General features: G+C 37.8%; 1 non-coding gene across 1 annotated transcript; it reads right to left on the reverse strand.

The window, feature by feature from the left end:
* Window positions 1-14,650: 14,650 nt before the first annotated feature.
* LOC148553906 (small nucleolar RNA R71) lies at window positions 14,651-14,758 on the reverse strand. Its single transcript, XR_015892991.1, has one exon. It is a non-coding gene; the product is annotated as a small nucleolar RNA R71 (small nucleolar RNA).
* Between the last annotated feature and the right edge of the window lie 57,331 nt (window positions 14,759-72,089).

A 72,089-nucleotide genomic window follows, 5' to 3' on the forward strand; every position in this document is an offset into this window, starting at 1 on the left:
GCGGGGTAAAGTTCTTCTCCCGCCAGGAATCGTCGTGGAGGATATCCAAAATAGAGGTAGAGGATTCTTCTCTTTTCCTTTTGCCAGTGGTTTCTTTGCCCTTTCCTTTACTTTTAGGGTCAGACATCCTAAAAAGCAGAAATTCCAGGATACAGTTTAAGAACTAAAGTAGGAAAACAGGTAAGTAAATAGGAATATATCAATAGAAGCATAGATTGGCAAAATAGGCATAAAGTAGGAATATAAGCATGAATTGAGTTAAATAGGTGTAAAATTTTGAATTGTATTCGAGTGAAAAGTTTGAGAATGAAAATCACAATTCAAGATTACTGATATGTGCAGAATTGTTTGCTAACTAGGAACAAAACTAAACATGCCTTGAAGTGGTTTGAAAGTGGTTAGTTGAAAACTAAAAAGTTAGGAAGTTAAAAATGGTTAAGAGTTAAAAATGAAATTAAAGTTAGTGGCATGGTGTTGTGGTTCCCAATAACTAAAATTGCACAAATTTGAAAACAAGTAACTCAAATTCAAGTAAAAAGTGCAGATTATTGATGATTAATCATGCAAAAGTTTTGCAAATTCAAAGTGAAATCATCAATAATTTGATTTAATTAAATAAGGGAAGCAGAAAGAATAAGAAAGCTGGCCCGTGCATTCATGAATTGCTTTGGTTAAAACCATTTAGTGCAAAATTAGAAAGTTCCAAAACTAATTCATGAATGGTAGTTGATTAAAACAATTTGCTGAAAAAAATTGGACAGCATTTCGTCTAAAATTGGACATTCACAGGTAATAAACAACAGCAAAAACCAGTTCATATGATAATAAAATAGTGCAGAAAAGAGTAACAATTAGTAATTCACAGGAATTCAAAATAAACAACTCAATCTACATCAAAGAATAGTAAGGGATAGCATATGAACAACATCATCATCACAGCATATTCGAAATTGTGAAATAGATTAAACAATTAACAAGAACGGTGCAATTATTAGGCCTAAATCCACTAACCACATCCTAGCTACCTAACCACCTAAAATCCACTACGATCATGCATCTCTAACTATCCTAATTTGAACATAATTCGAAAAACTAACTAACTAACGGAAAAGGGCATCGCTATTTTGCGGAACCTGGTGTGCAGAGGAACGGAATTAGGGCTCAGAGAGATGGTGTTGGGTTGGGTGGTAGACACGGCGGCGCTAGGGTCTCGCGGTGGTTGCAGGGCTGCGGGGCAATGGTCCTTGGCGGCGGTGGGGTTGGCAGAGAGAGAGGGGGTGAGTAGGGTTAAGGTAATGGGGTTGGTGGTGGTTGGCTGGAGGTTCTGGGAGGTGGCGGCGGCGCTGGGCGGCTCGGTGACGGGGTGGCGCGGCAGTGGGGTGAGAAGGGTAGTGGAGTGGAGGAAGAGAGAAGAAGAAGATAAGGGGGTAGTTCCAGTAGGGGGTGGCGCGGCGTTTCTGGTCGGCGAAGGTGGCGGTTCGGTGAGAGGTGGTGGTGATGTGGTGGTTGGGGGAAGGGAGAAGAGAGAGTGCAGAGGGAGAGGGAGGGGATTTGGGGACGCAAAAGGGGTAGGGTTTTGCGTGGGTTGGGGTTAGGGTATTTGAATCCACACGAACACATGGAGCACGCGAACGCGTGTTTAGGGCGAAAAGGAAATGACGCGAACGCGTCATTGACGCGATCGCGTGATTGATGGATAATGAAAGTGACGCGTACGCGTGGGGCACGCGTACGCGTCACTAAGAATTGTGTTAAACGCACAATTTCAGCGTCATTTTGGCACAACTCTCTGTTTCCAATTAGGGGCAATGATTTCCATGCGACGCGTACGCATCGCCCACGCTTTTGCGTAGTGTGTGTAAAGTGAAAGTGACGTGTTCGCGTCACTGACGCGATTGCGTGGGTGAGATATAAGGAAGGTGACGCGTTCGCATCGCCGACGTGATCGCATGGCCCAAATTATGCCTAATGCACCACAGCCGCACGATTCCAGCCCAACTTTTTGGGCGTTGGATTTGTGACGCCGATTTCGACTCAACGCCCACGCGTGGCCCATGCGCACGCGTGGGGTGCCTCTTTTTTTTTTTCTATATGCAGGATGCAAAATGCAATGCTAATGTAGGTGTTATGAATAATTCCAGGTTCAATGAAAATAGAATAAAATAAAACTCAAAAACAAACAAAACGAAATAAAATCAAAATTGAAAGAGGAACGATCATATCATGGTGGGTTGTCTCCCACCTAGCACTTTTGGTTAAAGTCCTTAAGTTGGATATTTGCTGAGCTTCCTGCTATGGTGGCTTGTGCTTGAATTCATCCAAAAATCTCTACCACTGTTTGGAATGCCAACAGCCTCTAGGGTCCCAAACTAGGCATGTAAAGCCCTTGAGCAAATTCAAACAGGTTTTCAGGCTCCCGGGGTGCTGAATATTTGAATAGATTCCAAGATCCCAAACCTTGCTTTTATATCCACCTTTGTTTCGATCTATTTTTTTCCAGCTGGGCGGTTTGGAAGTTGTATTCTCACCAAGATGACCAAACATCTTCCGAGACCCATTCAATCAAACTCGAAACCAATCCCTACCCTTCAAAGTGAAGCGTGGAACCTCGTTGAATCTTGCACACCAGCCTTGAGCATGAACCATTTCGCTTTTACTCTTAAAGTCGCAAAGAGCTCTAAGCTGGCCATCTGTTTCAAGCAAACTATATTCAAGTGGAAAAGTAAAGATAAAGGCTAAGGATTTTACCCACTTGAAATTTGTATTGGATGGTAATGGCCTTGGAAAAGGTGTTTCCAGTGGTTTTGCAAGCTCTACTCCCTTGTGTTCTTCTGTGAATTCTTCCACTTCCTTGCAAACTTCTTCAACTGGAACCACGTTTTGATCAAAGTCTTCGATATCTTCCTCATCACTCAAGTCATAATTTGGAGGTTGAGAGAAGTCTACCTCCGCATCATTTTCGTATTCACTTGGGGAAGATTCTTCAATCTCAGAGAATTTACTTGCGGATGCAAGTTTATTACTAGGAGAACTTGATTCGTGATTATCATTATCAAAGAAACTCGCGTCCTGAGTTGTTCCGTCCAATTCTTCATAAGATACCTGCTTTGGGGGCTGTGCACTATCCTTCTTAGCATCAATTGCTACTTCTTTGATGGAATTCTCCACAATTCTGGATTCCCATGGAGGTTCAGCATCTCCTAAGTCTTCAACCAATTCTTCTTCTTCGATAATTTCAGCTTCCTCCACTTGTTCCAATACAAAGTCATGCTCCTTATCGTCCATTGGAGTTTCCAGTATCTCCTTCATGCTACGTTCTTCATTAGATTGCCCTCATGAAGCCATGGGGGTACCTTGAGTGTCCGAACGTTGGGAAGGTAATCGATTAATCGCTTGCTCCAGTTGGTGAAGGGTTGCATGAAATTTTTCCACTGTTTCCTTGAGACGCTCCCGTGATTCTTGGGTTGATGGATATTGACATGGTGCATAAAGACGTAGTGGTTCTTGGGAGTAATTGGATTGGAATTGGGGTGGATAAGAATTAGGGTCATATGGAGGTGAATGGTGGTAGGGGACTTGTGAGTATGGTGGTTCATAGTTATGCTGATGAGGTGGGTCATAGGCATATGATGGGGCTTGTTGGTAACTACGAGGGGTCCACCATATCTATCATCTTGGTATGCACCTCGGAATGGCTCTTGACCATAGTAATTTGGTGGGTGTTGGTTGTCACGAAAGGGCCCACCATAACTATTGTCTCGACATGCATTGTTGAATGGTCGTCGTCCATGGTAGTTTAGAAGGTGTTGTTGCCTAAAGGGTTGATTAGATCCTCGTGGCTCCATCCATCTTTGATTGTTTTGACCTTGATGCATGTTCCTGTTATAATTTCCATTCCTTGCAACAATATTGGAACCAAACTCAAAGCGACAAGGGTGAAAACTCATAGTAACTAATAAAAATTAAAAGGAAAAAATAAAAGCAAATAAACAAGCAAAGTAAAATATTTACAATAACCAATAATAAGGCAGACGTTTGCAATTCCTCGGCAACGGCGCCATTTTTGACGTTCGGGATTTAATGTTGGTAAAGAAATTTTTAATAAAATTATAATCGCGTTGCAAGTATAGTTTCTAAACCAATAGAGAATCCTTTTGTACAAAAGTTTTGGTTGTCACTTAAGCAAACCCAATAAAATTTATAACCGAAGTATTTAAACCTCGGGTCGTATCTCAAGGAATTGCAGGGAGGTGTGTTTATTATTGGTTATGGAAAAAGATATATTTTTGCGTTTTTGAAATAGGAAACAAGAAATTTAAATGGCAAGAAAATTAAATTAATAATTATAAAGAATCTCTTGGCAAGGTATGAGAACTGGAAATCCTATCCTAGTTATCCTTATCAGGTGTGATGAGAATTGTTTATCGCTCCCACTTAGTTAACCCTTACTAAATAAAGGAAAGTCAAGTAGACTAATTAACTTGATCCTCAAGATCTAGTCAACTCCCGTGGAAAGACTAGCTTTAGAGTGATCTAAATTAATCAGCAATTCCCAAATCTCAATCAACCGCTGAGTTTGATAACTCAAGTGTTACCAATTACTTAACCAAAGCCAAAAGGAGAAAATAAATCTAAATTAAATTGAAAACATCATAAATAGAATAAAATAATCATAATTCTGAAATACCTCGAATTATATTAAATAGAATATTTAAATCTTGACATGAAAAGGTTCATAAGCTAAATTGGAACGTTAACAAGTAAAAGCATTGGAATAAATAAAAGTAGAAGAAAAACATTAAATTAAAGGAACATTGAACCTGGCATTAAAGTAGTAATCATAAAATAAAATAAAAGAAATTCTAATCCTAAAACGTGAGAGAGAGGAGAGAGCCTCTCTCTTTAAAAGCTGCATTTAAAACCTGAAATTGTGTATATTGAATGTTGTAAAAACGTCATCCCTTGATTCCTCCATTCTCTGGCTTATATTCTGTGTTTCTGGCTTGGATTTGGGCCGAAAAGGGGTCCAGAAATCGCTGGGGGCGTTTTCTGTAGATTCCTGTACGTGGCGTCCGTCACGCGTGCGCGTGGGACACGCGTTTGCGTGGTTTGGAGTTTTTCCTTGTCACGTGTTTGCGTCAGTCACGCGTCCGCGTCAGTCACGTGTTCGTGTCAGTGCCATTTCGCGCTAGGCACGCGTCCGCGTCATCCATGCGTTCGCGTCGCTGCCTTTTCTTCAAAACTCCATTTTTATGCTTTCCTTCCATTTTTGTATGTTTTCTTTCTGTCCTTTAAGCTATTCCTGCCCTATGAGACCTAAAAATACTTAACACACAAATCACGGCATCGAATGATAATGAAGGATAATTAAATTTAATATTTTTAAAGCATAGGAAACATGTTTTCTCATATATCATAAAATAAGGAAGGGAAAGTAAAACCATGCAATTCATATGAATAAGTGGGTGAAGAATTGATAAAAACACTCAAATTGAGCACAAGATGAATCATAAAATATGGGTTTATCAAGCCCCCACACTCAACTTCTAAGTTTGGTGTTGGGAGGCCAACATCAAGCTCTGAGTCTATGTGAAGCTCTCTAAAAGCTCATTGTCAAGCTATTGACATTAAAGAAGCGCTTGTTGGGAGGCAACCCAATGTTATTTAATTATATTCATTTATTTTCCATTGTTATTTTATGTTTTTCTTAGGTTGATGATCATGTGAAGTCATAAAAATAACTGCAAAATTAAAGCAAAATGAAAAATAGCATGAAAAACAGCACACCCTGGAGGACAGGCTTACTGACATTTAAACGCCAGTAAGGATAGCAGAATGGGCGTTTAATGCCTAGCCTGGCAGCATTCTGGGCGTTAAACGCAAGAATGGGCAGCACTCTGGGCATTTAACGCCAGAAAGGGCTATCTGGCGTCTGGCTGGCGTTAAACGCCAGAAATGGGCAGCAGACTGGCGTTTAACACCAGGAAAGGTAGCAGAGCTGGCATTAAACGCCATTTCCCTCCCAAACCCACCCCTTCATAACCGAATTCCCTCTCTCCCTTACCCTATAAATACCCCTCCTCACTCCCTTCAATTTCACACATCATACACAATACACCCCCTTGGCCGAACCCTCTCCTCACCTCCATCTCCTTCATTTCTTCTTCTTCTACTCCTTTCTTTCTTCTTTTGCTTGAGGACGAGCAACCATTCTAAGTTTGGTGTGGGAAAAGCTAAAGCTTTTTGTTTTTCCATAACCATTAATGGTACCTAAGACCAGAGAAACCTCTAGAAAGAGAAAAGGGAAGGCAATTGCTTCCACCTCCGAGTCATGGGAGATGGAGAGATTCATCTCAAAGGTCCATCAAGACCACTTCTATAAAGTTGTGGCCAAGAAAAAGGTGATCCCCGAGGTCCCCTTCAAGCTCAAAAAGAGTGAATATCCGGAGATCCGACATGAGATTCAAAGAAGAGGTTGGAAAACTCTCACCAACTCCATTCAACAAGTCAGAATCTTAATGGTTCAAGAGTTCTATGCTAATGCATGGATCACTAAGAACCATGATCAAAGTGTGAACCCGAACCCAAAGAAATGGCTCACAATGGTTCAGGGGAATTACTTGGATTTCAGTCCGAAAAATGTGAGGTTGGCATTCAACTTGCCAATGATGCAAGGAGATCCTCACCCTTTCACTAGAAGGGTCAACTTTGACCAAAGGTTGGACCAAGTCCTTAGGGACATTTGTGTGGAAGGAGCTCAATGGAAGAGAGACTCAAGAGGCAAGCTGGTTCAACTAAGAAGAAGAATGGAGCAAACAAGAGAGCCCACTCATGGACCTCAACAAGAGCATGAGTAAATTCCTCATCTAGAAATTCCTGAGATGCCTCAAAGGATGCATGTTCCAACATGGGACAACTAAGGATGGAACACCAAAGAGCCATGAGAGAGGAGCAACAAAGGCAAGTAAGAGACATAGAGGAGCTCAAGCACTCCATAAGATCTTCAAGAGGAAGAACTAGCCGCCATCACTAAGGTGGACCCGTTCTTTAATTTCCTTGTTCTTATTTTTCTGTTTTTCAAAAATTATGCTTTATGTTTTATCTATGTTTGTGTCTTTATTACATGATCATTAGTGTCTAGTGTCTATGTCTTAAAGCTATGAATGTCCTATGAATCCTTTACTTTTCTTAAATGAAAAATGTTTTTAATTGCAAAAGAACAAGAAGTGTATGATTTCGAATTCTATCTTGAAATTAGTTTAATTATTTTGATGTGGTGGCAATACTTTTTGTTTTCTGAATGAATACTTGAACAGTGCATATTTTTTAATTTGTTGTTTATGAATGTTAAAATTGTTGGCTCTTGAAAGAATAATGAAAAAGGAGAAATGTTATTGATAATCTAAAAAATCATAAAATTGATTCTTGAAGCAAGAAAAAGCAGTGAAAAGGTTGCAGAAAAAAAAAGAGAAAAAAAAAGGTGAAATAAAAAAAAGAAAAAGAAAAAGCAAGCAGAAAAAGCCAATAGCCCTTTAAACCAAAAGGCAAGGGTAAAAAGGATCCAAGGCTTTGAGCATTAATGGATATGAGGGCCCAAAGGAATAAAATTCTGGCCTAAGTGGCTAAATCAAGCTGTCCCTAACCATGTGCTTGTGGCGTGAAGGTGTCAAGTGAAAAGCTTGAGACTGAGCAGTTAAAGTCGTGGTCCAAAGCAAAAAGAGTGTGCTTAAGAGCTCTGGACACCTCTAACTGAGGACTCTAGCAAAGCTGAGTCACAATCTGAAAAGGTTCACCCAATTATGTGTCTATGGCATTTATGTATCCGGTGGTAATACTGGAAAACAAAATGCTTAGGGTCACGGCCAAGACTCATAAAGTAGCTGTGTTCAAGAATCAACATACTGAAATAGGAGAATCAATAACACTATCTGAATTCTAAGTTCCTATGGATGCCAATCATTCTGAACTTCAAAAGATAAAGTGAGATGCCAAAACTGTTTAGAAGCAAAAAGGCTACAAGTCCCGCTCATCTAATCAGAACTAAGTTCATTGATGAGTTTGGAATTCATTGTATATTATCTTTATTTTATCTTATTTTATTTTTAGTTGCTTGGAGACAAGCAACAATTTAAGTTTGGTGTTGTGATGAGCGGATAATTTATACCCTTTTTGGCATTATTTTTACATAGTTTTTAGTATGTTTTAATTACTTTTTATTATATTTTTATTCAAAAATCACTCTTCTGGACTTTACTATGAGTTTGTGTATTTTTTTGTGATTTCAGGTATTTTCTGGCTGAAATTGAGGGACCTGAGCAAAAATCTGATTCAGAGGCTGAAAAAGGACTGCAGATGCTGTTGGATTCTGACCCTGCTGCATTCGAAATGGATTTTCTGGAGTTACAAAAGCCCAATTAGTGCGCTCTCAATTGCGTTAGAAAGTAGACATCCTGGGCTTTCGAGAAATATATAATAGTCTATACTTTTTCTGAGATTTGATGGCCTAAACTAGCGTTCAAAGTCAGCCTAAAACATCTTTGCGTAAAATGCCCAAACTGGCACCAGAATTGGAGTTAAACGCCCAAACTGGCACCAAAGCTGGCTTTTAACTCCAGGAACAGCCTATACACGAAAAAGCTTCAATGCTCAGCCCAAGCACACACCAAGTGGACCCCGGAAGTAGATTTCTGCACTATCTGCACTTAGTTATTCATTTTCTGTAACCCTAGGTTACTAGTTTAGTATAAAAACTACTTTTAGAGATTTATTTTGTGTGTCTTTTTTATCATCTTTGAATGCTATCATAGACCATTGTTCATGTTTTGGAGACTGGCCATTCGGCCATACCTATACCTCTTTCACTTATGTATTTTCTACGGTGGAATTTCTACACCCCAAAGATTAAGGTGTGGAGCTCTGCTGTTCTTCATGAATTAATGCAATTACTACTGTTTTCTATTCAATCACGCTTGATTCTATTTCTAAGATACTCACTCGTTCTTGAACCTAGAGAATGATATGATCTGTAACACTCATCATTATTTTCAACTCTATGAACGCGTGCCTGACAACCACTTCCGTTCTATTTGAGCTCAACGTAGTCATTGGGCGACAGCTTGAGTGCGTATCTCTTGGGTATCTAATACACGGACTGAGTCCGTGAGATTAATATCTTCGTGGTATAGGCTAGAACCAATTGGCAGCATTCCTGGGATCCGGAAAGTCTAAACCTCCTCGGGGACCCGCCAATTGTGATTAAGGCGAGAATCTGGACAGGCCTAGTAAAGCGAATCTTCATGGACACAGAAGCTGACTCAAATATCATGTTTCGTAATGTGTTCGACGCCCTGGGGCTCAAAGAGAGTGATCTCAAAAGCCATCAGCACGAGGTCGTGGGCCTGGGAGATAACTACATTAGGCCCGATGAGTTAGTCACACTCCCGATCTGCGTTGGATCTGGGAAAAGCAGAAAGTCAGCAATGGCAGAGTTCATGGTTCTGAGGAATTCCATGGCGTACAACGTCACCTTAGGAAGAAGAACTATCAACAAGTTGTCGGCCGTCATCTGCACGAAGCTCCTTACAATGATGTTTGTGCGGACAGTGGAACTGTAGGACTGGTCTAAGGAGACTTGGAAATGGTGGTCATTTGCGATAACGCCAGCCTATCATTAAGAAAGAAGTCAAAAGAAATAGCAGGGGTGTTCCTAGCAGACTTGTATGCGAGAGTCGACGACAAGACGAGGTCGGAGCCTCAAGTGGATCTGGAGAAGTTTTCGGTAGGGGACACAGAAGACAAGTTCACATTTGTAAATCGAGGCCATCAAAGCAAACGGAGGCCTGTTTGCTTGGACTCTGGCTAACATGCCAGGGGTAGACCTCGACTTTATGTCCCACCGTTTGGCCGTGAAACCTAAAGCCAAACCAGTCACACAGCATAAGAAGAAGATTTCGCCAGAAAGGGCTGACGAGGTAGCCAGGCAGACGGCCAGCTTCTTGAAAGCCAGTTTGATAAGAGAGCTGGACTACTCAACGTGGCTCTCAAACTTGGTCCTCGTTAGGAAAGCCCATGGGAAGTGGAGGATGTCCTTTGACTATTCAGACCTCAATAAAGCGCGTCCAAAAGATTCATTTCCTCTTTCCAACATCGATGCCCTTGTAGACGCGACATCGGGCTACCAATTTCTGAGCTTCATGGACGCATACTCGGGGTATAACAAAATCACGATGCACCGTCTTGACGAGGAAAAAATGGTGTTCATAGCACTAACAGGGACCTATTGCTACAAGGTCATGCCATTTGGGCTAAAGAATGCAGGGGGCCACCTATCAAAGGTTGATGAGCAAAATCTTCAAGGATCATATCAGCAAGATAGTAGAGGTGTACATCGATGGAGAAAAATTAGTTTTGTTCTAAAATTTTGATCTATATGTTAAATCAATAAATGGTTTAGTCTTAAAACTATTGAAAGGATTTGATAAATGTGGTTTCAATGGAACCCTTGAAGAGTGGTAAAGTTTGAATTTTAGGGGAGTGGTGCGCTGATGAGCGGATAATTTATACGCTTTTTGGCATTGTTTTTACATAGTTTTTAGTATAATTTAGTTAGTTTTTATTATATTTTTATTAGTTTTTAAATAAAATTCACATTTCTGGACTTTACTATGAGTTTGTGTGTTTTTCTGTGATTTCAGGTATTTTCTGGCTGAAATTGAGGGACTTGAGCAAAAATCAGATTCAGAGGTTGAAGAAGGACTGCAAATGCTGTTGGATTCTGACCTCCCTGCACTCAAAGTGGATTTTCTGGAGCTACAGGAGTCCAAATGGAGCTCTTTCAATTACGTTGGAAAGTAGACATCCAGGGATTTCCAGCAATATTTAATAGTCTATGCTTTGCTCAAGTTTAGATGATGCAAACTGGCGTTCAACGCCAGCCTTCTGCCTTATTCTGGAGTTAAACGCCAGAAACAGGTTGCAAAGCAGAGTTAAACCTAGAAACAGGTTACAAACTGGCGTTTAACTCCAAGAAAGACCTCTACATGTGAAAGTTTCAATGCTCAGCCCAAGCACACACCAAGTGGGCCCGGAAGTGGATTTCTGCATCATTTACTTATTTCTGTAACCCTAGTAACTAGTTTAGTATAAATAGAACTTTTTACTATTCTATTCAGGGTCTTTGATCCGATCTTTGATCAATATTATACTATCTTAGACCTTTATGAAGGCTGGCCATTCGGCCATGCCTACACCATTATCACTTATGTATTTCAACGGTAGAGTTTCTACACACCATAGATTAAGGTGTGGAGCTCTGCTGTTCCTCATGAATTAATGCAAAGTACTATTGTTTTTTCCATTCAATTCAAGCCTATTTCTTCTCTAAGATATCCATTCGCACACAAGAACATGTTGAATGTGATGATTATGTGACGCTCATCATCATTCTCACTTATGAACGCGTGCTTGACAAACACTTCCGTTCTACATGAAAGCAAGCTTGAATGCATATCTGTTAGCCTCCTGATCATGAGATCAGAGTCTTCGTGGTATAGGCTAGAATTATTGGCGGCCATTCTTGAGATCCAAAAAGTCTAAACCTTATCTGTGGTATTCTGAGTAGGATCTGGGAAGGGATGGCTGTGACGAGCTTCAAACTCGCGAGTGCTGGGCGTAGTGACAGACGCAAAAGGATTACTGAATCCTATTCCAGTATGATCGAGAACCGACAGATGATTAGCCGTGCGGTGACAGCGTATTTTGGACCATTTTCACTGAGAGGACGGGATGTAGCCATTGACAACGGTGATGCCCTACATAAAGCTTGCCATGGAAAGGAGTAGGAATGATTGGACGAAGACAGCAGGAAAGTAGAGGTTCAGAAGGAACAAAAGCATCTCTATACGCTTATCTGAAACTCTCACCAATGAATTGCATAAGTATCTCTATCCTATTTTATATTTTAATTATATTTTATTATATTTTAATTATCAATTCACCATAACCATTTGAATCCGCCTGACTGAGATTTACAAGGTGACCATAGCTTGCTTCAAGCTGACAATCTCCGTGGGATCGACCCTTACTCACGTAAGGTTTATTACTTGGACGACCCAGTGCACTTGATGGTTAGTTGTGCGAAGTTGTGACAAAGAACTAAGATTATGAACGTGCGTATTGAGTTTTTAGCGCCGTTACCAAGGAATGAACGATCACGATTTCTGCGCACCAAGTTTTTGGCGCCGTTGTCGGGGATTGTTCGAGTTTGGACAACTGACGGTTCATCTTGTTGCTCAGATTAGGTAATTTTATTTTAAGCTTTTTGTTTTTATTCTTTTTATTTTTTATTTTCGAAAAGATTTTCAAAAAAAATTTTAAAATAAATTATTCTATGGCTTCAGAATTTTTAAGAATGAATTCTAGAGTTTCATGATGATCTGTTGAAATCTGGCTGGCTGTGAAGCCATGTCTAATTCTTTTGGACCGAGGTTTCAACTTATCATCACAAGAGTCCGTGGACTCACATCTAATCAGCTGTTATATGCCTGATTTGTATCTGCTGAAGCTTGGCTGGCCATTGGCCATGTCTAGTATTTTGGACCGGAGCTTTCACTGAAAGCTTGGCTGGCTAATAAGCCATGTCTAATTCATGGACCGGAGCTTTAGACTAACATTGCATGATTCCTGGAATTCTCATTAGAAATTTTGAAATCCTTATTTTTCTTTTTCCAAATAATTTTCAAAAAATCCAAAAAATTAATAAAATCATAAAACCAAAAATAATTTTGTGTTTCTTGTTTGAGTCTAGTGTCAAATTTTAAGTTTGGTGTCAATTACATCTTTTTAACTTTTCTTAAAATTTTTGAAAATTCATGCATGTGTTCTTCATGATCTTCAAGTTGTTCTTGATGATTTTATATGTTTGATCTTTAACTTTTCTTGTTTTGTGTCTTTTCTTATTTTTCATATGCATTTTAGAATTATTAAAGTCTAAATATTGAAAATTTCTAAGTTTGGTGTCTTGCATGTTTTTCTTTTCTTAAAAAAATTTTCAAAAATAAGTCTTGATGTTCATCTTGATCTTCAAAGTGTTCTTGGTGTTCATCTTGACATTCAAAGTGTTCTTGCATATTTTTCTTGTTTTGTTACATAATTTTTATGTCTTGTGTCTTTTTTTGTGTTTTTCTCTTCCATCATTAAAAATTCAAAAATCAAAAAAATATCTTTCCCTTATTCTCTCATAAATTTTCGAAAATTTGAGTTGACTTTTTCAAAATTTTTTAAAATTTAATAGTTTCTTATGAGTCAAGTCAAATTTTCAATTTAAAAACCTTATCTTTTTCAAATATTTTTCAAAAATCAAATCTTTTTCATTTTTTCTTTCATAATTTCGAAATTTTCAAAATTTATTTTCAAAATCTTTTTCTTATTTCTATTTCATATTTTCGAAATTAATGCTAACAATTAATGTGATTGATTCAAAAATTTTAAGTGTGTTACTTGCCTATTAAGAAAGGTTCAATCTTTAAATTTTAACTCATATCTTTTTGTTTCTTGTTAGTCAAGTAATCAACTTTAATTTTCAAAATCAAATCTTTTTAAATTTCTTTTTCAAATCTTTTTCAAAATAAATTTCAATCACATCTTTTTCAAAATCAATTTCAAAAATCTTTTCTAACTTCTTATCTTTTCAAACTTGATTTTCAAATCTTTTTCAATTAATCTTATCTTTTTGTTTGATTCTTATCTTTTTCAAAACTACCTAACTAACTCTCTCTCTCTAATTTTCGAAAATCACTAACCTCTTTTTCAAAATTCCTTTTTATTAACTAATTAATTTTAATTTTAATTTAATTTCATTTTTCTTTTTAAAATTTTTGAATTTTACTTTAATTTTAAAATAAAAACAAAAATATTTTTATTTTATTTAATTTTCGAAATTCTCTCTCCCTCATCTCTTTTTAATTATTTTATTTATCTACTAACACTTCTCTTCTTAAAAATTCGAACCCTCTCCCTCTTTCTGTGTTCGAATTCTTTTTCTTCTCTTCTACTCACATAAAGGAACCTCTCTACTGTGGCAAAGAGGATCCCTATTATTTTCTGTTCTCTTCTTTTTCATATGAGCAGGAACAAGGATAAGAACATTCTTGTTGAAGCCGATCCTGAACCTGAAAGGACTCTAAAGAGGAAGCTAAGGGAAGCTAAAGCACAACTCTTTGGAGAAAATCTGACAGAAATTTTCGAAAAAGAAGGAGACATGGCTGAAAATAATAACAATGCAAGGAAGATTCTTGGAGACTTTACTGCACCAAATTCCAACTTACATGGAAGAAGCATCTCAATTCCTGCCATTGGAGCAAACAATTTTGAGCTAAAGCCTCAATTAGTTTCTCTGATGCAACAGAATTGCAAGTTTCATGGACTTCCATCAGAAGATCCTTTTCAGTTCTTAACTGAATTCTTGCAGATCTGTGATACTGTTAAGACCAATGGGGTTAATCCTGAGGTCTACAGGCTTATGCTTTTCCCGTTTGCTATAAGAGACAGAGCTAGAATATGGTTGGACTCTCAACCTAAAGATAGCCTGAACTCTTGGGATAAGCCGGTCACGGCTTTCTTAGCCAAGTTCTTTCCTCCTCAAAAGCTTAGCAAGCTTAGAGTGGACGTTCAAACCTTCAGACAAAAAGAAGGTGAATCCCTCTATGAAGCTTGGGAGAGATACAAGCAACTGACCAAAAAGTGTCCTTCTGATATGCTTTCAGAATGGACCGTCCTGGATATATTCTATGATGGTCTGTCTGAATTATCTAAGATGTCATTGGACCATTCTGCAGGTGGATCTATTCACCTAAAGAAAATGCCTGCAGAAGCTCAGGAACTCATTGACATGGCTGCAAATAACCAGTTCATGTACACTTCTGAAAGGAATCCTGTGAGTAATGGGATGCCTCAGAGGAAGGGAGTTCTTGAAATTGATACTCTGAATGCCATATTGGCTCAGAATAAAATATTGACTCAGCAAGTCAATATGATTTCTCAGAGTCTGAATGGATTGCAAGCTGCATCCAACAGTACTCAAGAGGCATCTTCTGAAGAAGAAGCTTATGATCCTGAGAACCCTGCAATAGCAGAGGTGAATTACATGGGGGAACCCTATGGAAACACCTATAATACCTCATGGAGAAATCATCCAAATTTCTCATGGAAGGATCAACAAAAGCCTCAACAAGGCTTTAATAATGGTGGAAGAAACAGGTTTAGCAATAGCAAGCCTTTTCCATCATCCACTCAGCAACAGACAGAGAATTCTAAGCAGGCTCCATCTAGCTTAGCAAATATAGTCTCTGATCTATCTAAGGCCACTTTAAGTTTCATGAATGAAACAAGATCCTCCATTAGAAATTTGGAGGCACAAGTGGGCCAGCTGAGTAAAAGAGTCACTGAAACCCCTCCTAGTACTCTCCCAAGCAATACAGAAGAGAATCCAAAAAGAGAGTGCAAGGCCATTACCTTACTTGGTGTGGCCGAACCCAAAGAGGAGGAAGAGGACGTGAATCCTAGTGAGAAAGACCTCCTGGGACGTTCAGTGACCAATAAGGTGTTTCCCTTTGAGGAACCAAAGGTATCTGAGGCTCATCTAGAGACCATAGAGATTCCATTGAACCTCCTTTTACCATTCATGAGCTCTGATGAATATTCATCTTCTGAAAAAGATGAAGACATTACTGAAGAGCAAGTTGCTCAATATTTAGGAGCAATCATGAAGCTGAATGCTAAATTATTTGGTAATGAGACTTGAGAGGATGAACCTCCATTGCTTATCAAGGAACTAAATGCCTTGGTTCAGCAAACTCTACCTCAAAAGAAACAGGATCCTGGTAAATTCCTAATTCCCTGTAACATAGGCACTATGACCTTTGAGAAGGCTCTGTGTGACCTGGGGTCAAGAATAAACTTAATGCCACTCTCTGTAATGGAGAAACTTGGGATCTTTGAGGTGCAAGCTACCAGAATCTCATTAGAGATGGCAGACAACTTAAGAAAACAGGCTTATGGACTAGTAGAGGACGTGCTAGTAAAGGTTGAAGGCCTTTACATCCCTGCTGATTTCATAATCCTAGACACTGGGAAGGATGAGGATGAATCCATCATCCTTGGAAGACCCTTCCTAGCCACAACAAAAGCTGTAATTGATGTGGACAGAGGCGAGTTGGTCCTTCAACTGAATGAGGACAACCTTGTGTTTAAAACTCAAGGATCTCCTTCTGTAACCATGGAGAGTAAGCATGAAAAGCTTCTCTCACTGCAGAGTCAACCAAAGCCCCTACAGTCAAACTTTAAGTTTGGTGTTGGGAGGCCACAACCAAACTCTAAGTTTGGTGTTGAACCCCCACATTCAAACTCTAAGTTTGGTGTTGGGAGGTCCCAACAATGCTCTAAACATCTGTGAGGCTCCATGAGAGCTCATTGTCAAGCTATTGACATTAAAGAAGCGCTTGTTGGGAGGCAACCCAATGTTATTTAATTATATCTATTTATTTTCTATTGTTATTTTATGTTTTTTTTAGGTTGATGATCATGTGGAGTCACAAAAACTACTGAAAAATCAAAAATAGAATGAAAAACAGCTTTAAAAATAGCTCACCCTGGAGGAAGAACTTACTGGCGTTTAACGCCAGAAAGAAGCATCAAGCTGGCGTTAAACGCCAGAAACAAGCACCAGACTGGCGTTTAACGCCAGAACAGAGCATGGAAGTGGCGTTAAACGCCAGAAACAAGCAGCAAGCTGGCGTTTAACGCCAGACATGCATACTAAGGGCGTTTTACACGCCTAATTGGAGCAGGGATGTTAAGTCCTTGACCCACTGGATCTGTGGACCTCACAGGATCCCCTCAGGATCTGTGGACCCCATAGGATCCCCACCTTTTCTTCTCTCCTCTTCACACATTTTCATAACTCTCTTCCACAAAGACCCTTCACCAATCACCTCAATCACTCTTTCCCATCACCTCTTCACCACTCACATCAATCCTCTTTTCCCCAAAAAACACCACCTACCTCCAAAAATTCAAAACTCTTTTTCCCCCCCAAACCCAACCCTAATGGCAGAACCCTAAACCTTCCCCCACTCCTATATAAACCTCTCCTCCTTCTTCATTTTCACACAACACAACCATCTCTTCTTCCCCTTGGCCGAATACACACCTCTCTCCCTCTCCTCCATTTTTCTTCTTCTTTTCCTTCTTTCTTTCTTCTTTTGCTTGGGGACGAGCAAACATTTTAAGTTTGGTGTGGTAAAAGTATTGCTTTTTGTTTTTCCATAACCACTAATGGCACCTAAGGCCAGAGAAACCTCAAGAAAGAGGAAAGGGAAGGCAATTGCTTCCACCTCTGAGTCATGGGAGATGGAGAGATTCATCTCAAAGGTCCATCAAGACCACTTCTATGAAGTTGTGGCTAAGAAGAAAGTGATCTCTGAGGTTCCTTCCAAGCTCAAAAAGAATGAGTATCCGGAGATCCGACATGAGATTAGAAGAAGAGGATGGGAAGTTCTCTCTAATCCTATTCAACAAGTCGGGATCTTAATGGTTCAAGAGTTCTATGCAAACGCATGGATCACTAGGAACCATGATCAAAGTGTGAACCGGAATCCAAAGAATTGGTTTACAATGGTTCGGGGGAATTACTTAGATTTCAGTCCGAAAAATGTAAGGTTGGCGTTCAACTTGCCAATGATGCAAGAAAACGCACGCCCCTACACTAGAAGGGTCAACTTTGATCAAAGGTTGGACCAAGTCCTCATGGACATATGTGTGGAAGGAGCTCAATGGAAAGTTGACTCAAGAGGCAAGCCGGTTCAATTGAGAAGACTGGACCTTAAGCCTGTAGCTAGAGGATGGTTGGAGTTTATTTAACGCTCAATCATTCCCACTAGCAACCGGTCTGAAGTTACTATAGACCGGGCCATCATGATCCATAGTATCATGATTGGGGAGGAAGTGGACGTCCATGAGATTATACCTCAAAAACTTTATAAGGTGGCTGACAAGTCTTCCACTTTAGCAAGGTTAGCATTTTCTCACCTTATTTGTCACATCTGCAATTCGGCTGGAATTGACATAGAAGGAGATATCCTCATTGAAGAGGACAAGCCCATCACTAAGAAAAGGATGGAGCAAACAAGAGATCATGGGCCTCAACAAGAGCATGAGGAAATTCCTCACCATGAAATCCCTGAGATGCCTCAGGGGATGCACTTTCCTCCACAAAACTATTGGGAGCAAATTAACACCTCCCTAGGAGAATTAAGTTCCAACATAGGACAACTAAGGGTGGAATACCAAGAGCACTCCATCATTCTCCATGAGATTAGAGAAGATCAAAGAGCTATGAGGGAGGAGCAACAAAGACAAGGAAGAGACATAGAGGAGCTCAAGAGCACCATTGGTTCTTCAAGAAGAGGAAGACGCCACCCTCACTAAGGTGGACCCGTTCCTTAATCTCCTTGTTCTTATTTCTCTGTTTTTTCGTTTACTATGCTTTATGTTTATGTTTGTGTCTTATTACATGATCATTAGTATTTAAGTGTCTATGCCTTAAAGTTATGAATGTCCTATGAATCCATCACCTCTCTTAAATGAAAAATGTTTTATTTACAAAAGAACAAGAAGTACATGATTTCGAATTCATCCTTGAAACTAGTTTAATTATTTTGATGTGGTGACAATACTTTCTGTTCTCTGAATGAATGCTTGAACAGTGCATATGTCTTTTGAAATTGTTGTTTATGAATGTTAAATATGTTGGCTCTTGAAAGAATGATGAAAAAGGAGACATGTTATTTGATAATCTGAAAAATCATAAAAATGATTCTTGAAGCAAGAAAAAGCAGTGAATACAAAAGCTTGCGAAAAAAAAAAAAGAAAAGAAAAATGGCGAAAAAAAAAAAGAAAAAGCAAGCAGAAAAAGCCAAAAACTCTTTAAACCAAAAGGCAAGAGCAAAAAGCCAATAACCCTTAAAACCAAAAGGTAAGGGTAAAAAGGATCCAAGGCTTTGAGCATCAATGGATAGGAGGGCCTAAAGGAATAAACTCCTAGCCTAAGCGGCTAAACCAAGCTGTCCCTAACCATGTACTTGTGGCGTGAAGATGTCAAGTGAAAACTTGAGACTGAGCGGTTAAAGTCGAGGTCCAAAGCAAAAAGAAGAGTGTGCTTAAGAACCCTTGACACCTCTAATTGGGGACTCTAGCAAAGCTGAGTCACAATCTAAAAAGGTTTACCCAATTATGTGTCTGTGGCATTTATGTATCCGGTGGTAATACTGAAAAACAAAGTGCTTAGGGCTATGGCCAAGACTCATAAAGTAGCTGTGTTCAAGAATCAACATACTGAACTAGGAGAATCAATAACACTATCTGAATTCTGAGTTCCTATAGATGCCAATCATTTTGAACTTCAATGGACAAAGTAAGATGCCAAAACTATTCAAGAGGCAAAAAGCTACTAGTCCCGCTCATCTGATTGGAGCTAAGTTTCATTGATATTTTGGAATTTATAGTATATTCTCTTCTTTTTATCCTATTTGATTTTCAGTTGCTTGGGGACAAGCAATAATTTAAGTTTGGTATTGTGATGAGCGGATAATTTATACGCTTTTTGGCATTGTTTTTACATAGTTTTTATTATAATTTAGTTAGTTTTTATTATATTTTTATTAGTTTTTAAATAAAATTCACATTTCTAGAATTTACTATGAGTTTGTGTGTTTTTCTATGATTTCAGGTATTTTCTGGCTGAAATTGAGGGACTTGAGCAAAAATCAGATTCAGAGGTTGAAGAAGGACTGCAGATGCTGTTGGATTCTGACCTCCCTGCACTCAAAGTGGATTTTCTAGAGCTATAGGAGTCCAAATGGCGATCTGTTAATTTCTTTGGAAAGTAGACATCCAGGGCTTTCCAACAATATATAATCATCCATACTTTGTCCAAGTTTAGATGACACAAACTGGCGTTCAACGCCAGCCTTCTGCCCTATTCTGGAGTTAAACGCCAGAAAAAGGTTGCAAAGCAGAGTTAAACGCCAGAAACAGGTTACAAACTGGCGTTTAACTCCAAGAAAGACCTCTACACATGAAAGCTTCAATGCTCAGCCCAAGCACACACCAAGTGATCCCGGAAGTGGATTTCTGCATCATTTACTTATTTCTGTAACCCTAGTAACTAGTTTAGTATAAATAGAACTTTTTACTATTGTATTCAGGGTCTTTGATCCGATCTTTGATCAGTCTTATGCTATCTTAGACCTTTATGGAGGCTGGCCATTCGGCCATGCCTACACCATTATCACTTATGTATTTTCAACAGTAGAGTTTCTACACACCATAGATTAAGGTGTGGAGCTCTGCTGTTCCTCATGAATTAATACAAAGTACTATTGTTTTTTCCATTCAATTCAAGCCTATTTCTTCTCTAAGATATCCATTCGCACACAAGAACATGATGAATGTGATGATTATGTGACGCTCATCATCATTCTCACTTATGAAAGCGTGCCTGACAAACACTTGCGTTCTACATGAAAGCAAGCTTGAATGCATATCTCTTAGCCTCCTGATCGTGAGATCAGAGTCTTCGTGGTATAGGCTAGAATTATTGGCGGCCATTCTTGAGATCCGGAAAGTCTAAACCTTGTCTGTGGTATTCTGAGTAGGATCTGGGAAGGGATGGCTGTGACGAGCTTCAAACTCGCGAGTGCTGGGCGTAGTGACAGACACAAAAGGATTACTGAATCCTATTCCAGTATGATCGAGAACCGACAGATGATTAGTCGTGTGATGACAGCGCATTTTGGACCATTTTCACTGAGAGGACGGGATGTAGCCATTGACAATGGTGATGCCCTACATAAAGCTTGCCATGGAAAGGAGTAGGAATGATTGGATGAAGACAGCAGGAAAGCAAAGGTTCAGAAGGAACAAAAGCATCTCTATACGCTTATCTGAAACTCTCACCAATGAATTGCATAAGTATCTCTATCCTATTTTATATTTTAATTATCAATTCACCATAACCATTTGAATCCGCCTGACTGAGATTTACAAGGTGACCATAGCTTGCTTCAAGCCGACAATCTCCGTGGGATCGACCCTTACTCACGTAAGGTTTATTACTTGGACGACCCAGTGCACTTGCTGGTTAGTTGTACGAAGTTGTGACAAAGAACTAAGATTATGAACGTGCATATTGAGTTTTTAGTGCCGTTACTAAGGAATGAACGATCACGATTTCTGCGCAACGCCGGATTTGGTCCGTCTTGGTCGCTCAACGCCGGGATTGCTCCTTTTGGGGCGTTGAACGCCGGATAGGGGATGATTTGGGCATTCAATGCCCATTTTATGCCATTAATTCCAAAGTAAAGTGTAGACTATTATATATTGCTAGTAAGCCCTGGAAGTTAGCTTTCCAACACCATTGAGAGCGCATCATTTGGACTTCTGTAGCTTAAGATATGCTTATTGGAATGCACAGAGGTCAGGATCTCATAGCATCTGCTAGCCTTTCTTTGCCTCTGAATTTGACTTTGCCAAAACTTGCAGTTTTTGCACTGAAATTACTTGAAATCATAAGAAAAATACAAAAACTTATAGTAGCATTCAAAAACTGAATTTTGCACTAAAACATATTGAAACTTGATAAAATATGACTAAAAACTCTAATAAAACAATATCAAAAAGCGTATAAAATATCCGCTCATCAGAACACCAAACTGAAACTGTTGCTTGTCCCCAAGAAACCAAAGAAAAAAATGGGATGAGTGGAAGAGAAAAATACAATAAGTCTCAAAGTTATCAATGAAGCTTGGTTCCAATTATTTGAATGGGGCTATTAGCCTTTTACTTCTGAACAGTTTTGGCATCTCACTCTCCTTTGAAGCTCAGAAGTATTGGCATCCCTTGGAACTAGATTTCGGATGATATTATTGATTCTCCTAGTTTAACAATAAGTCTCAAGCTTTTTACTTGGCACCTTCACACCACAAGCATATAGTTAGGGGAAGCAACTCATTTGAACTTTTTAGGTCAGAATTTGTTTCTTTTGACCCTCCTAACTATTGATTCTCAAAGCCTTGGATCCTTGCTCTTTTGCCTTTTTCTTTGAGCTTTTTCTCTTTTTTTCTTTTTATTTTTTTTTGGCTTTTTCTTTTTGCTACTTTTTCTTGCTTCAAGAATCAATATTTTATTGATTTTTCAGAGAATCAATAATACTTCTCTAAATTCACTGTTCTTCAAGAGTCAATATGCTCAACTTCAATATCAAATATGCATAGTTAATTCATACATTCAGAAAATAAATATAAGGCCACCACATTAAAATAATTGGAATAACCCATGATATAACTTGAGACCTTGTGCATCTTACTACTTCTTTTTGAAAAAAAAATTCTTTAAGCTTGATGAGGGATACATAGGATATCTTATACCCATAGAAATTTTGAAAATAAACTACTAAAGCAAATAATTCCTAAGAGTGATCATGCAAAAGCTAGAATATAAAACAGGAAATAAGATAAAAGAAGGAATAATGAAACTTAACCACCTCAGTTATGGCGGTTGCTGATCTTCCATGAAGATGATTCACCTTCCTTTAGTGCCTTCGATGATAATATAATCCCAGAGCTTACTCTGCAACACTAAACTTAAAAAGTTTGCTTGTCCCCAAGAAAAGAGGGCTTGGTCCCCTGTTGGCGTTGAACGCCAAGACTGCCTCCCTTATGGGCGTTGAACGCCCATGCTTCCTTCCTTCTTTTGGCATTGAACACTAGTAAGGGGCACTCTCCAGGGTGTTCTGTTTCTCTCTTACGTGTTTCTGTTTCTGTTCTAATGGCTACACATGATCACAAATGTTAGAAAACCTGGGAAAACCTTGAAAATAAAAAATTAAACTGAGATAAAACTGAAATAAACTAAAAGATACTTATGGTTGGGTTGCCTCCCAACAAGCGCTTCTTTAATGTCATTAGCTTGACGTTACTGCTTTCATGTTAGCAGCAGTGTAGAGCTATCTTGCTCAATGTCATCCCCCAGGTAATGCTTGACTCTCTGTCCATTGACGGTGAATCGTTCGTTAGAGTGTCTGTTTTGGATCTCAATACGACCATAAGGTGACATGTTAGTGATCATATAAGGTTCTGTCCATCATGACTTGAGCTTCCTAAGGAAGAGCTTGAGTTTGGAATTGAAGAGCAAGACCTTCTGCCCAGGCTTGGGAAGATATCTTTCTATCATGCCATTTCTTGGCCCTCTCCTTGTAAATTTTAGCATTCTCAAATGCAGCATGTCAGAATTCATCTAACTCATTCAACTGGAGCAACCTCCTTTCTCCTACTGCCTTGGCATCTAAGTTGAGGAATCTGGTCGCCCAATAGGCCCTGTTGATGAGCGGATAATTTATACCCTTTTTGGCATTGTTTTTACATAGTTTTTAGTATGTTTTAATTACTTTTTATTATATTTTTATTAGTTTTTATTCAAAAATCACTCTTTTGGACTTTACTATGAGTTTGTATGTTTTTCTGTGATTTCATGTATTTTCTGGCTGAAATTGAGGGACCTGAGCAAAAATCTGATTCAGAGGCTGAAAAAGGACTACAGATGCTGTTGGATTCTGACCCTGCTGCATTCGAAATGGATTTTCTGGAGCTACAGAAGCTCAATTGGCACGCTCTCAATTGCGTTGGAAAGTAGACATCCTGGGCTTTCCAGCAATTTATAATAGTCCATACTTTGCCCGAGATTTGATGGCCCAAACTGGCGTTCAGAGTCAGCCTAAAATATCTTGGCGTAAAATGCCCAAACTAGCACCAGAATTGGAGTTAAACGCCCAAACTGGCACCAAAGCTAGCGTTTAACTCCAGGAATAGCCTATGCACGAAAAAGCTTCAATGCTCAGCCCAAGCACACACCAAGTGGGCCCCAGAAGTGGATTTCTGCACTATCTGCACTTAGTTATTCATTTTCTGTAACCCTAGGTTACTAGTTTAGTATAAAAACTACTTTTAGAGATTTATTTTGTGTGTCTTTTTGATCATCTTTGAATGCTATCATAGACCATTGTTCACGTTTTGGAGGCTGGCCATTCGGCCATGCCTAGACCTTTTTCACTTATGTATTTTCTACGGTGGAGTTTCTACACCCTATAGATTAAGGTGTGGAGCTCTGCTGTTCTTCATGAATTAATGTAATTACTACTGTTTCTATTCAATCACGCTTGATTCTATTTCTGAGATACTCACTCGTTCTTCAACCTGGAGAATGATATGATCCGTGACACTCATCATTATTTTCAACTCTATGAACGCGTTCCTGGCAACCACTTCCGTTCTATTTGAGCTCAACGTAGTCATTGGGCGATAGCTTGAGTGCGTATCTCTTGGGTATCTAATACACGGACCGAGTCCATGAGATTAGTATCTTCATGGTATAGGCTAGAACCAATTGGCAGCATTCCTGAGATCCGAAAAGTCTAAACCTTGTCTGTTGTATTTCGAGTAGGATCTGGGAAAGGATGACTGTGATGAGCTTCAACCCTGCAAATGTTGGGCGCAGTGACAGTGTACAAAAGGATCAATGGATCCTATTCCGATACTAGCGGGAACCGACAGATGATTAGCCATGTGGTAGCTGTGCCTGGTATTTTTCATCCGAGACGAGAAATTCGACAATTGATTAGCCGTGCAGAAACCGTAGAGGACCATTTTCACTGAGAGAATCCTACAGCTTGCCATGGAAGGGAGCACTCATGATTGGAAGAAGACAATAGGAAAGCAGAAGTTCAGAAGTAACAAAGCATCTCCGTGCGCTTATCTAAAATTTCCACCAATGAATTACATAAGTAACTTTATTTTATTTTATGTTTTATTTATCTTTTAATTATCACAACCTCATAACCATTTGAATCCACCTGACTGAGATTTACAAGATGATCATAGCTTGCTTCAAGCCAACAATCTCCGTGGGATCGACCCAGTACACTTGCTGGTTAGTTGTGCGGAGTTGTGAAAAGTGTGAATCACAATTTCCCACACCACCTGTGTTCCAGTTCCACTGGTAAATCACATGCCTTGCCATAAACCAGTTGGTAAGGGGACATCCCAATAAGGGTCTTGAAAGCTGTTCTATACGCCCAGAGGGCATCATCAAGCTTCCTTGCCCAATATTTTCTAGAGGTGCTCACTATTCTCTCCAGTATTCTCTTGAGTTTCCTATTAGAGACTTCAGCTTGTCCATTTGTCTGCGGATGGTAGGGAGTTGCCACCCTGTGGCAAACGCCATAACGGTAAAGAATGGAGTTGAGCTATTTCTTGCAGAAGTGACTGCCTCCATCACTGATCAGTGTCCTTAGGACACTGAATCTGCTGAATATGTATTTCTGGAGGAACTTCATCACTACTCGAGTATCATTAGTGGGTAATGCAATTTCCTCAACCCATTTAGATATATAGTCTACTGCCACAAGTATGTATATGTTCGAATATGAAGATGGAAAAGGACCCATGAAGTCTATTCCACATACATCAAACAGCTCCATTTCTAAAATCTCTTGTTGAGGCATTTCGTGATGGTGAGGGAGATTTCCAGCCCGTTGACAACTGTCGCAGTTGCGGACAAACTCCCAGGAGTCTTTGAGGAGCATTAGCCAGTAGAAGCCGCTTTGAAAGACCTTGGTGGTTGTACGCTCACCTCCAAAATGACCTCCATAATCTGAGCTATGCCAATGCCATAAGATTTGCTTTGTTTCTTCCTCAGACACGCAACGGCAGATTATACCATCTGAGCACCTCTTAAAAAGATATAGTTCGTCCCACAAGTAGTACTTAGCATCATGAATGAGCTTTCTAACTTGCTGTCTACTGTATTCCTTGGGAATGAACCTTATCGCCTTGTAATTTACAATGTCGACAAACCAAGGTGCTTTGTGTGTGGCAAAGAGTTATTCATTAGGGAAGGTCTCAGATATCTCAATAGTGGGAGAGGACGTCCCTGTTGCAGGTTCAATCTAGGATAAGTGGTCAGCCATTTGATTTTCTGACCCTTTTCTGTCCCTAATCTCTATGTCAAACTCTTGCAGAAGTAATACCCATCTTATCAATCTTGGTTTAAAGTCCTGCTTCGAGAGAAGGTACTTGAGAGCAGCATGGTCAGTATAGATAATGACCTTAGAGCCGATTAAATAGGATAGAACTTGTCAATGGCATAGACCACTGCAAGTAATTCCTTCTCTATGGTAGTGTAGTTCTTTTGTGCGTCATTTAAAATACGACTGGTATAATAAATGATGTGCAAGAGCTTATCATGTCTTTGCCCAAGGACTGCACCAATTGCATGATCACTGACATCACACATTAGTTCGAATGGTAGGTCCCAGTTGGGAGTAGAAATGACAGGTGTAGAGATAAGCTTTGATTTCAGAGTTTCGAAGGCATGCAGGAAATCCTTGCTAAAAATAAAAGGAGTGTCAATGGCTAAGAGATTGCACAGGGGTTTTGCAATTTTGGAGAAGACTTTAATAAACCTCCTGTAGAACCCTGCATGTCTTAAGAAACTTCTGACTGCTTTGACATTAGTAGGTGGTAGTAATTGTTTAATGACTTCCACCTTGGCCCGATCGACCTCTATTCCCTTGTTTGAAATCTGATGTCCAAGAACAATGCCTTCAGTCACCATGAAGTGACATTTTTCCCAGTTTAAAATCAAGTTAGTTTCTTGGCATCATTTTAGAACTAGGGCCAGATAGTTAAGGCAGGAATAAAAGGAATCCCCAAAGACAAAGAAATCATCCATGAATACTGATAAAATCCATTTTTAGGGTTTATCCTGTGCTTAATCTAGTGGATTTTATCCATTATTCTCACACTTATTCAGACAATTCGCATGTTTTATGTTTTCTTTCCTGATTTTGTGCTATGATTGAAAACATGTTTCTTTAATCTTAATTTGCAATGTTTAATCCCCTCTTATTACCATTTGATGCCATGATATGTGTTTTAAGTGATTTCAGAATTTACAGGGCAGGAATGGCTCAGAGGATGGAAAGGAAGCATGCAAAAATGGAAGGAATACAAGAAGTTGAAGAAATTGCTAAGTTGTCCAGCCTGACCTCATCGCACTCAAACGGTCATAACTTGAGCTACAGAGGTCCAAATGACGCGGTTTTAGTTTTGTTGGAAAGCTAACGTCCGGGGCTTCGAAATGATATATAATTTTCTATAGTGGCCATAGAGCTAGCCAACGCGAACGCGTGCTCCACGCGGACGCGTCGCAGTGACGAAAAACCAGCGTGGCAGATTTCGCCCTCAGCGATTTCTGAGCTGTTTTTGACCCAATTTTCGGCCCAGAAAATACAGATTAGAGGCTATAAAGTGGGGGAATCCATCCATTCATAATATCATACTTCATTAACATAAATTTTAGGATTTAGATGTAGTTTTTAGAGAGAGATGTTCTCTCCTCTCTCTTAGGTTTTAGGAATTAGGATTCCTCTTATTTTATGGTTATTTCTTCAATCACAGGTTCAATGTTCCTTTAATTTATTTTTTACTTTTATTCATTCTATTATTTTAATTGTTATTTATCTTTTCAATTTGGTTTATGAACTTTTCATGTTAAGATTTGACTATTCTATTTAATATTATTTGAGGTATTTCAGATTAATGAATGTTTTATTCTATTTTATGATGCTTTCAATTTAATTTAGATTTATTTTCCCCTTTTAGCTTTGGTTAAGTAATTGGTAACATTTGAGTTATCAGACTCAGCGTTTGATTGAGATTTGTGAATTGCTGATTAATTTGGATCCCTCTAAAGCTAGTCTTTCCATAGGAGTTGACTAGGACCGAGGAATCAAGTTAATTAGTCCATTTGACTTACCTTTATTTAGTAAGGGTTAACTAAGTGGGAGCGATAAACAATTCTCATCACACCTGATAAGGATAACTAGGATAGAATTTCCAGTTCTTATACCTTGCCAAGAGTTTTCTTTATAATTATTAATTTACTTTTCTTGCCATTTAAATTACTTGTTCATTATTTCAAAAACCCAAAAATATACAATTTTCCATAACCAATAATAAATCATACTTCCCTGCAATTCCTTGAGAAGACGACCCGAGGTTTAAATACTTCGGTTATAAATTTTATTGGGTTTGCTTAAGTGACAAACAAAACTTTTGTACGAAAGGGTTCTCTATTGGTTTAGAAACTATACTACCAACGCGATTATTTTTATAAAAATTCTTTACCAGCAGAAATCCACTCGTCAAAATGGCGCCGTTGCTGGGGAATTACAAACATGTGCCTTATTATTAGTTATTGTAAATATTTACTTTTTGCTTGTTTATTTGTTTTTATTTTTGTTTTTATTTTTGCTTTTTTCGTAAATTAAGAGGTTTTTGGTTTTTATTTAGTTATTAAAATTTTCGAAAATAATGTTCCTTGTTCTTTCTTGATCTTCAAGTTGTTCTTGGTGTTCATCTTGACCTTCAAGTTGTTCTTGGTTGTTTTCTTCGTTTTGATCTAAAAATTTTAAGTTGGGTGTCATTTTATTGTTTTTCCCTTTCCTCATTAAATTCAAAAATATCTTTTCTCTTTATTTTAATTGATTTTTTTCGAAAAAAAATTCATATTTTTATTTTAAAATTTTTATGTTATCTTATCTTAGTTTTAAATTTCAAAATTCAAATCTTTTTCAAAAATCATATCTTTTTCAAAATCTTATCTTATCTTATTTCAAAATCAAATTTCAAATTTTAATATTTAAATTCCAAAATTCAAAATTCAAAATTTCAAAATTTAAATTTAAAATTTTAAAAATCAACCCTTTTCAAAATTTAAACCTTTTTCAAACCTTTATCTTATATTGTTGTCAGTGTTTCTAGTTTAAGGAGTTTATTTTCATTAATTTTTTTATTAGTTTTTGTTTTTATTTTCTTTAGCTACTATGAATTCTCATCCCTCTGGTTTCAAGTTTGGTTCTAATGTTGTTGTAAGGAATGAAAACTATAATGAAAATAGGCATCAAGGTTGGAAGAATCAAAGATGGGAGGAGCCACAAGGATTTGATCAACCCTCTTGGTAACAACCCCCTCCAATGTGCTATAACCAACAACCATTCTGTGATGCATACCAAGACAATAGTTATGGTGGACCCTTTCGTGACAAACCATCTCCACCAAATTACTATGGTCAAGAGCCATTCCAGGGAGCGTACAAAGATGATGAATATAGTGGACCCCCTTGTAGTTTCCAATAAGCCCCGCCATATGCTTATGAACTGCCTCCCCAACATACCTTTGAACCACCATACTCACAAGCACCTTACCACCAAACACCCCCATATGACCCTAACCCACATCCACCACACTAACCACCACATGAACCACACCCAGAACCACCACCTCAATATCCACCATCTCCATATCCTTATCAAGAAGAACCACCTCCGTATTATGAGCTCTCTCTCCCAAATGAACCCTCCTATCCACCCCAACTTCCATTGGATAACAACACACTCATCTCTAATATCATTGGTCTCACCTCTACACTCCAAAATCTTATATCCTGCATGGACCAACCCTCTACCTCCAATATTCAACCCTCAAGCTTCAGTACGCTTCCTTTTCAACCACATAATAATCTTCCCATCCCATCACCACCCTCCATGGAAGAGCACCCACATCCATCAATCCAAGAGTAAGGTGATCCCAGTTATGCTATTGATATAGATCAAGAAAGAAAGAATCATCTTCGCAAATCCATACTTCATAAGAAGCTAGAGGAGGCCCTACAGATGAAGGTAGTAGAGACCCTTGAAGTCGAAGGAGTGGTTGAAGATTAGTGAAGGAAGACATCAAGGAGGAGTGTGGTTTTGTCTTAGAGAAAGAGGAGGACCAAAAAGTGGAGGTAGGAGAGACCCTTGCAAATGAAGGAGTAGTTGAAGGGAGTTGTCATGGAAAGGAAATCATCAAGGAAGAGTACAATTTTATACTAAACCAACTGGACAAAGAAGCAATTATTAAAGAGGAAGAAGTGGTTGCAGACTTAGGAGATGCTGAACCTCCATGGGAAAGTCCAGTCATAGAGCTCCCTTCTAAGATGATTGATGTTGATGTTGAGAATGGTGTACAACCTCCAAGGCATATCATGGTTGAAAACTTTGCAGAGGTTAATCAAGAGATGGAGATTAAAGAAGAAGAAGCAGAACCTCCCATGCCCTTGGTGAGTAATGAAGAAGATATTGAATTCAAAGAAAGCTACCAAGAGGAAGAGGTGGAAATTGAAGAAGCTTGCAAAGAGGTGGAAGTTATCAAGGAAGATCACAAGGGAATAGAGCTTGAAATCACCTTGCCAAAGTTGTTGGAGACCTCTCCCCCAAAGCCATTACCATCCAATACAACATTCAAGTGGGTAAAATACTTATCCTTGACCTTTACCTTCCCGCTTGAATATAGGTTACTTAAGACAGATGGTCAACTTCGAGCTCTTTGTGGCTTTACGAGTAAGAGGGAGATGGCTAGTGGTAGGAATTGTCATGCAAGATTCAATATGGTGAAAGGCTCAAAGTTTAAATACAAAGGTTGGTATAAAGCACAACTGAATGGGTCTAGGAGGCTGTTTGGATGCCTTGGTGAGAATTCCGATTGCTTACCACCCGGATGGAATCATGATGATCAACTTGAAAACGGGTGTAGGATCAAGATTTGGGATCCGGGAATATATGAGGATCAAATTTGGGAGCTCAAAGCTTGTGAAGAACTCCATCAAAGCTTGACAAATTTACTTGGTATTGATAGAGCTTATTGGAAGTCCAAGCATTGGTGGAAGTTTCAAGACAAGTTCAAGCACAAGCCACCATGACAAGGAGCTTACCAAATGTCCAACTTAAGGACTTTAACTAAAAGTGCTAGGTGGGAGACAACCCACCATGGTATAATCATTCTTTTTTATTTCTTAATCTTATTTTATTTTATTTTTACTAGTGTTCATTCATAATCTCTGCATATAGCAATATATAGTCTGCATTTGCATCTGCATTCTGCATAATATAAAAAAAACGCACGCGACACGTAAGCATCGCTGATGCGTCCGCATCATAGGTGCCTTCGCAACAAGAAGAAAAGAAGCAGAGAGTCACACGAAAGCGTGGCTGGAGGCGTGCCTTAGGCAAAAACATGCCAACGCGTCCGCGTCACCCACGCGGCCGCGTGGCCCTGCCAAATCGACGTAAAGAGGTGTATGGCTGCAAGTTATGATGGAGTAAGGCTGGATTGATGCTAGAAGCACAAGCCGTACCACGCGACAACGTACCCCACGCGGCCGCGTCGTTTTCAAATTATGGCCATTCACCCGATCGCGTCACCCACGCGATTGCGTCACCCAAAAATCTGGCAAAAAGAGTTTAAAACAAAGAGTTGCGCGAACGCACGGCTGCACTCACGCAAATTGCACAAATCAGGCCACGCGATCGTGTGACCCACGCGTCCGCATCGCATGCAACGCACAGTTTATCCAGATCAGCGCCAGAATTCCTATCTTTTCTTCTCCAATCCTACTTATCTTTCTATTATCATTCTTTCTTCTTTCTTCTATCTTTTCTTACTCTTTCTTCCTCCTTTCTTACTTTCTTTTTCTTCATTTCTTTAACTTCTCATCCTTATTCTCTTTCATTCTATTTTACTTAATTTATCTGCATACTTTCATTCATTGTATTATAATTTTATGCATATTTTTATTTTCTTTCCTAAATTTATTATTTTTCCGCTGATGTTAAATTTTCTTATTCAACTGTTACATCTTTTTTGGTATTATTTTGGTGCTTAGTAACTTGTTTTCCACTGTTGGGTAATATTATCTAAGTCAATGCTCATCTTTTATGATACTTGTATTACTTTTGCATTGACATGAACTTATACTGTCTTTCATTACCCACTCTCTTTTCCATTGTTGCAAATTTTTGCACTCTTGATTTGTCATGTGCTTCTTCTATTTTCTCACTTGCATGTTGTAGCTACCATATAATTGAGACCCTCATCATTTGGCATTAACCCAACCATATTTTAAATTGTTTCCTATCTTTGTTTTTGGGTTACTTTTCTTCTTTTTCCTCTTCTTTCAGGATGGCCACCGAGAAGGGACAGGAAAAGAACTTTTATATGGGGCAACAGACAAGCCCATCTGCACAATCTTTAGAGAATAGCATCAGTTGTAGCAGCCCGTCCACTTGCACATCTTAGCATGCACCGAGGACGGTGCAATCTTTAAGTGTGGGGAGGTCGATACCGATCTCCATGGGTTAGTTACTCTTCTATCTCAACACCAATGGTTTATTTTCCTTGTTAGTTGTTGCATTTGCATGTTTGATTGCATATTTATTTGATTTTGTGCATATTTTACCACCACTTGGTTAAAGTCATATTTACTTTTTCAAGAAACTTTTTAGAGTATTTCACTAATTTAAATTAAAACTTTTTTATTAAACTTGTTTGAAGAAATTTTACACTTGAACATAGTTTAGAGCTCGAACACACAAAACTTGTGAGATTTTTGAGCTTATTTGATTGGTTGCATTTTATCAACCAATATTTTATTTTTGGTGTGTGTTTTTCTCTCTAAAATTGTGATCTTTGTTTTGCTTAATTCTATATTTTCATTGTTTGATGTATGCATGCACTTATATGATTAAGGCCTTGTTTCACTGAGCTTACATACCCATATGGCCTTACCCTTTCATTATCCTTTGCAAACCAATGTTGAGCCTATTATACCCCTTTATTCTTTACTTTAGCTCATCACTAATTCTAAGCGGAAAACAATAATGTCCTTAATTTGAATCCTTGGTTAGCTTAGACTAGTGAGAGTACTCATAAATTAAGTGTGGAAAATTGGGTTTGGAAACATTTGGTTTGAGAATTGAGTATGTTAGAATTTTGTGAAGATGTGAAAGAATGTTGAGAATTTGTTCATGCATTCAATACCTTAATCATATGCCTTAAGAAAAGCAAAAGAAAAAAAAATTATTATGAAAAATGAATTTTATTAAAATAAAAAAAAGGAGAAAAAGAAAAGAAAAAGAGCAAATAAGTAAAAGGAGACAAAATGCCCCAAAGTAAATGGTGGAAGCAATGCATATCTACTGTACTCAAAATTAGGATGCATGAATATGTGGAAAACTTGGTTAATGGATAGTTAGATGTTGTATTATGATTACATGGATTGTCTAAGTTAGGTGGAAAGTTTAGGTTAATTAAGGATTCAGATTTTAGCCCACTCAACCAAATACAATCCTACCTTGACCCTAACCCCATTACAACCCTTAAAAGACCTCTTGATTTGTGTATTTGTGCATTAAAATTTTGTTAATTGGTAGAAGAAGAGCAAGCCTTAGAAAGCAAGGTTAGTAGAGAGTTGAGAGAGTCGAACCTTAAACACTTAAGTGATTAAAGTGTATACACTTCCGGTGAGGGTTCGATGCTCGATTCTTTGTTCCCGACTTTCATGAGCTATCTTCTTCTTGCAAGTCTATTTGTACTTCATTTTTATGATTTGAATTAGTGAAATCCAGTTCATATTTGTTCTTAAAAGATTTGTTTACTTTTAACCAAGTAGGTAGAAACATTTTGCATGTAGTTGCATTCATATAGATAGGTTGCATTTCGTACTTTCTTACTTTCCCCATTCATTCTTTATAGCTTCTCTTGAGCTTAGCATGAGGACTTGCTAATGTTTAAGTGTGGGGAGGTTGATAAACTCCATTTTTAGGGTTTATCATGTGCTTAATCTAGTGGATTTTATCCATTATTCACACACTTATTCAGACAATTCGCATGTTTTACGTTTTCCTTCCTGATTTTGTGCTATGATTGAAAACATGTTTCTTTGATCTTAATTTGCAATGTTTAATCCCCTCTTATTACCATTCGATACTATGATATGTGTGTTAAGTGATTTCAGAGTTTACAGGGCAGGAATCGCTCAGAGCATGGAAAGGAAGCATGCAAAAATGGAAGGAATACAAGAAGTTGAAGAAATTGCTAAGCTATCCAGCCTGACCTCCTCGCACTCAAATGGTCATAACTTGAGCTACAAAGGTCCAAATGACACGGTTTTAGTTGCGTTGGAAAGCTAACGTCCGGGGCTTCGAAATGATATATAATTTTCTATAGTGGCCATACAGATAGATGACGCGAATGCGTGCTCCACGCGGATGCATCGCAGTGACGAAAAACCAGCGTGGCAGATTTCGCCCTCAGCGATTTCTGGGCTATTTTTGACCCAGTTTTCGGCCCAGAAAACACGTATTAGAAGCTATAAAGTGGGAGAATCCATCCATTCATAATATCATACTTCATATACATAAATTTTAGGATTTAGATGTAGTTTTTAGAGAGAGAGGTTCTCTCCTCTCTCTTAGGTTTTAGGAATTAGGATTCCTCTTATTTTTTGTCCCTAAAGTTTGGCAAAAATTTCAAAAATACTCCTAAGTTTTATTTTGTTTCAATTTTGTCCTAGAAGTTTTCGATTTGCATCAAATATACCCTCGACAGCTAAATTTTCAAAAAAATTTAAGATCAATCTAACAATAATGCATGAAAATTATGCTTGATTTGCTTGTATTGAGAGTTGTTCTTATGAAATTGTTGTTGAATTAGTCTTAAATTTTTTGAAAAATTAGTCGCCAGGGGTATATTTGATGCAAATCGAAAACTTTTGGGACAAAATTAAAACAAAATAAAACTTAGGAATATTTTTAAAACTTTTGTCAAACTTTAAGGACAAAAAATATAGTTTACCCTTATTTATTCTATTACTTTAATTGTTATTTATCTTTTCAATTTGGTTTATGAACTTTTCATGTTAAGATTTGACTATTCTATTTAATATTATTTGAGGTATTTCAGATTAATGAATATTTTATTCTATTTTATGATGCTTTCAATTTAATTTAGATTTATTTTCCCCTTTTGGCTTTGGTTAAGTAATTGGTAACACTTGAGTTATCAGACTCAGCGTTTGATTGAGATTTGTGAATTGCTGATTAATTTGGATCCCTCTAAAGCTAGTCTTTCCATAGGAGTTGACTAGGATCGAGGAATCAAGTTAATTAGTCCATTTGACTTACCTTTATTTAGTAAGGGTTAACTAAGTGGGAGCGATAAACAATTCTCATCACACCTGATAAGGATAACTAGGATAGCATTTCTAGTTCTTATACCTTGCCAAGAGTTTTCTTTATAATTATTAATTTACTTTTCTTGCCATTTAAATTACTTGTTCATTATTTCAAAAACCCAAAAATATACAATTTTCCATAACCAATAATAAATCATACTTCCCTGCAATTCCTTGAGAAGACGACCCGAGGTTTAAATACTTCGGTTATAAATTTTATTGGGTTTGCTTAAGTGACAAACAAAACTTTTGTACGAAAGGGTTCTCTGTTGGTTTAGAAACTATACTACCAATGCGATTATTTTTATAAAAATTCTTTACTAGCAGAATTTCGTTCGTCAAATACCTTAAGGAATTTCTCAACCATGTCAAAGAATATGGAGTGCATGCACCTTTAAAAGGTGGCAGGTGCATTATAGAGGCCGAATGACATTCTTCTATAAGCAAACACGCCGTATGGGCATGTGAATGCTGTCTTCTCCTGATCTTGAGGATCTACTACAATTTGATTGTAGCCTGAATAGCCATCAAGGAAGCAGTAGAATGCATGCCCAGCTAGTCTCTCTAGCATCTGGTCTATGAATGACAGAGGGAAATGATCCTTTCTTGTGGCATTGTTGAGTCTCATATAGTCAATACACATACGCCATCCTGTAACTATTCATGTAGGAATTAGTTCATTATTCTCATTGTGGATGACTGTCATCCCTCCTTTCTTGGGGACGACTTGGACAAGACTCACCCATGGACTATCTAATATAGGATAGATAATCCCAGCCTCCCGCAGTTTTGTGACTTCTTTTTACACCACTTCCTTCATAGCTAGCTCAGGTGCCTTTGTGGTTGCAGCACTGGCTTGGCATCCTCTTCGAGCCTAATCTTGTGCATGCATTGGGTTATACTAATGTCTTTTAAGTCACTTATGGTCCATCTGAGAGCTGTCTTGTGTGCTTTCAGCACCTAAATCAGTGCTCTTTCTTCCCGCGCCTCCAGAGTGGAGTTTATAATCACAGGATAGGTGTCGTCATCTCCTAGAAAGACATATTTCAAGGATGATGGCAGTAGTTTGAGCTTGAGTTTGGAGGGTCCCTCCTTCTCCTTGGGAGCTTCTAAGGCCTTCTCTTGCTCTCCTGATGTTTCTTGGTCAGGGATGACATCGTTGAGGATGTCAGTCAACTCCTCCTTTAGGCCTTCAACCGTATGGATCTCTTCCACCAAGGAATCGATGATATCAACTTTCATGCACTTGTCTGGTATATCCTGGTATTGGATGGCCTTGGTGGCATCCAGTATAAACTCATCCTCATTGACTCTCACGGTCACTCTCCTTTTTTCCACGTCAATGAGGGTTCTTCCTGTGGCCAGAAAAGGCCTCCCTAGAATAATAGACACATTATTGTGTTCTTCCATATTCAAGACTACAGAGTCTGTAGGGAATGCAAAGGGTACAACCCTTACAATCAGGTCTTCAATTACTCCTGATGGAAATTTAGCCAACCCGTCAGCCAGTTGAAGGCATATGCGGGTTGACTTCTTGGATCTGTTCGAGTTTCTCTATCAGTGAAGAGGGTATCAAATTGATACTCGCCCCAAGATCACATAGAGCTTTCCTTTTGCAGGCGTCTCCCAGGTTGTAGGGTATTACAAAGCTTCCAGGATCCTGGAGCTTTTCTAGTAGATCCTTCTGGATGACTGCACTGCACTCTTCAGTGAGGAAGACTGTCTCTACTTCCCTCAAGTCCTTCTTATAACTTAATATGTCCTTCATAAACTAGGCATAAGAGGGTATTTGTTCAAGGACCTCTGCAAATGGGATTTTGATCTCCAATGTCTTGAGGTAGTCTGTAAATCTAGCAAACTTCTTATCCTTTTCCGTTGTCAAATTTTCATTTAATGCCCTGGGTCATGCCTTGGGATACTGTTTTTCCATTTTCTGATGTTCCTTCTCTCCCTTGCTTCTCACTATCGTGAGACTGGCTGTTTAGTGTCCTTTCACTCCTCAACTGGATGGATTAGCACTCTTCTCTTATCTGTGCAAACAAGTGCTACCCTACCTGGTCCAACTGTGCTTCCATATTCCTTATGGAGGCTTTGATCTCCTGAATAAAGCCTTGCTGGCTCTTTACAAGTTCTGCTAACGCAGGTGCCAGGTCAAGAAAGTTCAGTGGAGCCTGAGGAGGAGGGTTGTTAACTGAACTTTACAGGCTCAACACTTGTTGTGTGAGAAAGTTCAGCTGCTGGATTAAAGATTCATTTTGTTCATGAATAACGGATTTGGTTGATACTCCGTTGTCTTCCCTTTTCATTGAAGTCTTCTTTGATGAGTATAGGTATTGGTTGTTAGCCACCATCTCAACGAGTTCGTTGGCCTACTCTAGAGTTTTCTTCATATGTAAAGAGCCACCCACAGAATTATCCAGGAATACCTTGGCTCTTTCAGAGAGTCTGTCATAGAAGATATCCAGCTTGACCCACTCTGTAAACATTTCAATGGGACATTTTCTGAACATCAACTTGTACCTTTCACAGGCGTCATAGAGAGATTCGCTCTCAACCTGCTTAAAAGTCTGAATATCCCTTCATAGCTTAGTTAGTTTCCTTGGCGGAAAGTACTTGTTTAGAAATTTGCTGACTACCTCACTCCAGGTGTTCAAGCTCTTCTTTGGTTGGACATCCAACCAATCTTTTGCTTGATCTCTCAAAGCAAATGGGAAGAGCATCATCTTGTAGACTTCAGGATCCACTCCATGAGTCTTTACAGTATCACAAATCAGCAAGAAATCTGATATAAACTTGTTGGGGTCTTCCTGTGGAAGCCCATAAAACTGGAAGTTCAGTTGTACCAGGATGATTAACTAAGGGTTGAGCTCAAAATTGTCTACTCCAATAGGAGGTGTACTAATGCTCCTTCCATAGAAGTCAGGAGTAGGAGCTGTATAAGACCCCAAAGTTCTTCTGGGTTGTGCATTCTCATTTGGATCCATAGTGATTTTTGGTATTCTTGCACAGGAAAGAGACAAAGAAAAGTGGGAGTCTCTATGTCAAAGGATAGAGAACTCCAAGTGAGATACCCATGAAGAAATAACAAGAATTAAAAATATCTAAAACTATTTTTTTAATTAATTTTGAAAATAAATAAAAAATAGAAAATGAATAATTAAAAATTTCAAAAATTAAAAAGAGAAAGTCAATTAAAGATTTTGAAGTTCAAATTTGAAAGAAAGAAAGACCAATGAAACACTAAACTTAAAATTAAAATAGGATAAAGCAAACAATTAATTAAAAAGATTTGAAAATAAGATAAAAGATTTGATTTTAAAAAGTTTTGAATTTAAAAAGAGAGAGAGTCAATCAAAGATTTGAAAATTTAAAATTGAGAGGAAAAAGTCAAACAAGATAGGATAAGATTTAAAATTTAAGGCAGAAGATTTGATTTTAAAAAGTTTTGAATTTAAAAAGAGAAAGTCAAACAAAGATTTTGAAAATTTAAATTTGGAAAGATAACAAAAAGATACTAATAGGACACCAAACTTAAAAATTTTTTAAATTAAAGCACTAAATTTCGAAAATTTGACAAGGGAAAACACTAAAAGACACTAAACTTAAAAATTTGAGATCAAACAAAAAAATAGCAAGAACAGTTCGAACACCAAGAAAGAAAAACAAGAACAATTTTCAAAAAACTCAAGAAGAGAAACAAAAAACTAAAGGGATACCAAACTTAAAAATTGACATAACACTCAAACTAAAGAAAAAATTTTGAAAACTTTTCGAAACACAGAAAACAAAAAACAAAATTAAAAGAAAAACAGTAAAAAGTACCTGATCTAAGGAACAAAACAACCGTTAGTTTGTCAATTACAAAATAATTCTCGGAAACGATGCCAAAAACTTGGTGCACAGAATTTAGACTCCGCACAACTTAACCGGCAAGTGCACCGGGTCGTCCAAGTAATACCTCAGCTGAGTGAGGGTCAATCCCACGAGAAAAGATGGATTGAGCAAGTAGTGGTTATCCTGTAGATCTAAGTAAGGCGAATAGAAAGTTGATTGGTTGTTGTTGAATGCGCATAAAATAAATAAGAAAGCAATAACGAAATAGCGGAGAAACAATAGTGAGAAATCAGTTAAGGATTCGGAGATGCCTTATCTTTCTGGATTAACTTTCCTTACTGTTTATTCCAATCATGAGTGATTCATTCCATGGAAAACCGTAAGTGATTAATGCCATGCCAATTGACATTAATCTCCTCTGATTCATGACAAATGCCACGCCAATGGTCATTTAATATGAACGAGGATGAAGCTCTAGCAATTCAATCTCTGGTGATCCTACTCAAAATGCCACAGATAAGGTCAGATCTTCTGGATCGGAGAATGAAGCTTTAATTATGATTCTAGTTTATACCACAAAGGCCCTAATCGCCCCAGATCCCGGCTGAACAGATGTTCCCAAGTCCCCAATGGGATTGTTGATTAGCCGTCTAAGATATGTAATCTCAAGCTTGTAGTTCAATGATATCCCTCCCGAGACTCACAAGAACTCATGTAGAAAAAAGGGTCATACTCCCGTTCCACCCCAGATTCATAAAGATGAAGAACGAGAATGCATCTTAGAATGGAATCAAACATATATTGAAATAGAAACAGCAATATTATTAATCCATGAGAATCAGCAAAGCTCCTAACCTTAACCTAGGAGGTTTAGTTGCTCATGATTTAGAAGAAAGAAAATATGAAATGTGTAAAAGGTCAAGAGTTACTAACAAGGGTGAACTCTTGTCTATATATACTAATCTAATGTCTAAGGATTACAAAAATAAGATAAACTAGACTCATGGTACGAAAATCTACTTTCTGAGCCCACTTGGTGAGTGTTTGCGCAGAACTTAGGGTGAATTCAGGTGTTGGGACTCCACTTGGGGCGTTGAATGCCAGATTTGGTCCATCTTGGGGGTTCAACGCCGGACTTGCTCCTTTTGGGGCGTTGAACACTGGGTAGGGGATGATTTGGGTGTTTAATACCCGTTTTGGGCCATTAATTCCAAAGTAAAGTGTAGACTATTATATATTTCTGGTAAGTCCTAGAAGTTAGCTTTCCAACGCCATTGAGAGCGCGTCATTTGGACCTCTGTAGCTCAAGATATGCTCATTGGAATGCACGGAGGTCAGGATTTGACAGCATCTGCTAGCCTTTCTTTGCCTCTGAATCTGACTTTGCCAAAACTTGCAGTTTTCGCCCAAAAATTACCTGAAATCACAAGAAAAATACCAAAACTAATAGTAGCAACCAAAAATTGAATTTTACACTAAAACATATTGAAACTTGATAAAATATGACTAAAAACTCTAATAAAACAATACTAAAATGCGTATAAAATATTCGCTCATCAGGGAGGTGTTACCGTAATTTTTATAAGTATTTAATTAGTGAATTTAAATAATTGGGATTAAGTGGTGAAAATGAAATGGATTTCGAGATTTTTTTTTTGAAAAGGTCTTAACTTAAAAGTGAAGTTGGAAATTATTTTGGGAAAACTTGGTGGAATCGAAAGTGAATTTTATTAAATTAATACTAACCCCACGGAACATTACCCCCTGAGAATACCTCTAGGAGAAGGTGATAGGACACTCTTCCACAGAATATTTTTTCACATTCTCATTTAATTGTATATGCTGAAAGTGGAAAAGGTGGTAAGGCACTTTTTCTAAGAGTATTTTTCCCACGTCTCTCTCTGGTTGCAAGGTGGTAAGTGATGCGTGAGCATCTTTCCTATCTTTTTCTAGTGAATTTGTATTCAATTTATTGATTTTAATAAAGAATTAATTATCTTCTAACCACTATGGATGCTACTTTGAGTCTTGTGCAATTCTGTTTATTTTAGGTAGCATTCGGCTGGATTTGATGGAGTTTCTACAGCACAAGAATTAAAGGAGATGACAGCGAGGAACGACGCGTGCGTGTACTTGACGCGTGTGCGTGATTTGGAGCTTTCCATGGCAACGCGTTCGCGTGCCTGACGCGTACGCGTGACATGCGCCACGTGCAGAAAATGCAGGAAACGCTGGGGGCGATTTCTGGGCTGTTTTTAACCCATTTTCAGCCCAGGAAACACATATTAGAGGCTACAGAATGGAGGAATCATGCGAACACTTCTAGTTATTTCCCAAGTCAGGCTTGGGTCCTACGAAGCAAGTGGTCCCCATCCATCAATTGAAGACCTGCTGATTGTTACAATTAATTCTGATTTGAACTTTAATTTTTAAATAGGAAAATATATTATTTTAGTTTTCGAAATTAGATTTTAAATTTATTAGGATTAGATATAAAAGGGAAAAGAAACTTCCTTTGAGGATCCCAACATTAGTTAACTTTTTATTCCATCTCAGCCCAATTTAGAATCCTAGTTTTTCTCTCTGAACCATGAGCAACTAAACCTCCATTGTTAAGGTTAGGAGCTCTATCTATTGTATGGATTGATACTATTATTTTTCTATTTTAATTCATGTATTGATTTCTATTTCAAGAATTATTTTCGTTCTTTATCTTATGAATTTAGATGGAACGGAAGTATGACCCTCTTTCTAATTGTGTTCTTGTATAACTTGGAAAAGCTCTTTACTTGAACAACAGCTTGAAAACAATTTCTCCTAAATTCTAATTCTCTGGACTTAACGGGATACGTGACATATAATCCTTTTGTATTTGGGTAATTAGAGTTTCTGTGGCATAAACTAGAATTGAACTTCGCCCTCTAATTGAAATTAATTGACCAAGGAATTGGCAGTTGATGAGAATCAGAGGAGACTAGAGAGGTCTAAGGAATTAGGGTCTAGTCACATATAGTTTGCCATGAATTAAATCTTGCATGATTAAAATAGTTAGTAAGAAAAGTCAATCCGGAAAATAAACATCTCTGAAGCCTTAACTGTTTCTCGATATTTTATTCCCAACTTATTTACTTGCCTGTCTTTAATTTCTGAATTAATGTTTAATGCTTTTGAATACCAAAACACTCTTTTCTGTTAGTCTAACTAAGTAAATTAATCAACTATTGTTGCTTAGTCCATCAATCCTCGTGGGATCGACCCTCACTCACCTGAGGTATTACTTGGTACGACCCGGTGCACTTGCCGGTTAGTTTGTGGGTTATAAATTCCGCACCAAGTTTTTGGCGCCGTTGCCGGAGATTGACTGTGATTAACAACTATTAGTTGTTTGATTGCTTAGATTAGGCGTTTTAGTTTTGATTTTTTTTATTTTTATTTATTGCTTTATTAATTTCGAAAAATTAGTATTAATATTTTTCCTTAATTTCTGAAATTAAGTTTGGTGTTACCTAGTTAATTTTATTCTAATTTTTCTATTTATTTTTCCTGTTAATTTTTGAAATTTTTTGTCTAATTTCTGTTATCAATTTTGAAAATTTTTCAGTTTTAATTATTTAGTATTTCTATTTTATTATTTTACACAGGTTACCTCACTGGGAGTTCTCTGCACTCTGACGTAAAGAATCCCGTCTTTTCTTGTCTTCTGTCTATTTATGAGCAGGAACAGGGATAAGGAACCTCTGTTAGACTTTGACCCTGAACCTGAAAGGAGTTGTAGATGACGTTTATAATAAGCAAGACTTTACAAGGCTGCAAAATCCACTATGGATCCTAACAATGCTGCTAATGCCAATGTGGTAAATCTGAATGGGGATGAGCAACAAAGGAGAGTGCTTGGCTCTTATTCTGCCCCTACTACAGATCTTTATGGAAAAAGCATTGTGGTGCCTCCTATAGCTGCGAACAACTTTGAGTTGAAGCCACAATTGGTCACCCTGGTGCAGCAAAATTGTCAGTATCATGGACTGCCTCACGAAGATCCAAATTAATTTATATATGATTTTCTACAGATTTGTGATACTGTGAAGACAAATGGAGTGAACCCAGAAGTGTACAAACTCATACTCTTCCCGTTTGCTCTGAGGGATAAAGCAAAGCTATGGCTAGATTCCCAACCCAGGGAGAGTTTGGATACTTGGGACAAGGTTGTTACTGAGTTTCTTACTAAATTTTTTCCACCAAAGAAGCTGACTAAGCTTAGGGTGGAGGTTCAGACCTTTAGGCAGAAGGATGGTGAAACTCTTTATGAAGCTTAGGAGAGATACAAGCTACTGACTAGGCAATGCCCTCCGGACATGTTCTCCAAATGGACCTAACTAGATATCTTTTATGAAGGCTTGGGTGAGATGTCCAAGATGAGCTTAGATACTTCTGTAGGTGGTTCACTACACAAGAAGAAGACACCAGAGGAGACTATTGAGCTTATTGAATTGGTGGCTAGCAACCAATATTTATACTCATAACAGAAATCATGTGAACTCTGAGGCTCCTCAGAAGAAGGGTGTTATAGAAGTAGAAGCTCTTAATGCTATTCTTGCTCAAAACAAGCTTATGTCTCAGCAAATAAATCTACTTACTCAACAGATGGGAGGCATGCAAGTCTCAGCTATCAACACACAAAATCCACCTCAAGAGATCTCTTATGATATGACAGGTAATTTTGTGCAAAATGATAATTATGATTATGCTCAATTCTCTTCTGAACAGGTCAATTACATGGGAGTGCTCCTAGAAATCCCAATAATGATCCCTATTCTCAGACCTACAATCAGAGGTGGAAAAATCACCCAAATTTTGGATAGAGAGAGTAACCTCAGAGGCCATAGAATTTTAATAATAATTCTCAGGGTGGTTTTCAACAGAATAATTTTAATAAACACCAGTTTCAGTCATCTCAACAAGCAACTTCTCAACCCCAGCAGAATAATAATTTAGAAGCAATGTTGGCAAGTTTTAGACAAGAAACCAGAGCGTCAATCAAGAATTTAGAAATTAAGATGGGTCAAATAGCCACAAGAGTTAATGAAATTAATCAGAGGACCACTAATAGCCTTCCTGGTAACACAATTCCAAATCCAAGAGAGGAATGCAAGGCTATCACCTTGATAAGTGGACAAGTGGCAAGTATTAAAGCACAAGTTAATGAGGAGCCAGTTGAAAAAGAAGATTACAAGGTTATTCAATTGAGAAGTGGTAAAGTAGCTGGCTCTGAGACCAAGGTCAATGAAGAGCTAGTTGAAAAGAAAGCTACAGAAGAGAAGAAGGAAGAAGTAGAGCACGTCCCTCCAAAGAGTGCAGACAACCCATTCCCAGACTCTCTTGACACTTATCCTTAGAGACTTCAAAAGGAAATCAAGGACAAGCAGTTTTCAAAGTTCTTGGAAGTCTTCAGAAAGTTGTAAATCAATATTCTTTTTGCTGAGTTTTTGGAACAAATGCCTCTCTATGTCAAGTTCATGAAGGAGCTATTGTCAAAGAAGAAGCCTTTAAAGGGAGATGAGACAGTGGTCCTGACTAAGGAATGTAGTGCCATAATTCAGAATAACTTGCCAAAGAAGATGCCAGATCCAGGGAGCTTTCAAATTCCATGCACCATTAGGAGCACAACTTTTGAGAAAGCCCTAGGTGATCTGGGGGCAAGCATAAATCTAATGCCCTTATCTATGATGAAGAAGCTACAAATCCATGAGGCACAACCCACAAAGATAGTATTACAGATGGCAGACAAATCTATGAAGCCTGTATACAGATTAGTAGAGAATATCTTGGTCAAAGTGGGTAAATTCTTTCTCCCAGCCGATTTTGTGATTCTTGACACAGGAGAGGATGAAAATGCCTCTATAATTCTAGGAAGACCATTCCTAGCCACTGGAAGAGCTCTGATTGATGTGGAAGAAGGTGATTAGAGTGCATAATGAGCAACTGGTCTTTCATGTCTTCAAGGATATACATTCAGTAGGTGAAGAAGAGAAGTGCATGCAGACTGAGATTATTAATCCAAACCTTCAAGACCCCCTGATAATGCACAGCAGAATCTACAGCTCAAACCTCCTTTGGTGACAATCAATAAAATTCCTCCTGACATCAAACCTAAGTTTGATGTTGGGAATGCATCATCCACCAAGGAGGATATTCCCAAAAAGAAGAAAATACTCAGGGGATGGAGAAACAAAAAGATCCCCACTGAAGGTTTCTCCCCAGGAATGAAGGTGGTGTTGACTAGGAATCCAGTATGGATTTATACAGTGAACAGAATCCTCTTTCTGGAGCATATTGAGCTAATTTATGGAGACACAGGAAAGAAGTTCAAAGTAAGGGGTGAAGAGCTGAGCCCCTATAATCCTCCTCCTTAGAGGAGCCGACCATCAAGCTAGTGACGGTAAAGAAGCGCTTGTCGGGAGGCAACCCGATAATTTCGTAACCTTAGTTACTTTTCGTAGTAGTGATTTTCTTATTTATCTGATTTTTTATTGAGTTTTTACTGTTTTTCTTTCGTTTTACGTGTGTTCTGATCATGCAACTATCTTAGAGCAAGAACCGAACTCTTATATAAAATAAAAAGAATGAGCACACGACGTGCAAGCGTCGCTGATGCGTACGCGTCATATGTGTGTGCGTGAAAAATAAAAGTGAACAGAGAGTTGAGCAGGAGTGGCACTGGAACTATGCCTTTTGCACAAACAAGCCCACGTGTACGCGTACCTCACGCGTGTGCGTCATTTTCATTTTTCGCCATCCACGCGTACGCGTCCTTGACGCGTACGCGTGACCCTGAAAATCGGCGTCAGTGAGTGTTTGGGCAGAGAGTTGTGATGGCTTGGGGCTGGAAGTGTGCTAGAGGCACAAACTTGATCACGCATACGCGTCCCTGACGCGTGCGCGTCCTTTGTACAAATGGCCATCCACGCGTTCGCGTACATGACGCGCACGCGTCATATGAAAATTTTGTTCCCAGGCCATGCGAACAGAGAGTTGTGCGTGTGCGCGGCCGCCTTCGCGCAACTCGCAGAAATCAATGGCACGCGTACGCGTGCCTGACGCTCACGTATCACTATGAAAATTGCGCGACCCACGCATACGCGTGCTGTACGCGTAGGCGTCCTGTACGCATATGCGTCGCCTGCGCCGTACAACTACACTAGTTCGCCGCCCAGTTTTAATTTTCTTTCTCTCTCTCCCAAATCCTAATTCTTTGTTGTTCTTTTATCCTTTTCCTCTTCTTTCTTCATACTATTTCTTTTTGTTTTTAGTTCTTCTTTGCTTGAGGACAAGCAAACCTTTATGTTTGGTGTTGACGCTTCGCTTATGGATTTTCTGTTTATTTTTATGACACCAAAGGGAGGCAAATCATCTTCACGGGGGAGCACAGCCTGAAGAAAGAAATAGCCACGAGGATAACTGAGGTGGTTGAGTTCTTTTCATTCTATATTCCTTCCCGCTTTTTCTATGTTATGTTCCAATTTTCTGCTACTTTGTCTCGTCTATTGCATGATCCTTTATTAGATAAATTCCTAGGTTTTAGTTTAGTTCTGTTAGTTGCTTTAATTCTGAAAGATGTCTCATGTATTGCCCATTGAGCTTGAAATCAAAAAGAAAGAAAAAAAAAGGGATGTAATGCATGAGAAATTGAGTTTAATCTTTAGAGTAGTCTCATTTACTCAAATGTGGTGGTATTTTCTGTGACTCTGAATGCATGATATGAACAGTGTATGTTTAAATTTGAATCAAAGAATATTGATGTACAAGGAACAGGAATTTAGAGAACTATTATGAAGTCTCTGCAATAAGTAAAAGTTTAATCCTTGAAGCAAAAGAAACAGCATTGAAGAAAAAAGGGGAGATATAAAAGCAAGGTCCAAGGCTCTAAGCATCAATGACTAGGGAGGTCAGACATGATTAAAAGCTCAAAGAGTTGTTTCCTTAGTCACATACTTGTGGTGTTCTTGTGTCAACTAATCCTTGAGACAAAACATTTAGAGTCGAGATCAATTGCAATTAACAGAGTATGCCAAAGGCTTTGAGCACCACTGTCTGGGAGCAACTGAAAGAAAAATCAGAACTTAAAGAGAGTTCCCCAGTTAAGTGCTTGTGGTGTTTCTGTGTCAAGTGAAGCTTGAGACAAAATATTTAAAGTCATGGTTAGGCTCAAGGTGCAAAGCACCAAAGAAAAAAAAGAATCAAAGAAAAATTGTTGTGTTCAAGGGTTAAATTGAGTTACAAAAGATCAGAGAATTTATAATATTATCCAGATTCTAATTCCGAAAGGCAGTGACATCCTTCTGATTCAAAGGAGAGTGAGATGCCTGATGAGCGGATAATTTATACGCTTTTTGGCATTGTTTTTTGGTAGTTTTTAATATGTTTTAGCCACTTTTTATTATATTTTTATTAGTTTTTAAATAAAAATCACATTTCTGGACTTTACTATGAGTTTGTATGTTTTTCTGTAATTTCAGGTATTTTCTGGCTGAAATTGAGGGAGCTGAGCAAAAATCTGATTCAGGCTGAAAAAGGACTGCTGATGCTGTTGGATTCTGACCTCCCTGCACTCGGAATGGATTTTTTGGAGCTACAGAACTCCAATTGAGGCGCTCGCAATTGCGTTGGAAAGTAGACATCCAGGGCTTTCCAGAAATATATAATAGTCCATACTTTGCTCAAGGATAGATGACGTAAACTGGCGTTCAACGCCAGTTCCATGTTGCATTCTGGCGTTTAACGCCAGAAACAGGTTACAAGTTGGAGTTAAACGCCAGAAACAGGTTACAACCTGGCATCTAACTCTAGAAACAGCCTAGGCACGTGTAAAGCTCAAGTCTCAGCCCCAGCACACACCAAGTGGGCCCCAGAAGTAGATTTCTGCACTATCTATCTTAGTCTACTCATTTTCTGTAAACCTAGGTCACTAGTTTAGTATTTAAACAACTTTTAGAGATTTATTTTGCATCTCATGACATTTTTAGATCTGAACTTTGTACTCTTTGACGGCATGAGTCTCTAAACTCCATTATTGGGGGTGGGGAGCTCTGCTGTGTCTCGATGAATTAATGCAATTATTTCTCTTTTCTATTCAAACATGCTTGTTTCTATCTAAGATGTTCATTCGCACTTCAATATGATGGATGTGATGATCCGTGACACTCATCACCATTCTCAACCTATGAATGCGTGCCTGACAACCACTTCCGTTCTACCTTCGATTGAATGAGTATCTCTTGGATTCCTTAATCAGAATCTTCGTGGTATAAGCTAGAATCCATTGGCAGCATTCTTGAGAATCCAGAAAGTCTAAACCTTGTCTGTGGTATTCCGAGTAGGATTCAGGGATTGAATGACTATGACGAGCTTCAAACTCACAAGGTTTGGGCGTAGTGACAGACGCAAAAGGATCAAAGGATCCTATTCCAGCATGAGTGAGAATCGACAGATGATTAGCCATGCGGTGACAGCGCACCTGGACCATTTTCACTGAGAGGACGGATGGTAGCCATTGACAACGGTGATCCACCAACACACAGCTTGCCATAGGAGGAGCCTTGCGTGCGTGAAGAAGAAGACAGGGGGAAAGCAGAGATTCAGAAGACAAAGCATCTCCAAAACTCCAACATATTCTCCATTACTGCATAACAAGTATTTAATTCATGCTCTTTTATTTTTCGCAATCCAAACTGATAATTATAATCGATATCCTGACTAAGAATTACAAGATAACTATAGATTGCTTCAAGCCAACAATCTCCGTGGGATTCGACCCTTACTCACGTAAGGTATTACTTGGACGACCCAGTGCACTTGCTAGTTAGTGGTACGAGTTGTGAAAAGTGTGATTTACAATTCGTGCACCAAGTTTTTGGCGCCGTTGCCAGGGATTGTTCGAGTTTGGACAACTGACAGTTTATTTTGTTGCTTAGATTAGGAAAAATTTTTCTTTTTGATTTAGAGTCTTCTATTATTATTTTTGGTTTAAATTTTTTTAAAATCCTTATTTTCTCTTTTTAAATTTTTTGAAAATTTTTATAAACTGATAATTGAGTTTTTCTGTTTAAGTTTAGTTTCATATTTTAAGTTTGGTGTCAATTGCATGTTTTTTATTTCTTTTAAATTTTCGAATTTGTGTTCATTGTTCTTTCTTAATCTTCAAGTTGTTCTTGTTTATTTCCCTTGTTTGATCTTTAGTTTTCCTTGTTTTGTGATTTTTCTTGTTTTTCTTGTGCATTTTCGAATTATTAGTATCCAAAAAAAAAACAAAAATTTTATACCTTATTAAAATACGTTAAATTTATAGCTCAATTGGCTAGAGCGTTGTGCTTATGTTCTTGGTAATTGGCCATCTTCTTTTTAAAACTTTTTCAAAAATAATTTTTCTTTGAATAAATCTTGTGCCAAACTTTAAGTTTGGTGTTCTCCTGTTAACTTCTCTTTAGTTTTCAAAAATTTTATTTTGGTTTTCTAAAAATTTTAAGTTTGGTGTTCTTTCTTCATGTTCTTGTTGTTCTTGTGAGTCTTCAAAGTGTTTTGATCTTAAAATTTTTAAGTTTGGTGTTCCTTGGTGTTTTCTCTCCAAAATTTTCGAAAACAAGGAGCATTAGATCTAAAAATTTTAAGTTGTGTGTCTTTTGTGTGTTTTTCTTTTTCATCATAAAATTCAAAAATAAAAAAAAATATCTTCTCTAACTATTTTTGAGCAAATATTTCGAAATTTTTTCAAAAAAATTCAGATTTTTATTTTAAAATTTCTATTTTATCTTATCTTAGTTTTAAAAATTTCAAAATTTAAATTTTTTTCAAAAAAATCATATCTTTTTCAAAATTTTATCTTATCTTATTTCAAATTTCAAATTTCAACTTTCAAATTTCAATTTTCAAATTTCAATTTTTAAAATTTCAAATTTCAAATTTCAAATTTCAAAATTTTTTAATTTAAATTCCTTATCTTCTCTTACCTAGCTTATCTTATCTTTTCTAATCTCAAATCTTAAAATCAAATCTTTTTCATATCTTTTTATTTTATTTTATTTTATTTTCTTACAAGTATCTTTAATTTTAAGACATATCTTTTTCAAAATTTCCTAACCAATTTCTCTCTCTTCATTTTTTTCGAAAATCCTCACCCACATCTTTTTCAAATCTTTTTAATTAATTAATTTAGTTTTCAATTTTCTTTTATTTCTTTTACTTCTAATTTTCGAAATTATAGTCAATTTTTCATTTATTTTATTTTATTTTATTTTATTTTCGGTTTTCAAAAAAAAATATTTTATTTGCAATCTGCATCATCTCCCTTTCTCCATCATGGACCTAATTGAAAATGAACAGTCCAGAAGGACTCTGGGGTCATATGCTAACCCCACTACTGTTGCATATGGGAGTAGCATCTGTATACCTCCTATCAAAGCAGGCAGTTTTGAGCTAAATCCTCAGCTCATTGTCATAGTGCAGCAAAATCGCCAGTATTCCGGTCTTCCACAGGAAGAACCTACTAAGTTTCTGGCACAATTCTTGCAAATTGCTGACACAGTACGTGACAAGGAGGTAGATCAGGATGTATACAGACTGTTACTATTTCCATTTACTGTAAAAGATCAAGCTAAAAGGTGGTTAAATAACCAGCCCACAGCAAGCATAAGGACATGAAAATAGTTATCAGACAATTTCCTGAATCAATATTTCCCTCCAAAAAGGATGACACAGCTAAGGCTAGAAATCCAAGGCTTTAAACAAGAGGATGATGAAGCCCTTTATAATGCCTGGGAGAGGTACAGAGGGATGCTAAGGAAATGCCCCTCTGAAATGTTTTCAGAGTCGGTGCAATTAGACATCTTCTACTATGGGCTTACGGAAGGAGCTCAGATGTCCCTAGACCACTCAGCTGGTAGATCTATACACATGAGAAAAACTATTGAAGAGGCTCAAAAGCTTATTGATATAGTTGCTAGAAACCAGCATCTGTACATAAGTAATGAGTCCTCCATAAAAGAAGAAGCCAAAGCAGTGTCTACTAAACTTGGTCCTCCAGAACAAGTTGCTGAACTCAATCAACAATTGTGCTTTCTAACAAAACAGCTAGCAGAATTCAAGGAGATGTTACAAGACACTAAAAATGCTAATAAAAATATGGAGGCACAATTGAATCAGACAAAACAGCAGTTATCAAAGCAAATAACAGAAGAGTGCCAGGCAGTTCAATTAAGAAGTGGGAAAACATTAAATATCCCACTTCAGAGCAGCAGAAAGCCAAGAAAAGAACAACTGACAGAGGATGAGTAAAATATTATCCAAAATCCCTCTGAGGACAATAAGGGCCCAGAGAGGAACAACTCTGGCGTTCAAACGCCGGAAAAGGATGCAAGGTTGGGCGTTTACGTGCAGTTCTGGCGTTCAAATGCCAGGAACAGGCAAGGAGCTGGCGTCAAATGCCCAATGGAAGCTCAGTTCTGGCGTTTAAATGCCAGACACAAGTAGGAAGTTGGCATCCAACGCCAATCAAGCTTCCAACCCTGGCATTCAAACGCCAGTGAGGGATCAGACACACACAAGTGCTGATAACAACCCCTCTAAAAAGGCTTCTCCAACCACTTCTGTAGGAAATAAACCTGCAGTAACTAAGGTTGAGGAATACAAAGCCAAGATGCCTTATCCTAAAAAACTCTGTCAAGAGGAGCAGGATAAGCAATTTGCCCGCTTTGCAGACTATCTCAAGACTCTTGAAATAAAGATTCCGTTTGCAGAGGCACTTAAGCAAATACCCTCTTATGCCAAGTTCATGAAAGATATCTTGATTCATAAGAAGGATTGGAGAGAAACTGAAAGATTTCTCCTCACTGAAGAATGCAGTGCAGTCATTCTGAAAAGCTTCCCAGAAAAGCTTAAAAATCCCGGGAGCTTTATGATACCATGCATATTAGAGGGTAATTGCACCAAGACAGCTTTATGTGATCTTGGGGCAAGCATCAACCTAATCCCTGTATCCACTATCAGAAAGCTTGGCTTGACTGAAGAGGTCAAACCAACCCGGATCTGTCTTCAACTTGCTGATGGCTCCATTAAATACCCATCAGGCATAATTGAGGACATGATTGTCAAGGTTGGGCCATTTGCCTTCCCTACTGACTTTGTAGTGCTGGAAATGGAGGAGCACAAGAGTACAACTCTCATTCTAGGAAGACCATTCCTAGCAACTGGACGAACCCTCATTGACGTCCAAAAAGGGGAGATAACCCTGAGAGTCAATGAGGATGAGTTTAAGTTGAATGTTGTCAAAGCTATGCAATATCCAGACACATCAGACGACTGCCTGAGCGTTGATATTATTGACTCCCTGGTGGAAGAGGTCAATATGACTGAGAGTATCGAATCAGAGCTAGAGGACATTTTTAAAGATGTTCAGTCTGATCTGGAGGAACCAGAGGAAATAAAAGATCCTCTGAAAACTTCTCAGGAAGAGGAGAAACCTCCTAAACCCGAGCTCAAACCATTACCACCATCCCTGAAATATGCATTTCTGGGAGAAAGTGACACTTTTCCTATAATCATAAGTTTTGCTTTAGAGCCACAGGAAGAGAAAGCACTAATTCAGGTGCTAAGGACACACAAGACAGCTCTTGGGTGGTCCATAAGTGATCTTAAGGGCATTAGCCCAGCCAGATGTATGCACAAGATCCTATTGGAGGATGATGCTAGCCAGTGGTTCAACCACAGAGGCGGCTGAATCCCGCCATGAAGGAGGTGGTGCAAAAAGAGGTCACTAAGTTACTAGAGGCAGGGATTATTTATCCTATTTCTGATAGCCCCTGGGTGAGTCCTATCTATGTTGTCCCTAAGAAGGGAGGTATGACAGTGGTTCATAATGAAAAAAATAAACTGGTTCCTACAAGAACAGTTACAGGGTGGCGTATGTGTATTGACTACAGAAGGCTCAATACAGCCACCAGAAAGGATCATTTTCCTTTACCATTCATAGACCAGATGCTAGAAAGACTAGCAGGTCATGATTATTACTACTTTTTGGATGGCTATTCAGGCTGCAACCAAATTGCAGTGGATCCCCAGGATCAGGAGAAAATAGCATTCACATGTCCATCTGGAGTATTTGCCTATAGAAGGATGCCATTTGGGCTGTGTAATGCACCTGCAACCTTTCAGAGATGCATGCTCTCTATTTTCTCTGATATGGTGGAAAAATTTCTAGAAGTCTTCATGGATGACTTCTCAATATATGGAGACTCATTCAGCTCCTGTCTTGATCACCTGACACTGGTTCTAAAAAGATGCCAAGAGACTAACCTGGTTTTAAACTGGGAAAAATGTCACTTTATGGTGACTGAAGGGATTGTCCTTGGGCACAAGATTTCGAACAAGAGAATAGAGGTGGATCAAGCTAAGGTAGAGGTAATTGAAAAATTACCACCACCTGCCAATGTTAAGGCAATCAGAAGCTTTCTGGGGCATGCAGGATTCTATAGGAGGTTTATAAAGGATTTTTCAAAAATTGCAAAACCTCTGAGCAATCTGCTAGCTGCTGACACGCCATTTGTATTTGACACAGAGTGTCTGCAAGCGTTTGAAACCCTGAAAGCTAAGCTGGTCACAACACCAGTTATTTCTGCACCAGATTGGACATTACCTTTGGAACTAATGTGTGATGCTAGTGACCATGTCATTGGTGTAGTATTGGGACAGAGGTATAACAAGCTTCTGCATGTCATTTATTATGCTAGCTGTGTTTTAAATGATGCCCAGAAAAATTACATAACCACAGAAAAAGAGCTGCTTGCAGTGGTTTATGCCATTGACAAGTTTAGATCATACTTAATAGGATCAAAAGTGATTGTGTACACTGACCATGCTGCTCTTAAATATCTACTCACAAAGCAGGATTCAAAGTCCAGGCTCATAAGATGGGTGTTACTTCTGTAAGAGTTTGATATAGAAATAAGAGACAGAAAAGGGACAGAGAATCAAGTAGTTGATCACCTGTCCCGGATAGAACCAGTAGCAGGAGCATTCCTCCCTCCTACTGAGATCTCTGAAACCTTTCCGGATGAGCAATTATTTGCTATTCGGGAAGCTCTGTAGTTTACAGACATTGCAAACTATAAGACTCAAGGTTCTCCTTCTGTAACCATGGAGAGGAAGCATGAAAAGCTTCTCTCAATACAGAGTCAAACAAAACCCCCACATTCAAACTCTAAGTTTGGTGTTGGGAGGCCACAACCAAACTCTAAGTTTGGTGTTGAGAGGCCCCAACCCTGCTCTGATTATCTGTGAGGCTCCATGAGAGCTCACTGTCAAGCTATTAACATTAAAGAAGCGCTTGTTGGGAGGCAACCCAATGTTATTTAATTATATCTATTTATTTTCCATTGCTATTTTATGTATTCTTTAGGTTGATGATCATGTGAAGTCACAAAAACAACTGGAAAATAAAAAACAGAATGAAAAAAGCATTAAAAATAGCTCACCCTGGAGGAAGAGCTTACTGGCGTTTAAACGCCAGTAAGAAGCATCAGACTGGCGTTTAACGCCAGAAAGAAGCATCAAGCTGGCGTTAAACGCCAAAAACAAGCACCAGACTGGCGTTTAACGCCAGAACAGAGCATCAAGTTGACGTTTAACGCCAAGAAAGGGAGAAAAGCTGGCGTTTAACGCCAGAAATAAGCAACAGTCTGGTGTTAAACGCCAGGATTGCACACTAAGGGCGTTTTTGCATGCCTCAATGGAGCAGGGATGATAAGTCCTTGACCCCTCAGGATCTGTGGACCCCACAAGATCCCCTACTGCCACACCTTTTCATACACACTTCTTTCTCCTCCTTTCCTCCTTCTTTTGCTCGAGGACGAGCAAATATTTTAAGTTTGGTGTGGAAAAAGCATTGCTTTTTTATTTTTCCATAACCACTAATGCCTCAAGGGATGCACTTTCCTCCACAAAACTATTGGGAGTAAATTAACACCTCCCTAGGAGAATTAAGTTCCAACATAGGACAACTAAGGGTGGAGCACCAAGAGCATTCTGTCCTCCTCCATAAAATTAGAGAAGATCAAAGAGCTATGAGAGAGGAGCAACAAAGGCAAGGAAGAGACATTGAGGAGCTAAAGCACTCCATAAGATCTTCAAGAGGAAGAACTAGCCGCCATCACTAAGGTGGACCCGTTCTTTAATTTCTTTGTTCTTTATTTTTCTGTTTTTCGTTTACTATGCTTTATCTTTATTTAGGTTTGGGTCTTATTACATGATCACTAGTATCTAAGTGTCTATGTCTTAAAGATATGAATGTCCTATGAATCCATCACCTTTCTTAAACAAAAAATATTTTCTAAAAAAGAAAAAGAAGTACATGAATTTTGAATTTTAAAATAGTTTAATTATTTTGATGTGGTGGCAATACTTTTTGTTTTCTGAATGAATGCTTGAACAGTGCATATGTCTTTTGAATTTGTTGTTTATGAATGTTAAAATTGTTGGCTCTTGAAAGAATGATGAAAAAGGAGAAATGTTATTTGATAATCTGAAAAATCATAAAAATGATTCTTGAAGCAAGAAAAAGCATTGAAGAACAAAGTTTGCAGAAAAAAAATGTGAAAAAAAGAGAGCAGGAAAAAGAAAAAGCAAGCAGAAAAAGCCAAAAGCTCTTTAACCCAAAAGGCAAGAGCAAAAAGCCAATAGCCCTTAAAACCAAAAGGCAAGGGTAATAAAAAGGATCCAAGGCTTTGAGCATCAGTGGATAGGAGGGCCTAAAGGAATAAAATCCTGGCCTAAGCGGCTAAACCAAGCTGTCCCTAACCATGTGCTTGTGGCGTAAAGGTGTCAAGTGAAAACTTGAGACTGAGCGGTTAAAGTCGAGGTCCAAAGCAAAAACAGAGTGTGCTTAAGAACCCTGGACACCTCTAATTGGGGACTTTAGCAAAGCTGAGTCACAATCTGAAAAGGTTCACCCAGTTATGTGTCTGTGGCATGTACGTATCCGGTGGTAATGTTGAAAAACAGAGTGCTTAGGGCTACGTCCAAGACTCATAAAGTAGCTGTGTTCAAGAATCAACATACTGAACTAGGAGAATCAATAACACTATCTGAATTCTGAGTTCCTATAGATGCCAATCATTCTAAACTTCAAAGGATAAAGTGAGATGCCAAAACTGTTCAGAAGCAAAAAGCTAATAGCCCCGCTCATCTAATTAAGGCTGATCTTCATAGATGTTTTTGGAATTCATTGTATATTCTCTTCTTTTATCCTACTTTATTTTTAGTTGCTTGGGGACAAGCAACAATTTAAGTTTGGTGTTGTGATGAGCGGATAATTTATACGCTTTTTGGCATTGTTTTTAGGTAGTTTTTAATATGTTTTAGTCACTTTTTATTATATTTTTATTATTTTTTAAATAAAAATCACATTTCTGGACTTTACTATGAGTTTGTGTATTTTTCTGTAATTTCAGGTATTTTCTGGCTGAAATTGAGGGAGCTGAGCAAAAATCTGATTCAGGCTAAAAAAGGACTGCTGATGCTGTTGGATTCTGACCTCCCTGCACTCGGAATGGATTTTTTGGAGCTATAGGATTCCAATCGGTGCGCTCTCAATTGCGTTGGAAAGTAGACATCCAGGGCTTTCCAGAAATATATAATAGTCCATACTTTGCTCAAGGATAAATAACGTAAACTGGCGTTCAACGCCAGTTCCAGGTTGCATTCTGGCGTTAAACGCCAGAAACAGGTTACAAGTTGGAGTTAAATGCCAGAAACAGGTTACAACCTGGCGTTTAACTCTAGAAACAGCCTAGGCATGTGTAAAACTCAAGTCTCAGCCTCAGCACACACCAAGTGGGCCCCAGAAGTAGATTTCTCCACTATCTATCTTAGTTTACTCATTTTCTGTAAACCTAGGTCACTAGTTTAGTATTTAAACAACTTTTAGAGATTTATTTTGCATCTCATGACATTTTTAGATCTGAACTTTGTACTCTTTGATGGCATGAGTCTCTAAACTCCATTGTTGGGGGTGGGGAGCTCTGTTGTGTCTCGATGAATTAATGCAATTATTTCTGTTTTCTATTCAAACATGCTTGTTTCTATCTAAGATGTTCATTCGCACTTCAATATGATGGATGTGATGATCTGTGAAACTCATCACCATTCTCAACCTATGAACACGTGCCTGACAACCACTTCCGTTCTACCTTCGATTGAATGAGTATCTCTTGGATTCCTTAATCAGAATCTTCGTGGTATAAGCTAGAATCCATTGGCAGCATTCTTGAGAATCCGAAAAGTCAAAACCTTGTCTGTGGTAATTCCGAGTAGGATTCAGGGATTGAATGACTGTGACGAGCTTCAAACTTACAAGGGTTGGGTGTAGTGACAGACGCAAAAGGATCAATGGATCCTATTCCAGCAAGAGTGAGAACCGACAGATGATTAGCCGTGCGGTGACAGCGCACCTGGACCATTTTTGTAGAACCTATGCACAATTACTCAAGAGGGGGGGTGAATTGAGTATTGCAACAACAATGAATCTTTTTGCGGAAGTTAAAGACAATATACAAAAGTGTTATTGTACTAGTATTTTTCCAAGAGTTTAACTCAATTGCTAAGCATTTATAAGGAGCTTTTACTTTCCAATAGACACCAACTCAAATAAATTGATCAAGCTTTTCACCAATCAGACTTAAGCTATTCCTTAAGTACTTACGAAGCTACTTTTCGATCACAATTTATTTGCTCAAAGGTAAAAGACAATAATATTGAAGAGATGAGTTTGGAGAGATGCAAACGCTATTTAGAGTGGTTCTGCACAATCCTTGTCCTACGTCCACTTTCTTTCTCAATCGCTATTGAGAAGTTCCACTATTGCCAAGCTTCAAGGTGCTCGCGCAAAACCTTTTACAATCCGAGTCCTTAGTTTCTAACACCTCACGGTATATGATCACCACTCGTATACTAACCCACTCCACTTAGAGATACCTTCTCTAAGATTTGCCTTGAGTACTTAGTATACTTCTTTGGTATCCTCACCGACTATAGTGTTTATAACTCTTGACTCAACCTTGGAGATCACACTCCAATTTACAAAGTGTACAAGAAAACAATTCTCAAAGAATTGTTGAGACGAAATGAGTACTCTCTAGAAGAGTGTATGATTACAAGTTTAGCACTATTGAACCAATTGATATTGCTCTCTCAAATTATGTATTATAACACCTTAAAAATGTGTAGAATGAAAGAATATGAACAAGATAGTTTGCAAATACTCACGTATATGAAATAAGGCTTCAATCCATCTATTTATAGACTCCCCAAACCTTAGAAACGTTGGAGAGTTAATGGGATGGAGCCTTTTTGTCAAAACTAGCCGTTTTTTATGTTTTTGAATCATTTGCATCGATGCATAACACTTTGCATCGATGCAAATGTGTCTTTGAAGCTGAAATTTATATTTTCAGCTAGGTTGCATCGATGCAAACATCTTTGCATCGATGCAACAAGTCGTCGCATGCTTTGCATCGATGCAAGATGAGTGTGCATCGATGCAAACCTTAAAGAATGGCTTAAAATCACTTCAAAATACTTAGGATTGATCTCAAACTTGTTGGAGTCAATTCCTATGCTTTTGTACCTTTGAAAACAAGTTTTTAAACCATTTGGCTAGCATCGAATTGCAAGATGTGCATCAAAACATTTTGTGAGTGTGTGTTGAGAGATTTAGCAATTGGTTCTTAACAAGAAGTTACCTAAGTCCTAAGACACTATACTTGTCTTCAAATGTTGTGGACTTGAGTTTCTTGTTGTTGTTGTGTTGCTTTCAACTCTTCATTCCTCAACGTTGAATGTTGGTTGATCTTTCAACATGCTTGTTCATTCAAGTTGTTTGTTGGTTTGTCTTTCATGTCGTTTGTTGGTTTGTCATTCATCAAAACCTACGAATACAAACTTCGCATACAAGCAACATGATTTACAATTTCCCCCTTTTTGATAATGACAAACCAATTTTGAGGATATGCATTTATAAATGATTTTGAAAGCAACAATAATGCACTTTGTTTTATAGAAAGCTTTGGAGAAGACTTCACAAAAAAAATTTTGCAAGAGTTCCCCCTAAATATGTGCATTTGTTCCCTTAAAGGGCGTTTATCAAAGAAAACGATTTAGATATCAAAGTTTTTGCTTAGCGGAAGTCTTTTTGAAATCATTGTTTCGCAAACTTATTTCTTCTTTTCAAATCCTCAAACTTCTTCTTTTTCAAAAGTTCAAAATTTCAAATATCCTCAAACTTCTCTTCCCCCTTTTGACATTATCAAAAAGAAAGGAGTTTGAAATGTGTCATAGAAGCATGCATAAAACAATGAATTTTTTTTTTTTAAGTTCAATTTCTCTATTAATTTCAAGGATGAGATATTCCCCCTTCCAAAAAGAATTTGATTTCTTTTTATATATAACAATCATGCATAATTTCCCCTAAAGAAGTGAAATATATTAAAGCATGCACATTAACTTAAAATAGGGGTACCAAGCCTATTTTGAGTTATTCACCAAATAAGCATACAAGCATTAATCATTAAACAAAATGATGAAGGAAATATCAAAGTATTTAAACCATAATAGAAATCCTTAGCTTACTAGGAGTTAGTTTAACAGTTCATATAATCAAATAAACATAAAGCAATAAAAAGTGACTTGATGAAGAGGAGACAATCAATCTTGGTCTTCATCATCATCAGTATACTCTTCATACGGTAGGTGGATGCCGAAATGCTCATATAAGTCATCAATACGACGATCCAAGCGACCCGTGCGATGATCTACACGAGACACACGACGATTAAGTGCTTCAAGTTGCCTACCATGCTCTACTTCAATCCTTTGAGTTCCATCATGTATATACTCACTTAAACCATTATAAACTTCAATTTGTTGATCCTCCATTGTTTATAATCTTCAAATTCTTCAATCTACCTCAAGATTAATCACTCATTCATCAACTCATAAACCTACAAAACAATGGCTAATTGGATATCTCTAATGCTTAAGTTAGTAAGAGATACAAAAATAGCAATATAAATACAATGAATTCAAACAAATCATATTAGATTAGAATCCAAGATACCAAGTTCATTTCGGATGTTAAAAAAACTTTCTTTACATAAAGGTTTAGTGAAGATGTCCGCTAGTTGTTTACTAGTTTCGACAAATTCAATAACCACATCACCTTTTTCAACATAGTCTCTTATGAAGTGATGTCTAATCTCAATATGCTTGGTTCTTGAATGTTGAACCGGATTCTTGGTTAAATTTATTGCACTAGTATTATCACATTTGATAGGAATGTGATCAAGCATGAGTCCATAGTCCACAAGTTGTTGTTTCATCCATAAAATTTGGGCGCAACAACTACCGGCGGCTACATACTCGGCTTCGGCGGTAGATAAGGCTACACTTACTTGTTTCTTACTATGCCATGAAACAAGAGAGTTTCCTAGCAAGTGACAAGTGCCGCTAGTGCTTTTCCTATCCAATTTGCAACCGGCAAAATCGGAATCGGAATAACCAATCAAATCACAAGTGGATCCTTTCGGATACCACAATCCAACATTTAATATTCCTATGAGATACTTCATAATCCTTTTTACCGCACTTAAGTGAGATTCCTTAGGATTAGCTTGGTATCTCGCACACATGCATACACTAAACATGATATCTGGCCTACTTGCCGTTAGATAAAGTTTGAAGTTATAAGAGGATGCAAAAGCAAGTAACATCCTAATAGCTTCTAATCTAGCTACGGGAGCATAAGTTTCGTCATAATCAATGCCTTCCTCTTGATTATAACCTTTAGCTACCAATCTAGCTTTGTTTCTAACAATTGTACCATTTTCATCGAGTTTATTTCTAAAAACCCATTTTGTTCCTACAATTGTTTGATTACTTGGTTTAGGCACCAATTCCCAAACGTCATTTCGTTTGAATTGGTTAAGCTCCTCTTGCATTGCCATAGCCCAATGTTCATCATCAATTGTGGACTCAATGGTAGATGGTTCAATTTGAGAAACAAAAGCACTATATGCAAATAAATTTCTAAAAGTGGATCGAGTTGTTACCCCTTTCGAAACATCACCAGTGACGTTGTCTAGAGGATGATCCTTTGAAGTACGCCAGTCCTTTGGAAGTGCATTTATTTGTGCTTGTGATGGTTCAATTTCTTCAACTTGAACACTATCCTTTGTTGAGCTTGTAGAGGCTTCATTTAAATCTTTTTCTTTGTCTTCACCATTCAAATTTAGTGAATCAAAGTTTTCTACATTTTCATCAAAATCTTTTCTAGCACAAAAACGGTTAGTTTCATCAAAAGCGACATGAATACTTTCTTCCATAGTCATGATGCGTTTATTATATACTCTAAAAGCTTTGCTAGTTAAAGAGTAGCCTAAGAAGATTCCTTCATCAGCCTTAGCATCAAATTTGCCTAAGTTATCTTTTCCATTATTTAGAATAAATCATTTACAGCCAAAGACGTGAAGGTGGAAAATATTTGGCTTTCTTCCTTTGTACAATTCGTACGGTGTTTTCTTAAGAATAGGTCGAATGATAATCCTATTCATAACATAACACGCGGTACTAACCGCATCCGCCCAAAAGTACTTAGGAATATTAGCCTCATTGAGCATAGTTCTCGCCATTTCTTCTAAATGACGATTTTTTCTTTCAACCACACCATTTTGTTGTGGTGTTCTAGGAGAGGAAAAATTATGCTCAATGCCATTTTCTTCACAAAAAGTTTCAAAAAGATTGTTTTCAAATTCTCCACCATGATCACTTCTAATAGATGATATATGCAAATTCTTTTCATTTTGAATAACTTTGGCTAATCTTTTGAATGCTCGAAATGCATCACTCTTGTTTGCTAGGAACAAGGTCCATGTAAATCGAGAGTAATCATCAACAATAACTAAAGCATAGTAATTGCCACCAAAGCTCATAGTCCTGGAAGGACCAAATAAATCCATGTGCAAAAGTTGTAATGGCCTTGTTGTTGAAACAATGTTTTTGGATTTAAAAGAGGCCTTTACTTGTTTTCCCTTTTGACATGCGTCGCAAAGGACGTCTTTTTCAAAACGTAGCTTTGGTAAGCCAATTACTAACTCTTTAGAGACCAACTTGCTAAGATGGTCCATGTTAGCATGAGCTACTCTACGATGCCATAACCAAGTTTCATCATTTTTACTAATAAGGCATTTCACATCATTTGAGGAAACTTCATCTAGATTAATCATGTATACATTGTCAACACGGTGTCCAATTAGCACAATTTCATTAGTGTCTTGCCTTTTTATCAAACAACATTTTGAATCAAAGGTGACTAAGTTTCCTTTGTCACAAAGTTGGCTAACACTAATGAGATTATGTTTGAGACCTTTGACAAGTATAACATTATCTATGGAGGTAGAAGAATTTTTACCAACTTTTCCAACGCCGATTACTTTGCCGGTGTTGTTGTCTCTATGGATCACGTTTCCTCCGTTTGTAGGCTCTATTGCGGTGAACTTTGATTCATCGCCGGTCATGTGTTTGGAGCATCCACTATCAACATACCAATTTGTATCCTTAGCTCCAACACGTACCTACAAAACAATTAAAATTGGGATTTAGGTACCCAAGTGAATTTGGGTCCTTGATGGTTAGTATGAGCATAATGCCCATAAAGTGCCCATCTCGTATCTTGACTACGAAAGTTTATATGTTTAATTCTAGTAAAGCATACGGGTGCTATATGACCTACTTTATTACAATAATGACATATGACATTTGGATTATGCATCCTATGCATGTTTCTAAATGGTTGCCTAGGTTGTTTCCTAAATGCAACATCTTTTGATCTATATGCATTGTGATTATAATTTCTAAATGAAGCATGTTGAGGAGGATGTTTAAAGGCTTCATTCCTTTTAGGCATGCTTGCCTTTTGGGCTTGCGGTTGCCTAATAGGAGTTTTAATATTTTTAAATTTTCCTTTTTCAAAACCTAAACCTTCCTTATTATGAACATGCTTTTGGTTTTTCAACATTTTATCTAAGTTCTTTGAAGATTCATTGAACTTAGCTAAAGTGTTCTTAAGATTTGTAATTTCATTTTCATGCATTTTACAAGATTTGTATGGATCACTACTTGTGCTACACTTATCTTTTCCAAGATTGATATTCTCGTTTTTCAACATCTCATTTTGTTTTAAAAGATCCATATTCTTTTTCTTTAGGAGAGAATAATCTTGGGTAAGTTTTGTGTACACCTCAAGTAAGGCATCATATTCATCTTGTAAATTAAAAGAAGTGGAGTTGTCATCACTAACCTTTTCTTCGCTTGCCATTAAGCAAAGATTTGCAACCTCGTCGTCATCGGAGTCGGATTCATCCTCGTTCTCCCATGATATGTATGCTTTCTCCTTCTTCTTAAATTTCTTGTTTTTGTCCTCCTTTTGAAGTTTTGGACAATTGGGTTTAATGTGTCCAACTTCTCCACACTCATAGCATTTTGGTACCTTTGTTTTGCTCTTGAAGTTTTTCTTCATTGCAAACTTATTGAATCTTTTTAATAAGAGTGCAAATTCTTCATCTCCTTCTTCTTCATTATCATCACTCTCTTCTTGTAGTGATGTTGTTTTAAGGGCGAGACTTTTCTTCTTGCTTTCTTCACCTTTTTGTCTATTTAGCATAGTCATCTCATAGGTGAGAAGATTACCTCGTAGTTGATCAAATGTAAGTTGATCATAGAGCCTTCCTTCCACAATGGCGTTCACTTTGGAGTTCCATTTTGGTGTAAGGCAAAGCACCTTGGTCACAATTTGTTTATCATTGTATTTTGTGCCAAGCATGCTTAGGTTGTTGAAGATCTTGGAGAGTCTTTCAAGAGCTTCTTCAATGCTCTCTTCATCTTTCATTTTAAAATTTTCCCATTCATGAACCAACATAAATACCTTTGATTCTTTAACGTGGTCGGTTCCTTCGTAAGTGATTTGGAGTTTATCCCAAATCTCTTTAGCGGTTTCACATGTAGAGATCTTCATATAATCATGCTCGTTAAGTGCACAATGAATGAAGTTGATGGCTTTATCATTCATTGCCACTTTCTTCCAATCATCGTCACTATATTCATCTTCTCCTTTCGGTACTTGCTTTGAGACGGAGACTTCTCCTTCTTTAGCGCTTGTTGTCTTTGTTGGAATGTGATTTCCATTCTCAATCACTTTCCAAATTCTCACATCTTGAGAACGGATCCAAATTCTCATCTTATTTTTCCAATAAGAGTAATTTGTTCCGCTAAAAAGAGGAGGTCTAGCGGTTGAGTTACCTTCACTAGTGTTGTTGTTGTTAAAGCTTGTGCTTGCCATGATCTTTTCCCTTAAACGGTTAAGTCTTTCAAAGGGTTAAGCTCTGATGCCACTTGTAGAACCTATGCACAATTACTCAAGAGGGGGGGTGAATTGAGTATTGCAACAACAATGAATCTTTTTGCGGAAGTTAAAGACAATATACAAAAGTGTTATTGTACTAGTATTTTTCCAAGAGCTTAACTCAATTGCTAAGCATTTATAAGGAGCTTTTACTTTCCAATAGACACCAACTCAAATAAATTGATCAAGCTTTTCACCAATCAGACTTAAGCTATTCCTTAAGTACTTACGAAGCTACTTTTCGATCACAATTTATTTGCTCAAAGGTAAAAGACAATAATATTGAAGAGATGAGTTTGGAGAGATGCAAACGCTATTTAGAGTGGTTCGGCACAATCCTTGTCCTACGTCCACTTTCTTTCTCAATCGCTATTGAGAAGTTCCACTATTGCCAAGCTTCAAGGTGCTCGCGTAAAACCTTTTACAATCCGAGTCCTTAGTTTCTAACACCTCACGGTATATGATCACCACTCGTATACTAACCCACTCCACTTAGAGATACCTTCTCTAAGATTTTCCTTGAGTACTTAGTATACTTCTTTGGTATCCTCACCGACTATAGTGTTTATAACTCTTGACTCAACCTTGGAGATCACACTCCAATTTACAAAGTGTACAAGAAAATAATTCTCAAAGAATTGTTGAGACGAAATGAGTACTCTCTAGAAGAGTGTATGATTACAAGTTTAGCACTATTGAACCAATTGATATTGCTCTCTCAAATTGTGTATTATAACACCTTAAAAATGTGTAGAATGAAAGAATATGAACAAGATAGTTTGCAAATACTCACGTATATGAAATAAGGCTTCAATCCATCTATTTATAGACTCCCCAAACCTTAGAAACGTTGGGGAGTTAATGGGATGGAGCCTTTTTGTCAAAACTAGCCGTTTTTTATGTTTTTGAATCATTTGCATCGATGCATAACACTTTGCATCGATGCAAATGTGTCTTTGAAGCTGAAATTTGAATTTTCAGCTAGGTTGCATCGATGCAAACATCTTTGCATCGATGCAAGATGAGTGTGCATCGATGCAAACCTTAAAGAATGGCTTAAAATCACTTCAAAATACTTAGGATTGATCTCAAACTTGTTGGAGTCAATTCCTATGCTTTTGTACCTTTGAAAACAAGTTTTTAAACCATTTGGCTAGCATCGAATTACAAGATGTGCATCAAAACATTTTGTGAGTGTGTGTTGAGAGATTTAGCAATTGGTTCTTAACAAGAAGTTACCTAAGTCCTAAGACACTATACTTGTCTTCAAATGTTGTGGACTTGAGTTTCTTGTTGTTGTTGTGTTGCTTTCAACTCTTCATTCCTCAACGTTGAATGTTGGTTGATCTTTCAACATGCTTGTTCATTCAAGTTGTTTGTTGGTTTGTCTTTCATGTCGTTTGTTGGTTTGTCATTCATCAAAACCTACGAATACAAACTTCGCATACAAGCAACATGATTTACAATTTTCACTGAGAGGACGGATGGTAGTCATTGACAACGGTGATCCACCAACACACAGCTTGCCATAGGAGGAGCCTTGCGTGCGTGAAGAAGAAGACAGGGGGAAAGCAGAGATTCAGAAGACAAAGCATCTCCAAAACTCCAACATATTCTCCATTACTGCATAACAAGTATTTAATTCATGCTCTTTTATTTTTCGCAATCCAAACTGATAATTATAATCGATATCCTGACTAAGAATTACAAGATAACTATAGATTGCTTCAAGCCAACAATCTCCGTGGGATTCGACCCTTACTCACGTAAGGTATTACTTGGACGACCCAGTGCACTTGCTGGTTAGTGGTACGAGTTGTGAAAAGTGTGATTTACAATTCATGCACCAATGCCAAAACTATTCTGGATTGCAGCTGTAAACCCCACTATAAGAAGAGACATAAGCTTAATCGAACTCTCATTCTCATGCAAATTCACATCCTAAGCCTATATTAGTTTTGGTTGCTTGAGGACAAGCAACAATTCAAGTTTGGTGTTATTATGCGTGAGCATCTTTTCTATCTTTTCCTAGTGAATTTGCATTCAATTTATTGAGTTTAATAAAGAATTAATTATCTTTTAGCCACTATGGATGCTACTTTGAGTCTTGTACAATTCTGTTTATTTTAGGTAGCATTCGGCTGTTTTTGATGGAGTTTCTGCAGCACAAGAATTAAAGGAGATGACAGCGAGAAACGAAACGTGCACGTACTTGACACGTGTGCGTGATTTGGAGCTTTCCATGGCGACGCGTGTGCATTCCTGATGCATACGCATGAAAAGCGAAGTTGCACAATGACGTGCGCGCGTACCTGACGCGTATGCGTGACACTCAAAGAAGACCATCGACGCGTACGCGTGACTGACGCGTACGCGTGACTGACGCGTACGCGTGACATTTGCCACATGCAGAAAACGCAAAAAATGCTGGGGGCGATTTCTGGGCTATTTTTTACCCAGTTTTCAGCCCAGGAAACACAAATTAGAGGCTGCAGAATGGAGAAATCATGCGAACACTTCTAGTTATTTCCCAAGTCAGGCGTGGCTCCTTCGAAGCAAGTGGTTCCCATCCATCAATTGAAGACCTGCTGATTGTTACAATTAATTCTGATTTGAACTTTAATTTTTAAATAGGAAAATATATTATTTTAGTTTTAGAAATTAGATTTTAAATTTATTAGGATTAGATATAAAAGGGAAAAGAAACTTCCTTTGAGGATCCCAACATTAGTTAACTTTTCATTTCACCTCAGCTCAATTTAGAATCCTAGTTTTTCTCTCTGAACCATGAGCAACTAAACCTCCATTGTTAAGGTTAGGAGCTCTTTCTATTGTATGAATTGATACTATTATTTTTCTATTTTAATTCATGTATTGATTTCTATTTCAAGAATTGTTTTCGTTCTTTATCTTATGAATTTGGGTGGAACAGAAGTATGACCCTCTTTCTAATTAAGTTCTTGTATAACTTGGAAAAGCTCTTTACTTGAACAACAGCTTGAAAATAATTTCTCCTAAATTCTAATTATCTGGACTTAACGGGATACGTGACATATAATCCTTTTATATTTGGGTAATTAGAGTTTCTGTGGCATATAAACTAGAATTGAACTTCACCCTCTAATTGGAATTAATTGACCAAGGAATTGGCAGTTGATGAGAATCAGAGAAGACTAGAAAGGTCTAAGGAATTAGGGTCTAGTCACATATAGTTTGCCATGAATTAAATCTTGCATGATTAAAATAGTTAGTAAGAAAAGTCAATCCGGAAAATAGACATCTCTGAAGCCTTAACTGTTTCTCGATATTTTATTCTCAACTTATTTACTTGCTTGTCTTTAATTTTTGAATTACTATTTAATGCTTTTGAATACCAAAACACTCTTTTCTGTTAGTCTAACTAAGTAAATTAATCAACTATTGTTGCTTAGTCCATCAATCCTCATGGGATCGACCCTCACTCACCTGAGGTATTACTTGGTACGACCCGGTGCACTTGCCGATTAGTTTGTGGGTTATAAATTCTGCACCATTAAGGAGTTTAAGGAGTTTCTTCTATGCATTTGATTGTGTTGTATATATCTTAGTTATAGGTTTTCCTTGTCTTATTATATATTTTTGTAAGAGGGATAGGAGTCGCGATTTGTATAGATATATATGTTTGGTATATTTGTAAGTTACTTGTATAAGAAGCCTTATATGTATGTATGTATGTATGTATGAATATATGTATTATGTATGTATGTATGTATGTAAAGTGCTGTGATTGGTTTGTATGTATGGTTTGTATATATGTACGTACGTTTTCAAGAAAAAGTATTTCTAGTTTTTTAAAGAAAAGTCGATACAGTTTTGAGTTAAGTCTCCTATTCTATTATTAAATATACATATGTTGTCGTAATGTCCTCACTGTCAGAGTGGCGCAAATAGAAGCGTGACATTCTGGTAGTAAGTGTGTTACAGAAAACATCCAAAACATATAAAAAAGACACATCCAAAATATGGGAGAAAGAAACATCCAAAACAAGTAAAAAGAATCATCCAAAACTAACAAAAAGAAGGACCTTGAGAGAGCGATGGCATAGCATCTGATAAACCACAATTTTGTGGTTTATCTTGTGTTGAATTTAGGGGATTTTATCAAATTTTCTCACATTTATTCAATGAAATAGCATAGTTTTGTGAATTTCTCCTAATTTATTCTTAAGAGTAAAAACATGCTTTTTAGGCTTTTAAATCGCTAATTTTAATTTACTTTAATTCCATTCGATGCCTTGATATGTTTGTTAAGTGATTTTAGGATTAGAAGGCAAAGATTGGGTTGAAGGAATGAAGAAAAATCATGCAAAAATTGGAGAATTCATGAAGAAATAAAGATTTTCTAAACTCAAGGCCACGCGCACGCGTCATCCACGCGTACGCGTAAGAAGGATATCTGCCAGCGACGCGCACGCGTCACCCACGCGCACGCGTGAAGAGGAATTTTTCCAGTGACGCGTACGCGTGACCCATGCGTACGCGTGACAAGCGGCACGTGACTTCACTAAAGGCAATACGCTGGGGATGATTTCTGAGCTCTAGGAGACCCAAATCCAACTTATTTCTGATGCTTTTGAACCCAAAGATTGCAAGGAAAGTGGGAAATAGTCATAGTATAGAGTTTTCATCATGTTTTAGGGTAGAATTCTAGAGAGAGAGGCTCTCTCCTCTCTCTAGATTTTAGGGTTCTTAATTCATTTCCTCTTAGATCTATATTTTAATCTTGTTTCATTTTAGTCTTCCTTTACTTTTATTTGTTCTAGCACTTTAGTTTATCTACTTCTCTTGTTAATTTCTTATTTTGCTTTCTTTTATGTTTATGAACCCTTGTTGGATTTTAATTTTCTTTTAATGCAATTTTATATTTCTATGTCTCTTGATGTTTACCTCACTTGCTATTGTTGATTTCTTGCTTTTGTTAGTTATAGATTTTATTAATTCCTGTATTTTGATAAAATGTTTCCACTAGTATTAGAGTAGTTTTTTTTTTTACTCTTGGCCTAGGCTAAGGGAATTGAGTGACCTTGAGTCATTGGGTCTCATTGAATTGGTGATTTGAGAACCCTTAGTGGTCAATTTGATAACCATTAACGATATCCTACTACTAAGTTAATTAGTAGTTAGGTTAGGACTTATGGATTGATGTTGATCAAGCCTATTTGATGTACTTCAAGCATTGAAGTAGACTTTTGACGTACTTCAAGCATTGAAGTAGACTTGATGGGTTGGTCCCTTGTAATTATCAATATACTGTTTGTAGACAAGGATGGTGATCTCAATTTCCATGCCTTAGCCAAGAGTTCTTTTCCTTTCCTTTATTAGTTAATTGCCATTTAATTTCTTGCTTTTATATTTTCTTGCCAATTGCAAATTAAACCCCCTTGTTCCTCCATAGCCAATAATTGATCACTTCATTGCAATTCTTTGTGAAACGACCCGAGGTTTAAATACTTAGGTTTATTTTTGGGGTTTGTACTTGTGACAACCATATTAAAACTTTGATTGAGTATCATTTGTTGGTTGGGAACTATACTATCAACAGAATTATTTTGTGTGAAATTCCTAACCGACAAAAATACTACATCAAGTTTTTGGCACCGTTGCCGGAAAATTGCAATAGTGTTATGTTATTGGCTATTGTATATATGTTGATATTGTGAATATGCTTCTTTGCTAGTTTTTGCTTACTTTAGGAGTTAATTTTTATTAGTTCTTATTAGTATTTATTTTTATTTTCTCTTGTCACCATGAATTCTTACCACTTTGGCCATGAGTTTAGTTACAATTATGTTGTAGGGAATAAAAGCTTCAATGAGGAACCACATTGTGGGAATGGATATCAAATTTGGGAGGAGCCACATGTTTATGGTCAACCTTCATGGCAACAACCTCCTCCAATCTCTCATGGCTACAATCTACCCCGATAATGTACATAATTATGAACCAATCCCTCAACATTGTTGTCAACCTCACTCACAAGCCTCATACCACCATTCACCCCCATATGATCCTAACCCATACCCGCCATACCAACCACCATATGAACCATACCTAGAGCCACTACCATTCCAACACCAATACTCCCAAGAACCACAATTTTCTTATACACCACCTCAAGACTTTCACCAATTTGAACCACCTTCCAACTATGACATTCTTCCTCCAAACAATGAACCTTCTCTTCCACCACCACCTTAATTGGACGAATCTTTCCAACCCCTTATGCAAGAACAACAAGAACTTCTAACTCGTTGCCAAAAGCAAAGGGAAGTGGTGGCTAGCTTAACCGAAGTGATGAACCAATTGGCCTCATTATGCACAACTATCCAAGACACCCTTATTGTTAAATGTGGGGGATTAATTGAGGAGCACAATGAGAAGGAGAATTTGGAGCTTCAAGGGGAAGAAAAAGAGTTGAGGCAAGAAGTGCGACAAGAGGAGGAAGCCAAGATTGTTTAACAAGAGGAAGGAGTGGTTGAAGATTTAGGAGGTGTTGAGTGCAAAGAGGAATCTCAAGTTAAAGGGCCTTCTTCCATGGAGTTTGAAAGTGATGTCAAGGAGGATAGTGCACAACCTCCAAGGCAAAAAGTGATTGAAGAAATGGAAGAAATGGGGCAAGCACCAAGTTCCCCTATCTATGATGATTCCGCATCAACATGTGATCCTTTTGAGCTTGATGGATCCTTTCCCATTGAACTTGGAATTGATGTTGAGGTAGATTTCACTCAACCTCCTATTTATGATTTGGGTGATGGGGAAGAACTAGAGGGCATTGGTGAAGAAGAATATGAACTTGAGGAAGTTTGGCAAGAGGTAGAGCTTGAAGAACCTTGACAAGTGGTGGAAGCCCCTAGAAGAGGATAGACGGGAGTGGAATGTGCTCTATCAAGATCATTGGGAACTCCTCTACCTAAGTTGACATCTAATCCTTTATTTGAGTAGGTAAAACTCATCACTCTTAGCTTTATTATCCCACTTGAATTTGGTTTTCTTGAAACGGATGGCCAACTTAGGGTGCTTTGTGGAATGAAGCGTAAGAAAAGGATGTTTAGTGGTTGGCGTTATAAATCTAGGCTCATTATATTTGGAAGCTCAAAATTAAGGAGCAAGGATTGGACTAGTGCTCAAATGGATGGGTCTAGGAGGATAGTTTGGTGCCTTAGTGAGAATTCGGCTTGCCTACCACTTGGAGGGAATCAACGTGATCAACTTGAAGACGGGTGTGAAAATAAGATATGAGATCCCGGATCACAACATGAAGACCAATTTTGGGAGCTCATATCTTGGGAAGAATGGTACACAAAATTGTGATTACACTTTTCACAACTCCGCACAACTGACCAGCAAGTGCACTGGGTCGTCCAAGTAATACCTTACGTGAGTAAGGGTCGATCCCACAGAGATTGTTGGCTTGAAGCAAGCTATGGTTATTTTGTAAATCTTACTCAGGAGATTAATGATAATAGTGGTTATATTTATGAAAATAAATAACCTGAAATAA

This window comes from Arachis ipaensis, chromosome B7 (genome assembly GCF_059453495.1).
Source record: "Arachis ipaensis isolate K30076 ecotype BB chromosome B7, ASM5945349v1, whole genome shotgun sequence".
Taxonomy (NCBI): Eukaryota; Viridiplantae; Streptophyta; class Magnoliopsida; order Fabales; family Fabaceae; genus Arachis; species Arachis ipaensis.